Below are 72089 nucleotides of genomic sequence, written 5' to 3' on the forward strand. Positions count from 1 at the left end.
CTCGGTGGGGGGTCTGCTTCTCCCTCTAATACCCTTCCCTCTCGTGCTCTCTGTCTCTCATTCTCTCTCTCTCAAATAAATAAATAAAAATCTTTAAAAAAAAAAAAAAAGAACAGTACAGTTAGCCTACCTAAATAAACACTCAAATGTTGTCACTACATTCACAGGAAAAAAAAAATTGTGTATAAAGTGTGCACAACTAGAACATTTGCAATGCTTCCAGTCCCTCCCTCAAACTTCAGACAGCAGCAACTTATTGAACTCTAACACTTGTACCTGGTTTTCCTTCCTCTTCTACACTGTGGCTTCACAAACCCTGTGCTAAGCTCTGTATGAACATCTAAGACCTTGGATTCATCTTCTGTTCCCTCATCCTTAGGTCCATTCTTACAGTCTTGTGGAGTCTAGCCATGGAATCTTCATACTAGTCCTCTTATTAGTTCTGGGCTCTCGGACCCTACTCAGTTTTTTCTTCTCTCAGCTTGACATCTCAACAGCTCATGCTTTACTAAATACTGCCTTATCTGCCTGCTGGAGTCAGTATGCTTCTAGACTTCCAACACTCACCTGGTTCCAAGGCACTCCCTCTCTTTGACCAGTTAGCACCAGCAGGAACCCTCAACCTGGATAGGATTCCAGGCTTTGATCCCCCGGGCTGTGGAGCGCTGGACACAGCCCTGATGCAAACCACTCATGTACCCCTACCACCACCACCCCCCATGCCCTCCAGTCTTTATCCTGGAGACACCACAGTTCCCTCCATCCCTTATCTCCAAGGTTCATCCCCTCTGCCCTCAACTCCAACCAGAGCTGTGGAAAGGTCAGTATTTTCACCCTGATCTTATAGAGACAAGGGCCGAATTCATGAGAGTGGATGAGTAATTTAAAGGAGAAAGGGGCTGGTTAAGAAAAAGAGAATGGAGGGGCGCCTGGGTGGCTTAGTTGGTTAAGCAACTGCCTTCGGCTCAGGTCATGATCCTGGAGTCCCGGGATCGAGTCCCGCATCGGGCTCCTTGCTCGGCAGGGAGTCTGCTTCTCCCTCTGACCCTCCTCCCTCTCATGCTCTCTGTCTCTCATTCTCTCTCTCGCAAATAAATAAAATCTTAAAAAAAAAAAATTAAAAAAAAAAAAAGAATTAAAAAAAAAAAAAAAAAGAAAAAGAGAATGGAAGGGCACCTGGCTGGCTCAGTCAGTGGAGCGTGTGACTCTTGATCTCGGGGTTGTGAGTTCGAGCCCCACATTGGGTGTAGAGATTACCTAAAAATAAAAATCTTTAAAAAAAAAAAAAAAGAGGGGCACCTGTGTGGCTCAGTTGGTTAAGCATTGTACTCTTGAGTTTGGCTCAGGTCGTGATCTTGGGGTCATGAGATCAAGCCCTGCGTTGGGCCCCACACTCAGTGGGGAGTCTGCTTCTCTCTCTCTCTCTCCCTCTCTCTCTGCCCCTCCCCCCAGCTTGTGTCTCTCTCTCTCAAATAAATGAATAAATCTTAAAAAAAAAAAAAAAAAGAATGAGAGAATGGAGAAAGCAACAAAGAAGTCAAAGGAAAATTGGTCATCCAACCAAAGAGACAAGTAGACCATGTTTGAGGTGTAAGAGGAGATAAACAGTAGTGTTGAATTAAAAAAAAAAAAAAAGATTAGTGAGAATAGGAACTAGCATCTACAACTAATGCCTTAAAACCAGGCTGTAGGGCATTTATAAAATTATATTCTTGGTATTATACAAAGTGGGCACAGTCTTGAAAAGGTCACCCCACTCCTCTCACATCCCCCATCCATGTACTTGGACAACATATTGTTCTAGCATGAGGTGCAGCCTCCGCTCTGAAGCCTTTACTAATTTCAGCCAAGCAGAGGGCAGGGGTGTTCTCCTAGGGTCACATCCTACCCTCACTAGCTGCTGCAATTACAATATCCTGTGTTACAGCTTGTCCTCCCTATAAGCTTCCTTAGGACTTCTTTGGAATATGTCCTTTTATCTTTGAATCCTCACTTCCAGGTACAAGATCAGAATATTATACTGTTACAGTTGGTCATTTTAGCCACTATTCGCCCTATTTAGCCACTATTTGCCCTTATTTAAATGATGTACCCCTTATTCTAACATATATGTATATTTTAATCGTATCACATGTCTGCCTCTGTCTGACTGTGAGCTCTGAGGGCAAATCTACAGGATTTACTTCTGTATTTATAACCCACAGCATAAAAGCACAATGTTTAACTGATGTACAGTAAATGATTATTTAATTGCAGTAAATCTAGTTGTTATTAATTCATGACTCACACATTAATTTGGCATTCTTTGCTCTCCAATTATGTAAGGTGCCCTGGAGACGGAAATAGGAATGAAGACAATTCCTGCCCTAAAGGTGTTCACCATCTACCTACAAGCTACTGAAATACCATGTGATCCAAAACTGTTGGGAAGCACAGAGAATCAGGACTGCCACTGCCCATCGATTTCCAAAAAGAGATCAAGATCCGCTGCCCCTGGGGCACTTGGGTGGCTCAGTTGGTTAAGTATCTGCCTTCGGCTCAGGTCATGACCCCAAGGTCCTGGGATCGAGTCACGTCAGGCTCCCTGCCCAGTGGGAAGCCTGCTTCACCCTCTCCTCCCTGCTTGTGCTCTCTCTATCTCTGTCTCTCTCACTCAAATAAATAATAAAAATCTTAAAAAAACAACAACAACAACAAAAAAAAAAAAACTGTGCCTTGTTCTTCCTCTGCAAGTGAGGGTAATAACAGCACCCACCTTATAGGATTATTGTGATTATTAAGCAGTTAACACCCATAAAGTGCTTAGGACAGTACCTAACATATAGAATTAGCTCATTCTATTATGATTCCTTTTACCTCTGAACCCGCCCCCTCAGAGCTCTTTTTCCTTCAAGTGTAGAAATTGACTTCAAACCAAAAATTTTGGAAAAGAAGTAACAGAATGGCCATTTTCCTTTTATAAGCAGAAAGGTGTATACTTAGCACTTCACTAGGATGAAAAGAAGTTTGAATACGAGCTATGGTAGACAGCTATGGAGTCATCTCCCCTTTACCCTCCTTGATCCTCCTCCTCTAATGACAAACATTCCCGATCTCCCCCTGACTCCAAGAGGTCCCAACCCCCCTACTCTTACCACATAACCCACAGGTGACAGGTCCAGGCCTAGACACTCCACTAGAATTGGCCAACCCAACCCTTTCCTGAGGGATTTGAAGCTGGGGCTGGTCTCAGAACATATATGTTCTCAGAAGTTGCTAATGGCCATTCATTGCCCACATGGACTGGAAGTCAAGAAGGCTGGTCTCCTGTGAGAAGGGGTGGGGGCCTGGGGGCAGAAGGAAAAAGAGGAAGAGGCTGCAGACCAAGAAGGACCCAAGTGCTGAGTGGGTTCTGGTACCACTGCTTCTCAGGCCAACTGCAACCCTGCCTTTGAAACTACCAGACAGTTGGTCAGAATCGTTATTTTATAGCAAATGGAAACGAATTTCTAAATTCTAATAACCCCACATTTCAACAGAAGAAGAAAATTAATTTTCTAAGAAGATGGAAGACGTGCAGAAGTCTGTGATTACAGATCATTATCCAAAGCTATATTTACGACCCTGTAAACCATGAAAAAGAGCCTTCAATTATTAATGTGAAATCACAAAATGCAGGCAGAGGTTGTGATCGGTCACCTCTGTGATGAAGATGCCTCTCCCTTCTGAATGGTTAATGATTAGCAGCATTATACAGATTGGAAAAAATAAACACACAACTGTCAACAGGAATTTTATTATATGACTTACATGAAGGTCATTAGTCTGCTTGCAAAACTCTTCATAATCTTGGTCAAAATCCATTTTCCGCTGGTCTAAGAAATTATATTCCTTTTTCTTTATGGTAGCAACCATACTCTGAAATGTTATGAAAGAAGTAAGACAATATTTCAATATTCTTGCATTACTTAATTAAATATGACCTTTAAATGTAGAACTGTAAAATCATTCCCCAAAAATCAACTTAAAAGGAGCCTTATTTCTTTAATTATTCACATTGCTTAATGCTTATCAGAGGCAATATAATGTTGCCTAGTGCATTCAAAGAAATCATTTAGAAAGCATTTTCACGAGGTTTTACGTATTCCTAAAGAAAAATAGAAAATAAACCACATCTGAAAAGTAGGAGAGATGTTTTCTCTAAAAATTTCTTACTAACGACAACTGAAATTAAAAAAAAAAAAAAAAAGCCCAGAGTAGAATTTACTAAAACATTTTTCATTGAAAAGTTTAAGTCTTCTCAGAAAATAAATAACACTAACAGAACCCAAACAGCCTATAATATCTGAAGATGAAAAAGCATCTTCCAGGCCTCACATGTCTTAAATAAAACATCAAACCACAATCTGCCGTTTAAAGACTCTCCAGAATTAACTGCTTCCTCCTATCCTGCAAAGCCACAGTCTGTGACTACAGAAGTACAAACCAGGCAACTCGTCTCCTTGAGAATACTATGATAATACGTAAAACGATATACGTTTTGTTTGCTCAGAATAATGAGCTATCATGCTCTACGATCATTCTTAACCAGGTACTAAGCTATTCCCAAACTCAGGTGCCCACACTGTTGACAGAGGCATATAATTTTTATGAAGGAAGTTGAGCCCCCTTCCATCATCTCTTCTTCAAAGTCATTTCCATTTAAACATCAATTCGAATCTCTCAATAGACAAAAGTGTATATAAGCTGCGCAACTTCTTGAATCAAGTTTACTAATTAAAACCTACCCTTTCTTGCTGTTTAAGTACAAAATTAGTTCTACAAAGACACTGTATCCATATAATGCTGCCCATCATGTTATGTGCAATGTATACAAATGGTCACTTAAGAGTATTAAGTTAATAAACTGATTAATCATGACCTTAAACCAACTAATCAAACTTGATCTACTAAACCATTTACTTGACAGATACTTATTGCACACCTATTATACGCTAGTGAACTCTGAAGACACAGGAAGGAACGGAAAAAACAAAGGTCCCTGCCCTCAGAGGACGTCCATCCTCAGTGTGGGAGAGGGGTCAGAATCTATGTAAAGCACAAATAAATGAACAGGATAATTTCACACCATGATAAAATGAGCAATGTGACATAGAGTGATGGAGAGGAACAGAGATCAAGGAAAACCTAATTGAGAGGGTCATTTAAATGAAGATCTGGAAGCCAAGAAGGAATAACCATGTGATGATCCAGAGGCAGAACTTTCCAGAAAAAAAGCTCTATAAGCCCTAAGGCGGTCTGAACTGACTTGTATCTGGAGAACATCAAAGAAGAAAGGCAGGCAAGGAGGTGGGAGGGGTGGACAGGACCTTGATAGCTATGCAAGGAGCCTGAGCTTCCCTTCCACAGTCACCATTTTGAACTTCTAACATCGGTACTAACACAAAAATCTCACTTGTTGCTTTCATGCACCAGCTACATTTTATGTCACTACCCTCTGGTACATCCATTTTAATCCTCATTTCACTTTAGATTTTTAAAGCAATTTCTCTTCCCGGTATTTTTATCAGGTTAGAAAAGTCTTTATCTGCATTTAGATGTATAGTTCAACTTCTCCTTCAAAAATAAACTTTGAAATATGCTCCAAAGTTATTTTTTCATTAAGAATAGAAAATAAATAAATTCCAAACTGAAAAGTAAATGAACACATTCTGTCTTTGTCTTACAAAAAGGTCGGTTTCAGATACAGATTATCCACCCTGAAAATAACCTAAGATAAGATAACCTAAGATAACCCAGCCCACCTAAAATGTTTCCTGCTATATAACAAAGGTCTTTTTTCTTCTTTTCCTAAAATCTGGTCTACTCAGGAAATGAAAAAATTCCTGATATTAGCCTAAACTGTTAAGAGTACAAAAACCGGGGCGCCTGGGTGGCTCAGTTGGTTAAGCGACTGCCTTCGGCTCAGGTCATGATCCTGGAGTCCCTGGATCGAGTCCCGCATCGGGCTCCCTGCTCGGCGGGGAGCCTGCTTCTGCCTCTGACCCTCCCCCCTCTCGTGTGCTCTCTGTCTCTCATTCTCTCTTTCTCAAATAAATAAATAGAATCTTTAAAAAAAAAAAAAAAGAGTACAAAAACCAACATGTGGCAGTATATGATCCTTTTCAAATTCAAGTACAAAAAAAAAGAAAAAAAAATTAGCTTTTAATATTACTGTCCCCAAACATGAGAAACTTGACTATACCTAGACTAAGAATCTAAAACCCATTTTGGGGGCGCCTGGGTGGTTCAGATGGTTAAGCGTCTGCCTTCGGCTCAGGTCATGATCCCAGGGTCCTAGGATTGAGCCCCGCATAGGGCTCCTGGCTCAGCAAGGAGCCTGCTTCTCCCTCTCCCTCTGCCTCCCTCCCTGCTCATGCTTTCTCTCTTTCTCTCTCTGTATCTCTGTGTCTCAAATGAATAAATAAAATCTTAAAATAAGTAAATTAATTAATTAATTAAATAAAACCCATTTTGTTTGTAAATTGTTTTTTTAAAGATCTTCAAAACATTACTAGATCACTGTGCCCGCTTAAAAACTAAGATGAGTTACACATATACCCTTATAAGATAAAGCAGTTAAAAATCAAAGTAATTGGGAACGGTCAGGCTAAATTAAAATCTGGTCCCCTTATTTTGTTAACATAGGTCCAAATGAAATGCTAAGTGTAGCCACAACTGGATGCACCCAGAACTCGGTGTCAGCTAGTTCCTGACACATAGTATGTGCTTCATTAAACATTTCTTGCATGAATAAATGAAATAATAAGTTATATTCAAACATTTTTCTTGTGCTACTAATGAAAATGCTCTTACTAATGATGATTAGAGTATTGAGAAGTCATTCTCATAATCACATAACTGAAAAGAACATATTAGCACCATTACACAATTCTCATATAGATTTAATTTCTTTATTGTTCAAGGGCCGTGAGCTTCCATCTAACATTACAGATGGATTATTTGAATCATTCTAAATATAGATATTTGCACAAAATATTAAAGTTTTAGTTATGGATAAGGGTAGCAAATTTAGTTTTAAGGTACAGAACCTGGGGACGCTTGACCAGCTCAGTCAGTGGAGTACATGACCCTTGATCTCCATGTTGTTAAGTTCAGTCTCACGCTGGGTGTAGAGATCACTTTTAAAAAAAATAAAATCTTTAAGGGCGCCTGGGAGGCTCAGTCGGTTAAGTGTCTGCCTTGGGCTCAGGTCATGATCCCAGGGTCTTGGGATGGAGCCCTACATCGGGCTCCCTGCTCAGCAGGGAGTCTGCTTCTCCCTCTCCCTCTGCTCTTCCCCCTCTCCCTCTGCTCCTCTTCCACTCACTCTCACTCTCTCTCTCTCTCAAATAAATAAATAAATAAATTTTTAAAAATAAAAATAAAAAAACCTTTTTTAAAAAGAAAGAAAGGAAGAACAGAACCTGGTATTTAGTGACCATGTCTTCGAGCCCTTCAATTTTAGAGTCTTGCAGGACTGAGTATGTCTGGAAGGTTGTAAAGATGTCTATTATCTTGGCAAGACGTCGGTGGAAAGTTTCAAATTTTCCAAAAATATACATCTCACTAAATTCAAATTGCTTTTCACTTGGGTCTTGTTTAAGCTTTTGTTTCACCTTGTGAAAGCAGTGCTGGTATTCCTTAAAGTTAAAAACCAAAATATTAGAAAGGGAACATAACACAGGTACCAACCTTATTCTCTTAAGTTGGAAGCAGCCACAAATTTAAGGTAGAATTGCAAACCCTCCAAGTTTCATGCCTTTGTATGTACCCTTTCTTCAGCTGGGAATGCCATGTTTCCCAACTCCCAATCTAGCAAATTCCTGATTATTCATCATCTAACTCAATGTCACAGCCTTTCCACATGGTCCCCCTGGCCAACAGTAGCCTCCCTCTGCGTCTAGCTCCCCATTTGTCCCCAAGAAACTAAACAGACTATTGCATCTTTGCACCTCTGGCACTGAGTGTGGTGTTGGGACATAACCGGCCCCCAAAACGATAGAGTAAGTGAATAAATCGTGAGAGCAGATTTACTAACATTCCATTTTCTTAACAATAAAGAATTACTGTTTTACGAAAAGAATGACTTTTGAGCAACCAATAACACAGTCACGGCCAGGTGATTTAAGATGCATCAGCAAAAACAACATACAAATAATAAAACGTTATCTAAATATGTTATTAAGCTGACCTTTACCTGCTTAAGCTTAATTGCAGACAGTATTTTTTCCACCACAACATCCTGCGGCTGGCTCCAGATGGAATCAGTTCCATTGTTGGTAATATAGGCTTTACACGCAGATATCATCTGATTAGTCACCTGGAATGTCCCAATAAAATGGTGTGAAGTACATAAAACAGCCATCAGTCAACAGCTGGACTAGAGGGTCCTTGACTCCTCTACCTCTCAGAGTGTACAATCTATGAACTTGACATTAGGTTTACTTTTTTCCATCACAACTATGATCCAGCACCAACATTTTTTTTGTCCCAGCCTTACTGAGGTATAAATGACAAACAAAAATGGTATATATTTAAGACGTACAACATGATGCTTGATATTCATATACAGAGTGAAATGATTACCACAATCAAGCTAACACATCTACCCCCTCACGGTCACCATTGTATGTGTGTTGAAAAGACTTAAGATCTGCTCTCTTAACAACTTTTGAGTACACAATACAGTATTATTAACTATAATCACTATGCTGTGCTTTAGATTCCCAGAATTTATTCATCTTATAACTGAAAATTGTAGCTTTTGACCAGCATCTCCCCATTTCCCACTCTCTCCAGCCCCTGGCAACCACCCTTCTACTCTCTGCTTCTATTTGTTTGACTTTTTTAGATTCCAGTATGGACTGTCAAAGTCATTTATAAAACCAGAGTTGGAAGCACTATGGCAAATCAACAATTCAGGCACCCCTGTGTATGCAGGATGAACACCTTAACCAGCCAGGAAGGGATTCACTTCCCTATCTAAAAGCTGTTGAGAGTCCCCCAGTCTCCTTAGGTAGCCTGCTCTAACATGTAACTCACAGTCTCCAAGTGCCTTGGGAAGGACCGTCCACCCTGGTCATTTTAAGACACCAGGAGCCGGAGCAGAAATGTCAAAGGGAGAAGCAACAGAGAGTCAAGCTGACTTCCATATGCACTCATGTTTTATCCATCCTTCCAAACTGTAAAAAACTTTCAGAATTTTCTTGTGATTTTTTTTTTTTTTTATAAATTAAAAGGAAAACCAGATGACTATCCAGTGTGCACGGAATGACCTGATGTCTGGGATGTGTAGGGCAAAGGTCGGGATGCGCATGAAATAAGATGGATGGCGTGCAGGCGGAACCTTGGTAACAGGTACATGGGGGGCTGGTGTACCACTCTCTTTCCTTTTGTACCTGCCTCAAAATTTCCATAGTGAAAGGGTTTTCAAAATTAGATAAATGATGGTTTCACAATTTTGTTCAAAAACAGGCCTTGCCGATAATATGCACGAAGCCTGGTGTGATGACACAAATTGACTTTTGAGTCTCTGGCTCAAAGGAATATCCCTCACGACCCTAACGCGTCCTTTGAACGCGGGAAGAAGTGCAGCAAGAATCTCGTGGATTTCCTTCCTTTTTCTGCCTGAAGTGCCTGACTGAGAGCAGAAGAAAGGGAGTCTCCTGTCCGGCTCTCGGGGTGGACGTCCCCCTTCCCAGCAAGAGCCACGCTTCCTAGTATGTTAGCATCCGCAATACAAGCCCAGATGAGACGAAAATGCCTCTATCTTAATACAACGCTTAAAACTTTCACCTTGGTAATGAAAGTCATTTACTTCTTAGGGACTGTTCAAAATGGGAAAAGCAACAGTGCTCACCACTAACAGTTACGAGTTAGGACATAAGGTTTAAAGATCGTTATGTTTTTTGGCAGAATCATTACAATTGCTTTATGGATTACTGAAACGTTGCAAGTGGATTTCATTACCATGATTACTGTTCTAATAAACCAAGTAAACAACTGTGGCATCAGATAAATTTGGAAAAGTGGCACATGAAATATAAAGTAGGAGAAAGCCAGTTAAATATAGTTTTTCTTAATAAAAATTTACCCAATAGGAATAAATAATGTGCTAAATAACATAGGGAAATTCAAAGAGAATCTTATTTTTTTATTTTTATTATATAAATAACACCATATTTATTATAATAATTACTTAGGAAATAATGCTTTATGATTTGTGAGAATCAGCCTCACAAATACACTTAATTCTCTCTGTTGAGAGATTAAAACTTTTTCTCTCATTGTAGGATACACAGACACTGAATTACGCCAATGTGGTCATTTCTAACTATTAAAAAATTAAAAATGGCAAAAAAAATATAAGTCACCATGGACTCTATGCACTCACCTTTACAAACAGAGATGTGATCTTCTCAGAGGTGTTATAGTACTGAGAGATACTATAGATCATTTTAATTGCATTTATAAGTGTAGGAATAGCATCAATCATGGATATCTGGAAGACACCACGAGAGTTTTCAAAGAAACAAATATCAAGTTCAGCAAAATTCTAACAGTCGAACCATTCAATCTTCATTAGAATAAAATTAGCTATGAGACTTTTTTTTAATTTTTTAAATATTAACTAACACCACTAACTACTTACTAACGAACTACTAACAAACACTAATGAACTACTTACTAACGAACTATTAACTTAACTAACACTACTAACACTACCACGAAAATATTAACTATCACTTCACATAAATGTATTTAAGGGTAATTTTATTTGTATTATTTAGTCATATGCAGTTAATCAAATTTTATTTCTATGCAAGAAACATTAGCTTTCTGTTAATGACAAGGTTAACAGTTAATTTTATAATAAATAAAAGCAGGCACTCCCTAAAGTTAAAAGATAACACACCAGCTGATAACCCTTCCCACACTTCTTTGAGTATCATCCAGAGTATCAATTATAATACTTAATGGAAACTGGAATATACAATAAGGGTTTTTAAAATATAATATTGCATATTCATCATAAACAGAGATAGACAGATCTAGATAGGCATGAGTGCAGTTGACCCTTAAACAATGCAGGGGTTAAGAGCACAATCCCCATGTAGTTGAAAATTCATGCGTAACTTCTGACTCCCCAAAAACTAAACTACTAATAGCCTACTGTCGACCAGAAGCCTTACCGATAACATAAAAAGTTGATTAACACATATTTTGTATGTTTTGTGTATTATATACTATATTCTTACAATAAAGGAAGCCAGATAAAAGAAAATGGTTAAGAAAGATAAACTACATTTACAGCACTGTACTGTGTTTATGAAAAAATCCACATGTACGTGGACCTATGCAGTCGAAAACCATGTTGCTCGAGGGTCAACTGTATACATATATCATTTTCTTGAGAGTAGAAAGAGGTTTCAAAGACTTTTCCAACAGATTATAATATTAATGAACCAAACTGCACACTCAATCCAGCCAGTGCAAAAGGGTCATCAGTAGATTAAGCAAGTAGAGATCTTTAACTCACAGGGTCACTACTGTACAAGGAGTCACAGCATTTTTCAAGTGTGTACAGATATTTGACATTGTCCTTTGCTTCATTCGCTGCATCAGTAACTCGAATATCCATCTCCCTCCAAGTCTAAGGACAAGACAGGAAAGCACTGTTAATGCATCGATTACAAAGGAACTTCCAATAGCACAGCTGCTAAAAGTCACCCCAAGTCTCTTGTGTCAGACTTTCAGTTTATCCTATGCCTCTCGCATCAAGCTGAATCCACAGGAATGAGGGGTATTGCCACATTGAAGAGTAGTTTAAATTCTTTGAAGTTTTAAAGGGATCTCTTCACAGCCTTCTCTTATAAAATCTACTCAATAACTAGGACAGAGCATCAAGAGGGCACCAACCCCATCTGAACCCACACCTTCTCTCCTCCACTGGCTCCTGGATCCATTTTGCACCTCATTCCCATATTTTCTTTTTTTTTTTTTTTAAAGATTTTATTTATTTATTTGAGAGAGAGAGAATGAGAGACAGAGAGCATGAGAGGGAGGAGGGTCAGAGGGAGAAGCAGACTCCCTGCTGAGCAGGGAGCCCAATGCCGGACTCGATCCCGGGACTCCAGGATCATGACCCGAGCCGAAGGCAGTCGCCCAACCAACTGAGCCACCCAGGCGCCCCATTCCCATATTTTCTATGGTGAAGAACTGAAGGAAGCCTCCAGCCAATAGCCAGCAAGGAACTGAACCCTGCAAGAACCCCACAAGCAACTTGGAGGCAGGTCCTCCCCTGGGGTGGGCGAGCCTCAGATGAGCCAACACCCTGACCATAATCTCAGGAGAGATGCTGAGTCACAGGCATCTGGCTGAGCTGCATCCCAACTCCTGACCCACAGGCTGTGACATAATATATGTTTGCTGTTTTATGTTGCTAAGTTGTAGGGTAATTTGTTACACTGGGGTATAAAAGCAATATTCTAGGGCTAAAAAAAAAAATATTCAAGTTAAGTTCTTATTTTAATACTCCTGGTTGGTCCGAAATCCAAATATATATATAATCATGATACTACGTTACATCTTAATTACATGCAATGCTCTGTAATTAATACATGTACTTACATGGACACAGGCCAACAGATACCGTTGATTCAAAGGCTATTTCCACAATACTCAGAATTATAACAGGGGGATATTATCCAACCTTAAAGTTTGTTCCTAAAGGTGTAATAACATTTTTCTGTACCTAGTTACTCCATGACATGAAAATGCACACAGAGAATTTTCACTCCCATGTCACAAAGCAAAAAGAAATGGCTGACAACCTTTAGAAGCTTGGACCTGGCGGCAGCAAGCACAGCCAACACAGCCTTCACATCCGGGCTTTTTAATTGATCCAAAAGGTAGTTAAATTTGGACAGTCTTTTTTTCCAGTGCTCCAGCTCTGCACGGGGCCCAAGGTCATCCGCTTCCTTACGCAGCTGGTTGTTTTCTGCAAGGACCTGAAAATGCACAGCAGAGCCTTGAACCTCTGACTAGGGCTGGCAGCATGAAAGTTATGCACAGGCAAAAAAAATAAGGAAATAAGTCAATTATGTTGTCGGAATCATGATATATTTTTAATCATGTGCATGCTTCAAATGACAGCCTTTTCCTTGTATCCATTTTTAACCCTTTAACAAAAATGTAGTTGACTTGCTCTAACTGAAAACTACTTATCTAAAAAGCTTTAATGAACTTTTGGAGGACCTGTTCTCAGAAAGCTTCCTTGACTATCCACTTACTGTATAATCTTGGAACAATAGAACCTTGGAAAGCCCCCGTGCCTTAATTTGGTTAATTTTCATTGTGCTTACTTTTTGATTCAATGTCCACCTTCACTTAGGATTTTTCTGAAAATATTTTTTTTTAAGTTAAGTCTCAAGCTCCTTTTTGGAGGGCACAGTGTTTGGAAAACTTGTACTTCCACAGAGGTCCTCTCTCAAGTAAAATACACCTTGAGAAAACAATTGGCAAAGTGCAGTCTTCTTGTGACCTAAGTATTTAAAGCCATTTCCTTTCATCTCTTCGAATTCTTACTATCTCTTCTTAACTAATGACTATAAATTAAATCACATTGAACTTCTCACCTTTTTAGGGGCTTGAAGTTAAACACTCAAGCAAATGGGAACGGCATACGATATACTGTCTTCCACTGACTACTTCAGTAAAGTGGCATCTGAAACTGATGTTTGGTTTCTGGAAATTACCTGTTCTGTCTGTCTGATCCATACTCTCATACAACCTTCTGTTTTCTCCAGAGTCTCGGGGTTATTAGCTAGAGTCAGGTAGTCAATTGGTTCCTTCAGGGTTTTCAGTTCAAATATGTCACACTTTTGAAGGTTCACCTAATTAAAATGAAAATTATATAAGATGATGCTAATTTTAAAACACACACACACACTTCTGGTTGACCCCTAGGCTCAGAAGGATCTTAAGGTCTTCTCTAAACTACCCTGTTCCCTGAAGAAAGGTCCCTGGAAGCACAGTGTGATACACAAGGCTCAATCCTCCCTTACGAATTGAGCACACCACTGGAGACGACTGAGGGCAGATTTTGGGTCAAAAAAAAAAAGAAAAAAGAGTGTACTAGAGAGAATCATCATAACATTACAAAATTTGGGAGTTAATAAGGAACTAAGAAATTACTTAAAAATTGAAGAGTCAACTCACAAAACCAAAGAATATGGGGGCACTTCAAGGATATTGATTGGAAGGAGGGTAATTTCTAATCCATTACATTCTTTTTTTGGTACTAACCAGATGAAAAGACTCTCATGTCCTTACCCAATAACATCCTTATAGTTAGCAAGTTCAATGTCAAATATATGGATTTGTTTCAGGGGAGGGAGGAGAAAGAGGATGGAGAAGGAGGTCTGTTAGGTTTTGACTTGACAAAGAAACCTGGTGCATTTTCTCACACACATAAATGGACCTCAATATTTGAGAAGGGCATTTCCTTCTGGTAAAGGTGCACCTGGCACTGTGAATGCCTAAATTCAGGTTTCAGGCCTAATCCCTCTTTACCAACCACAGAACGAGTACATTTCTCTCAACTGGTTCAGAACCAGCAGGAAGGGATGTGGTTATCTGTCACCCTCAAATGCCAAATGCCAATATGGCCAAGGAGCCACATCACAAAGCCCAGGCCCTAAGGGGCTTGTTGGTAACCAAGGCAGAACCAGAGTTTTCCCATTTCCTTCACTTGGCTTCCTACTAAAGCCCTACCAGCTCTAACCTTATCTGATGGCCTCCAGCCCTGGCTCCCATGCTCAGAAGTTCTATGTCTGTCCCATCCCCGTGGGGCTGAGACACCATTCCAACCTCCCAGAACCTAGCCTCCCCACTCTGTTTTTCACTTGGCTACACTACAATAGATCTCTGAAAAGCCACCGGGGCAGGCATATGCCCCCACTCCCCTGGGCTTGTGCTCACGTTGCCCCCAGCCTGGAAGAACCTCCCAGCACGCCTCCACCCCTGACCTCCCCCACCTTCTGCACCTGCCACATCTCCCAGAGAGATCCTTGGTTTCCCAGGGGAGGGCTCTGCACTTCGTGAAGTGGCACAATCTCCCCGCTAGGTGGCGATCCATCCACTTTTTTGAATAGCTATACCGCCATAGGAGGTGGAACCTTACGAAAGCACTGCTTTTTAGGCAGAATAACAATTTAACTTACTTCAATTTGCATCTTACTATGGCCTGCATCAGAGTTCATTGCAAATACAACTCAGATATTAGGTGGAATCATCCCGCTCCTGTCTGGATTGAAAGTCGCTCCACTCTCCCATTCCACATCCTTTAGAAACCCTAATGCCTCCTTCCCCCACTAGGTCCAATACATCTCAGTATTCTCTGGAGAGAAGTGAGTAATACATTGTCATTGGTAGGGCACCTGGGTGGCTTAGTCGATTAAGCATCTGCCTTTAGCTCAGGCCATGGTCTCAGGATCCTGGGAATGAGCCCAGCATCGAGCCTGCTTCTCCTTCTCCTTCTGCCACTCCCCTTGCTCGTTCTCTCTCTCTCTCAAATAAATAAAATCTTTTTAAAAATACATTGTTATTGGTATCATAGGCTACATTTCTGTCTCCCATAGATGCCTGATCTGGGCTGCTGTCCGTCATGGTTTTGCATCCACCACCTTCTGCCCCAAGGAACCAGTAACACAGGCTTACCGTAGATCACACAAATTTTATGGAAGCTAAATCACATTTGCCAAACTTATCCTTAAAGGCCCTTTTGGTCACAGACTGAACCACAGGACCCAGTCCACTCCCTCCAGATATGTCAACTCCTCTCTCCTTTCCGTCTGATCTTCGGGATTTCCTCCATCCCTACCCACCACCCACCCCACACACGCATGCGCACACAAAGACAGACACACACACACGCCACACACCCTGGTTCCAAATTCCTTTCCTTCTAGGATGCAGAGGGATGCTACATACACTTCTGTTTGCAGTCAAACGTTTGATATGACTGAATAAAACCCTCCATCATGGCCAACACTTCTAAGGAACCCCTAATGCATTAATCACTCCAAACTGTAAGAATTTAAATCTAGTCACCACCACCTCTTGAAGGGGCAATAAAAAAGCACACAAGATGTTTTCAAGGTTTGCTGGGCAATGGAATTAAGACCATCTAAGAGAAGCATTACATACTTATACGTTGATTTGTTCACCATCTGATAACTTTTGAAGGAATAACTTATTCATTCTTACCTTCTCCTTCAGACTCTCCTGGGCGCCCGACAGGATGCTCACAAAGCCTTCCAGAGAGCTCAAGAACTCCTGCCGAATGCTGGATGCTTCCTGAAGGCCCTCGAGCTCGCCCCAGCCATGGCTCGTGGCCTTGAGAGCGGGAATGAAGATATCTGACAGCAAACGCCTCATGCTATTGAGCAGGCCCCCATCTGCGGTGTCTAACATATTAAAGCTCACCTCCTGGAAAACAGGAGATCCTCTACTGTCAAAATTACCCGCAATGGCAACATAGCTACTGAGTCATTTCTGAGTTCTGTTCATTCATCAACTATCCTGTAGAAGTAAATGAAGATGAACCAAATGAGAGGAGCAAAAGCTATGAGCTGGCTATAGCAAGAGTCGGTCACCATCGCCTGCATTTCAGCAGACGCTCAAAAGCAGGCAGGGGAGTGGGAAAACTTTCTAGTGGCGAAAAGGGACAGGTTTGGGTGTGGGGTAGCTGGAGCAGCTCCAAGAAGCAGGGCATCCTGTGTGATTGGTGAGGGGTGCATATTCGGCTTTCTCTGGTTGGTCCCAGGGAAGTATGCCCGGGAGTATGGCCAGAGTGAAGGAGGCTGACAGTCATGAACGAGGATCTGACCATGCGGGCCAATCGTTTCAGCTATTATTGCTGAGCTTCCTCCTTGCCGGTTTCCTGCAAGTCTCACATTGCAGGCTGGCTACCTGGGGTGTTTCATAGAGAAGGGGCTTGGTTTTCTGGGCAGGTTGCTGCCAGTTGTAGGTCAAAATTCTGTTTTACATATGGTCTGGCCTTGATCTGTCTGTAGATTCAGTCTCTTAAGTCCAGGAAATTACTTTTTCGATACCCTGGTTAAGATATAAGCTTTATACTACTCTAAGTTGCAATCCTCAAAATAAAAGCACGAACTAAACAGAACCAGTTTATTTGCTTCAAGCAGATAATGCACCCACTGAGGGCAGAGGAGATTTACATGTTACTTTGCAGAAAAAATAAAATTATACATCCATCATTGTAAATCTTACTTTAAATGTATGAAATTTGCCATTAAGTCATGTATGGGGAATTATGTTTAAAAGGCAAGACTTCATGTTTTACACACACGTACACACATGCATGCACATGCATACATACAATATTATATCAGTTTTTGTTAATAAACTGAATAGTAGGTCCTCTGACTCCACAGATTTAAAGGAAATGACCTCTTGTTTGCTGTGAATGCTTTTAGAAATACTTCTTTGGAAGTAGTTTTAGATACCTGATGAACATAGCGGTTACCTCTATAGTGAGGGGTTTTTTTTGTAGAATTTATGTGATTTTTGGCAATTTGGGGTAAAGGACTGCTCTTGCCCCTTACCTGATGGATGTTCTCAGGGGTGATGGCTCTGGAAGGGTCAGTCCTGATGAAGAACACACACACTCCGGTAAGAGCAACATCTTTTCCCTCTGTCACGAACACCTTAGGCTTTTTAATCTTCTCAGAAAGGGGATTTACTCCCCCTGGAGAGCCAAGCTGTCCTACAAGGGCAGAAGAACTTTAGTTTCACCAATACTATAAAGAGGTGAGAGAGGAGACAGCATCTATTGCTCGTACTCTGTGTCAGCTCCCCTGCTGGGTACATTGTCTACGTTACTGAAGTCACTACAACCTTTAAAGGCAGCTGTGACCTGCCTCCGAGTCACAGCCAACAGGTGGCAGAGTCAAGATCAGAAACCAGCTCTGACTATAAACTCCAGACCCCTGCTGTCCCCTCAGTATGGCTCTCTGAGTCAGGACACCGCTGAGCCAGGAGAGCATCGTGATGAATGGTGTGAGCTCTAGGGCCAGACTCCCAAGGCTTGAGTCTCAGGTTGCACTTCCCGGCCATGTGACCTTGGGCAAGTTACTTAATCTTTCTGGCCTTGGTTTTCTCATCTGAAAAATGCAAATAATAATACTAGGTCCAAGCATCTGGAGTTGTTGTGAGGATTAAAGGAGTTAATACATGTGAAGACCTTAGAAAAGCACATAAAAATCGTCGCTCACTAAGCATTCTCATTATTGTTATTTGAAAATTCATTTTTGGTCATCTAAGCATGCAGCTCATTGAGGGGATCATTTAGGTAAGCAGAGCTCAACCACTGTGCTCTTATCTGCCCATGAAAGTTTTAGTTCTCCGAGTAAATCGGTAGCTCAAGCAAGATTATTGGGGTAGGAGGACAGGGCCAAGGGAGAAATCTGGGGAAGGACATGGACTGGAAGTTGAATCCCAAAACCCTGGGATTAGAATTTCTTGGAGAGAGGCGTCTGAGTGGCTCAGTCATTAAGTGTCTGCCTTCAGCTCAGGTCATGATCCCAGGGTTCTGGGATCGAGCCCCGCATCGGGCTCCCTGCTCGGCGGGAAGCCTGCTTCTCCCTCTCCTACTCCCCCTGCTTGTGTTCCCTCTTTCACTGTGTCTCTCTCTGTCAAATAAATAAATAAAATCTTTAAATTAAAAAAAAAACCTCTTGGAGGAACCCTCTTCTAGGCTCCCCCCACAGAGCTGGGCTAGGGACTTGGACTGGAGTTTTGACAGTGAACCTGTCCAATAAAGATAACCAGCAGATAGCTCTCATCAGGAGGACAACACATCGCCGTGGGATGTGCAGCATCTCTGGAGGATCCACCTAGGGCCCACAAGAGCAAAGACCCAGAGAATCAAGGTCAGCCAACTGTGACAGTGAGAGTGCCAGTCAAGTCCAGGCTCTCCTGCCCACCTCTCCCCCTCTTTCCCTGCCCTGCTTCAAGCCTGACGCAGTCAGCAACTGTGGTTAACACAATGTGGACAGGAGCTTCTGGAAGGATAAGCTGAACAAACAGAGGAGGACCATATGCTTCTCTCCTACGGCAAATACTGGCCTTCTGAGGTCCCTGCTGGGTGGAAGGAAGGGGGAAGACCAGGAGTGAAGAATATTTAACTTTAGATCAATTAATTTTGATCAATTGGAATTTTTTTTAGTTTCTGAATTGAGATAGTACTTATAATGTGAAGCAACTATAGGAATTTTTCTTACCTAAGAATATCCAGAAAAGTCATGGAATGGTCTGAATTTTAATCCAAGGTCAAAAGATTAAAGCCAGTCCCACTGAAAAAGGTTTAGAGGGAGAGTGGGAAACAAAAATGAACTTGCATTGTGTCTACATCCCATGAGCCCTTCTTGTTCAATGTCAGATTTACACACAAAGGCTTACTTCACCCAGCACACATTTCATGGATGAACTCAACATTTCATCTGACTTTATGTTTTGCAATCTGGGATAGAATTAGAAATCTCTGTATTATTTCGATTTTTCACTCAAAGTATAATGAACTTTCTTTTTTTTTTAAAGATTTTATTTCTTTATTTGACACAGAGAGAGAGCACAAGACCACAAAATTTCAGATGAATAATTCTAGAAAAGTGTCAATCACTTAGAGCATGCATGCATAATTTTCTCAGTTTTTAAACAAAAAACCATTAGCCATACTATATGCCAAGAGCAATAACTATTTTCCTTTTTCTTCAAAAAGGTAATAAAAGAATGAATATAATAATATAATCATAAGATTTTTGTTTATATCCCTAGTTTGGCTTTAAAATTATATGAATCCACATAAAAGTAGAATGGGATATGCCAGTTTAATCCACACAAAGATTTGCAAATTTTTCTTAAGTGAAAATAACTAAACTTGTCATTCCATATTACTCCTTTGAATCATCGTCAGTAGAAAATAAACATAATGTGGTATTTAAGTAGAAAACTCATTATGCTCATTGGCAAAAATTCCTATGTTAAAAATAAATGGTATCTATATAGAAAAGAAGCAGATGCCCATAAAAAGTTCTAGAACATAACTGCATAGAATGAACTAGCATGGAAGGAAAAGAAGTCTCAAAATGTAAAGTACTTTATTTTTCCTCAATTACCAGCACAGCCTGAAATGGGAGACAAAATATCTCAAGTAAAGTTAGAACAACCAGGCTAGATACCCATCATTATCTGTCCCCCTCTCCTTGAGCAGAAAATGGAACCTGGGCCTCACCTCACAGACGCCCATTTGTCCCATATGCCAAGATGGAAGCGTAAGAGGCCCCGTCAGCTCTGAGGGTAGCCTTCTGCTTCATGCCATCCTCAGATGAACCTAGCAACACATTTGTGGGTTACATCACACCAAGTTTGGATACCTGTTTCTGTTACCTCCATGTCCTGATAGTAAAATATAAGGTGACGAAGACCTCCAGCAGCGAAAAGCTGATCGATTCTTTCAATCTGCAAAAAAGAAAAGGCAAGGTCACAACTTCGTGCTGAATTAGAAACCATACTTAAATCAGCAGTTGCTGTCATTTTTCTTTTTCAGATAACACTACATCTAATGAAACCATAGAGAAGGCATCATATTTTTTGCAACATAATAAACAGTGAGAGAGTAAATGCCTCACCATAATAAAAATGTAATTCAACGAAGGAATTCAATTAATCATGAAAAGATGTGCTACATATACACATTTGAAAGAGATCGTCTCTCCATTTTTGCTAATTTCCAAAAGTGCTGAGCTGTTGAAAGCAGATAAATATAGAAGTGTTTTGTTTTCACTCAATCGCAGTTCAGAAAGCGAGAACACACCTTTCAAAATCCAGTCTAATACACTAGAGACAATTAATATTAAATTGTAATAATCACTGAAAAATGCCAGAAGAACACACATGATTATGGAACACTCCATCCAACAGCAGTCCAGAACTTAGTCCATGAGCTTCACTGTACAACTAAAGGTCTGCCAACTGGCCTACTACCAATGGAAGCACTTCTTTTAAAGTCATTGGCACAGTTTTAAATTCATATTCGAAGAAAAAGGATAAAATCTACATGTCCATTAAGATGGCTACTATCAAAAAAAATCCAGAAAATAAATGTTATGAAGGATGTGGAGAAATTGGAACCCTTGTACACTTTTGGTGAGAATGTAAAAATGGTAGAGTCACTATGGAAAACAGTATGGTGATTTCTCAAAATATTAATAGAATTATTCTATGATCCAGAAATTTCACTTCTGGGTATATACCCAAAAGAATTGAAAGCAGGATCTTGCAGAGATATTTGTACACCCATGCTCACCACAGCATTATCCACGATAGTCAAAAGATGGAAGCAACCCAACTGTTCATTAACAGATAAATGGATAAACAAAATGTGGCATATACATATGATGGAATATTATTCAGCCTTAAAAATGAGGGAAATTCTGACACATGCTACAACATGGATGAATCTTGAGGACATTTTGCTAAATAAAATAAGCCAGTCACAAAAAGACAAATACTGTATGATTACACTTATATGAGGTATCTAAAGTAGTCAAATTCAGAGAGACAGAAAATAGAATAGTGGTTTTCAGGGGCTGGGGGGATGGGTTGTTTGATGATACCGAGTTTCAATTTCACAAGACGAAGAGTTCTGAAGATTGGTTACCCAACAATGTGAACATACTTCACAGTACTGAACTGTATACTTAAAAACGATTAATGGGGGCACCTGGGTGGCTCAGTTGGTTAAGCGACTGCCTTCGGCTCAGGTCATGATCCTGGAGTCCCGGGATCGAGTCCCGCATCAGGCTCCCTGCTCGGCAGGGAGTCTGCTTCTCCCTCTGACCCTCCCCCCTCTCATGCTCTCTGTCTCTCATTCTCTCTGTCTCAAATAAATAAATAAAATCTTTAAAAAAAAAAAAAAACGATTAATGGGGCGCCTGGGTGGCTCAGTCGGTTAAGCGTCCAACTCTTGATTTCAGCTCAGGTCTTAACCTCAGTGTTGTAGGATGTGGAGCCTACTTAAAAAAAAAAAAGGTTAAGATGGTAAATTTTACATTCTATGTCATTACCACAATTTAAAATAAAATGTTTCCAAATGATAAACTCTAGTCTGAAAATTTAACTGTGGAAAAAATAAGCCCCCTTCAATTTCCCCCATATTATAGACATAACTATTATATAAATATAAGGAAGAGCAAGTTGCCCTGTCTCCTTCATTACACTTCCTTGATTGAGAACTATGGGGCTGCATGGGATGCCTTCGTTGAGATTAACTTTCAAGCCAAGAATGTGAAGGAGGTACTTCCAAGAGGCCAGTATTGAAACTCCTGCCCCTCTACGTTGCTTGTGAGCCCAAGCAAGGATGTTTTCTTTCAACCTCCAGGTTTTGACCTTCCTGGTCCTGAATATGACAAGGCAGTTTAACTTGGCTTCCTACAGTTCCAGACTTTTACTCATTTATTCCACTTGCACGATCCCAAGTCCAGATGTCTGAATTGGGAAGTGGGGCAGAGTTAAGCATTTCACATGTGGCACAATCTCTCTAAGACTGAATCCGGTAAGTGACTCTGTCTCCTTCTATGCCACCATTTTGGGGGAATAAAATTATCTACCTCCTGGCATTACGAAAATTAAATGGGATAATAGATGAAAGTCACTTAGATGAGACTGACGCCTGGTAAATATTCAACAAATGTTAGCTGTGATGAGGAGGAGAAAGGGGAGGAAAAGGGCATTTCCTCAATCCCTGATTGATCTATCCTGTAGTTGAGCCATTTTAGTGTTATCCATCCCTCATTGTTCCACTGACTCTTAGTGACCCCGCCAGAGTAACATGGTAGGAAGGAACAAAGCTAGGGGAGTGCTGGAGCCAGCTCATACTGGTTCATGACAGGCAATTGATCACAACTCTTTCCAGCTAAGCCTTTAGTAACATCACGTTGATAGTCTGGAATCAGCCATGATGGGAGTATTAACATCATAGAAATCAGCAAACACTCAAAATAGTGCCTCCGTCTACCCTCTTGCTCAAAGCTGGTTGTTAAACATTTATAAACATACCACTAAATAACATTATCAATAGTGTGACACCCCTATCAATAGAAAAGACTCACCCTCTCTATTTTTATGCCTAAAAAGACAAACAAACAAATAAAACAACAACAACAACAACAAGAATTCAGCAAGCATCATAGCACTCCAGATATGCCTTCCCTGGTGCTCAGGAAATCATAGCACTCCAGATATGCCTTCCTTGGTGCTCAGGAAATATGGTGCCCCCATATTTTGATCTTCCCTCTCCAAAATCAAAACACACCCCAGATTTTGGAAGGAAATCATGGCAGAAAATGGAAGTCAAGTTCAGGAACAAAAGAAACCAGATTCAGCTGCCAAACCAAAGTCAAAGCCAGGAAACTATGGCACAATTCAATCACCCAGGTTAGAACAGGATACATGTAAAACACAATAAATCAGAAGCTGAGAGAAGACTCTATTCTCCAAACTCAGGTTCCAAGATGGCACCTGAACTCAGCTTCATTGGATTCAGAAACATGCAGACATTGCTGTCAGAACCATGGAACTTAAATGACTGTTGTAAGTACCCCATTCAACATGAAGAGCTGGAGAGCCCTAAGGTCAATATGCCACCACCTGTACCATCAGAATGGAGTCTTACCCGTGTTAGAACAGACACTCCGTCCACAGCCCAGCACAGATCCTGCCATAGGACTGGGTCAACAGACTCTCTGTGCCCTCCATAATCAAGTCAGTGAGAAATCAAATGCATCTCACCTGATTCCCCTCAAGAATGGCATCTTCCACTTCAGTTTTGTCCAGGTCTACACAGGAAGCTACAATCGCAAATAAGTAGTCATGCCTACCATCCAAACGTGCCCGTTTGGCTTCCTTCTCTTCCTTCAGTCTTTGCTGTAAGAAAGGAACAAAAATGTTATGTGACAACTGCTGTTGTGAAATGGATTCATTTTATAATAATTTCGTGTGATTATTGCTTTTTCAAGTCTTGAGTATTCAGATAACAGACACCGTAATGGTACCAGTTTTTATGTACTATCTTCCATTTTTAGAAATAATGTTATTCTATTATGAAAATAAGATGTGCTCATTGTTTTTAAAATTGTGTAATACAGAGAAGCTAAAGGGGAAAAGAAAAAGAAAAATCATCTGTCATCCAGAAATTATTACTGCAATTATTTTGTTCTAAATCTTTACAGATTTATTTGTATGCATATATAAACATGCAATAGACACACAAAAAAAGAGATTCCCATTTTTTGTAAACATTCCCTAAGCCTTTAAACTAATATTCTCCTACATTATCTCCTACCTTTATTGTTTGTCTACAGATTCCTATCAGGTCTTAAAATTGATTTCTGAATACCATTGCTTACCTTTAAACTGATTGTTGATTATAATACTAAGGCATGTTCAATATAACCAATGTGGGCAGTTTGAAGCATATCCTTCCATATGCACTATGCTCATACAAACATATGCAAATGTATACACACATTTCTATACTATACTATAAAATTTTTATGCATTTTCCCTTAATAATATACCACAGACGGGGCGCCTGGGTGGCTCAGTTGGTTAAGCGACTGCCTTCGGCTCAGGTCATGATCCTGGAGTCCTGGGATCGAGTCCCACATCGGGCTCCCTGCTCGGTGGGGGGTCTGCTTCTCCCTCTAACCCTCCCCCCTCTCATGTACTCTCTCTCTCTCTCATTCTCTCTCTCTCAAATAAATAAATAAATCTTTAAAAAAATAATAATAATATACCACAGACCTTTTTCTACTTTAATATAGGCTATTCCTATCTCTGTGATAGTTGCAAAATACTCAACAATATGGATACACCAGTTAGGACATCCTTAGTAACTAACTGTGGTTGTAGCTGCAGCATCCCACAGTTCTTTGGCAATATGACCATGACATGAACGTCCCCTCCTCTTGAATTTGGCTGGCCCTATGACCAGTTTTCACCAAAAGAACGTGCGGAAAAGTAAGACTACAAACCTGTCTAAGGTAATCCTTAGGAGATCTTCAGTTTCTGCCTTTGTGCTTGGGAATGACCCCTGGGAACCCAGCTACCATGCTGAGAAGTCCAAGCCACATGGGGAGACCACATGGAAGAAAAACCAAGGCGTTTTGGTCAACAGCCCCAGCCAAACTAGCCAATACACCGGAACCAACTTTTCTCCATGTGAGTAAGCTATCTTGGACATTCCAACCTAGTCAAGCCTACAGATCACTGCAACCCAACCCAATGCCACGTGAAGCAGAACCACCACCCCCAGTTGAGCCCAATCACCCACATACTCAAGAGAGATGATAATAGATCATGTTTGCTGCTGTAAGCCATTATGTTCTGGTGTAGTTTGTTATGCAGCAGTAGATAGTAAGAGTAATCCTTGTAGAATAATTTCATTGATTGGACAGAAAGCAAATAGATGTATGCTTGAGAAAAAGATGATTGAGAAAAGAGAAATACAAAGATACTGAATATAAACTATTCTTTCCAGGAACTTGACTATAAAGGAAAGAGGCATGGTACTAGTAGATAGAGGGGAATTTATAATCAAGAAAGAATTTTTGGGGGTGCCTTCCTGGGTGGTTCTGTTGGTTAAGAGTCCAACTCTTGATTTCAGCTCAGATCATGATCTCAGGGTCATGAAATGGAGCCTCCTGTCGGGCTCCGAGGTGGGTGTGGAGCATGCTTAAGATTCTTTTTCTCTCCTTCTGCCTCTGTCCCTCCCCATCCCCTCCCCCCACCATTTGCATGCACACTCTTACTCTCTCTCTCTCAAAAAAAAGAAAAAGAATTTTTAAGACACAAAAAGAACTTAAAAAACAGTGACGAGAAAAAGTTGGGGATTTCAGAGGGATTGAAAGGCCATCCCTGGACCCATGCAATTAACATTTGTTTTCCAGAACCTGAAGGGACTGCTCGAAAGAAGAATTGTGGGTGGAGGGAGGGATTAAGGTTTAAAAAATAATAACAAACAATATACCTATTTTTTTTTTGCCATTTCTCCCTAGAGGAACTAACACGGGTCCTGACACAAAGTATACATTCCATAAACATCAAATAGAAGTAAATTTAAATCTTTTTTCAAACATGGCTAAAACAAGGACAATGTTCTGTTGTTACAACTATTTTCTTCCTTCTTGGCAGGGAGGAAAAAACGCTTTTCAAAGTGAACTCTCAGGGTTTGTACTAAATGGCTTCAGCAGCTTGACAACATGGTGGGCAACCAGGGGAGCCAGGAATCAGACATCAAAACAAGATGGCCAATGCTGGGTAGCAACAAAGAAAGAAAAGAACCAGAGAACCAGAAGAGTCCGGATGTGAAGCAACTGAAGGCTCCCGAAGAATAGAGAAACTGAAATAAGACTCTACCATGGCAACACATTCTCTGTGACCTGATTTTATAAGACTCCAAAGGAAAAAAAAATTATATATATTCTAGTGGAGGAAAGGAGAGATTGGTCCCTAAAACAGAACACTAATTATTCTATTTTTACTTAAGTATCACATAGGAAGAAAAATTCCAAAGAAGTGTCATGTGTACAAAGAGAATTATCAATGTGTTTTTAAAGTAAATGTTTTCAGAGCTATGCTAAAAAACATGTTAAGCAACAAGTATGTTCTTGTATAAACTGATTGTTGTATCTCTAAAGACAAGTAATATGAAGCAAGCCCCAGGAGCCACGTAGAGGAAAGACCACATGTTTGTCCATCTCAACTCTCACTGCCATATCCTAAAGTATCCTGGTACAATGAGGGAACTGGTTTTTTACTATCACAAGAGGTCAGTAATGTCAAACAAGTATTTAGTGATCAGATCGGAGCACTGTCAGCCCATACACTTAAGCCTGCAGCTTTCTGGCTACTAGGAAATGGCAGCAACCAGCAGTCAGTGACCGGCTGTCTGGAGGTGGCTGTCTTGTCGGCCTCCATGTTTCAACATGAAGGACACTTGGAGTGGGAGGGTGGAGTGGTATGAAAACAGCAATAGGTGGACCATGGAATATTTTTTTAAGAGTCACATTAAAACTGTTTTGTGTTGCATGAGCAATCACCAATGGATGGGGTGGGGAGGTGCTGGGAAACCTATTTGATGTCCAAAGAAACCTAGAAAGTAGTCAAACATTTCTGCGATTTGGTGACAAGGTACATTGCGGCCACCCTGGAAGAAAAGGGTAGCTAATGTGCTAGCTCAGAGAGCTCATGTGGACCAACGAGGCCTGGGTGTCCGGGGGGTCCTGGGTTCCGGTCCCGGCTCTGCCACTTGCATCTGTCAGTCAACCTCTCCAGACTTTCATTTCCGTAAATCCACACTCCAAGCATTAGACAAGCTGACAGCTAAGTGCCAATCCTTCTCCACCGTCGGAGCTCCTTCTCATTGGATCAAAAGTTAACACGGACAAGAGACATGAGATTTTAAAATACGAATCGCAACAAAGACCCAAAGCGTGTGCTTTCATAATAAAGCTCTGTGAAGTTTTCTCATGACAAACCTACCCATTCCATCTTTTTAATATACTAACTTTTGCCTTTGACTCTACAGTTAAGCACAAGTCTGCACGCCTGTATACAGGCCACAAACATTTCATTTTGCCTCCAGGTTGACAATCTCCAACCATATGAAAGACCTTACTCTCATCTGTAAAATGAAGATACAGGTCCAAACCTGAAAGCTAATTGTGAAGATTAAATTGGGAGCAGTCTTGAAATAATACTAAGTCAACCAGCGCTTGAATTAAAATGGCATGACCAAGGCATTGACCCTGGACATTAAAATTCAGGAGGAACAAAACTTTTCAATAATGTTTTAATTGTACAAATGTTTAAACTCCCTCCACCCTTAGAAAGCCCAGCCCCGTTGGCAGGTCTGTCTCAGACATCACTGGCAACTGGAAGTGAATGTCGGGTCTAGGAGCCCCTTTGTGGCTGAGCAGGGACACCCTTGTCCCTAACCCTCCTGACGGCGTCAGAGTACATTTCGCTCTGTTTGCCCAGGTGACAGTGTTATAGCTCTAGCTCTACTAGTCATCACTCACTTACTTCGGTTAGGTTTCATTGTCACAAAAGGCCCACGAAGCAGACATTACTATCTCTACACAAAGAAACGGAGACTATGGACCATGAACAATTTCCCAAGAGCACACAGCTCAGTAAGTGGCAGGACTGGGAAACCAAGCCTTGTTGTCTTTGCAGGGCCAGGCCAAGACATGGTTGTCCCAGGCTACCAAGAATTTTGCGTCCATTCAAATTGATATTCTATAAACATTGTTTCTTTAAATTTCCACTCAAGGATTATCTAGGGCACTCTTGGGGGGCTCCCCATATACATTGCATGGGTTATAGAAGGAGTTGTATGTGTGTATGTGTGTGGGGGGGGAGGAAACTGAGGTTAATGGGTGCCATTTTCTTAGTTACACCAGAGACATTTTAGTGCTAGTATGGACTAGCACTATGGAGCTGGCATGCCCTGAGTCCAGCTCTCTCATCGCACTCTTGTGTCTCAGCAAACGGTAACCTTCCATCCTCAACTCCTAAAAGTGCCTAGAAGGTGGGCTCCCTGCTTGGGCAGCTAGTAGGCTGGACTCCATGCTTTTCCCAGTGTTGCTGCTTTTGTCTGAACAACTTCACTTTTATCTATATCATACTGTATACCCCAGGTCTTCATTGGACGCCTTTGCACAGTGAAGTGTATAGGGCACGGAATGGGTTCTGCAGCCAAAAAAATATTTGTTTAAAAAAAAAAAAGTTTTTCCAGGTGACATGATTAGCCTTGTTGCAGGTATGAATGTGAGAAAAAGAAAGAGATCTGTTTTGCTGATAGTTGCATATCTTTGAATGAATATATTTCTATTTTCTTGATCTGGGCGTTTTGTTCTTTTATGTGTACAGATGCATACAGCAATGTAACAAACATGGTAGAGGAGAGTATAATCTAGATTAAAATCCTCACTGGAGATAACTGTAAATAAAGTGAGTCCATGAATTACAGGTGAAACTCCTTATCTTAAATGACCAAAGTAAGTACCTCTGAGACTGATTCTGCTTTGGCTCTCAATATCAATCTCAAGTCCACAGATAATTAATCACTTGATGAAACACAGTACCAAAGAGGCCAAGGACATGGGTTTGATCATCTGAGGCCAGTTAGCTTCACTTTATATCATCTTCCCCAACTGTGGATGAATCAGGCAAATCCATGAGCAGAAAAAGAAATTATTCAAAGCATATGCCCAGCTGAAATGCCTCATTATTGGTAATCTGCCACATGTATAACCTGATCCTCTTTATCTCTTGAGGGTTAAAATAAAATAAATATCAACTAAATCTCATCATTCCTGCAAGAGTATCAGCTCCACAGAGAGGGATGTTTTCTATTTTAATTTTTGCAATATCCCCAGGGCCTAGAACAGTCCCTGGCACATAGTAGAGCCTCAATTGATATCTAATGAGTGGATAAATTAACCAAATTAATCATTTACAAGCCACTCTCAAGTAATTAAGGGCTGGAAAACATTATTCTAGTGCAATCTGAGCCCATGATTGCAGGCTCGGAATTCAGTCAATAAGCTCCTAGGTCTTCAATACTGTTGTGTCTCAAGCATAAACCACTGCACAAAATCCTACCATGAATGTGGATTATAGCTTTCCCTCAATTTACAGCAAATATAACTAAGCTTACCTCACCTATATCCTACTTCAATGTGTTGATTGACGAAAATGGAGGGAAGTGGTTCTCCTGCTCACTTCCATGTAGAGACCTCTCTACAAAGTCAACCCACTTTCCATGTCTTCCAACAAATTTATTTGGAAGAGGAAGGCTTCCTCTTTTCCAGCATTTTCATTTTGACCCACAGGGCCCATTTGCCCTGGGAGTGGCCGTTGTGTGATGCTTCCTAGAGCATCCAAACCTGATCTTTAACTGGCTGGGAGACTCACAGCCCAGCAACTCTCCACTCCTGTGCTTTTCACATCCTGCCTTCTCTTAGCCCCATCCTTTCATTTCTCCTGGTGAAGGGCCACACACACAGAGGAAGCGCACGGCACCTCCTTCCCACATGAAGAGCACTCCAGCAAAGTGGTTTCGGGAAGGAAAAGACACTCCACAATGGCTAATCCCACTCACAGCAGGTGCTACAGTGAAGTCCTCCTTTATACAATGAGAGCTGCACTCCCCTCCATTGCAAAGAGACAGCACTTAAACTGAGAAGATCCCATCAATCTTCTTGTCCTAAAAGTAAGTTCTGGAATCTTGTCTATTTTCGCTGGAGTTCTCAGGACCCCCAAATCTCCCCATTTACTCACACGCTTATCTGTCATTCTTTCCAGGCCAGTAAAAGATCCCCTATTTACCTTTTACAATATGTGGATTTTTCACCCAAATCTATCCAAAACCCGTTGGAGGGATGTCCCCATCACCACGACCTGCTGGAGGGATGTCCCCATCACCACAACCTTCTCTGCCCCCAACATTCCATCATCCACATTCTAACTCACACTCTGTTTTCTGCACACCAAATTTTGAGATCTGATCAAAGGTCCTTAGTGGGCCTGCACATGGCCACATATTCTATCTTCCCTCCCACCCCACAATGGAAATCAGGAATACCTCTCTTGTGGAATTCCAAGAGTTCCCTCTGGCCACAGGCGCCATATAATTCAAGTAGCCATATAATTTCACCCACAAGCCAAAATATATATGATGCCACCATTCACATTACCTATGGCACAGGAACGAAATCCAAAAATTCCCTTATTCATCACAATAAACCAGAGTACTTAAAGCTGGCTGCTCATTAGAATCATGGGGAGTTTTAAAATACTGATGTCCACCTCTACCCCAGAACTCTAACTTATCTTGTCCCAAGGGGGCCCTGGGCACTGGCATTTCTCAGGCAATTCTAACCTACAATACTGTTCCAAAGGAAATCATTTTATGAACCGATCGTGATTGAGGAGTACGACCAGGTTCTCACCTGAGGTAGGAACTTAACGGAGAAAGCCCAGGGGCGTAAATTTGGGATGACGCCAACTCGAGACGTCTTTTTTCCTTCTCATTACTGGCATGATGCCAACGCTGACCATCAGCCCTAAACCTGATGAGGCCCAGAAGTGTTCCCAGCTGCCCAGTCATGGAATACAGCAGCACCTGGCACAAAGTAAGCATTCGACAGGTGTTTGTGGCACGGATGGATTTTGTGGCACGGATGGATTTTGTGGCACGGATGGATTTTGCCCTTAGCCGCGCTCTCCCAGGGTCCAGCTGTGGCATGATGGTGATGTGGGCATCTTGAGCATTAACTCATTCAGGCTCAGGAATACGCACCGAAGCATTAACAAGTAGTACCTGCCCCCTCCCCACTCCCCACCTGAATCCTAGAGCCATTCACCTCCCTGAGCTGCAAGAGAATTGTTTTCATATTGTATACTCTATTGTATGTGTGAAATGTGTTCACCGGCCGAACATGCCTGGGCCTGATGAACAGAGTACACTGAGACCTGTTTGGCTGTTTTGCCAGAGGATAACAAAACACACACCCTTTAAACTTTCAAAAGATATCTGAGAGCAAAGGTTCTTTTCTGTCTTGGTTTCTACCCACGCACTCTCAAGGAACAATGGTGGCCCCACCTGCAGAGTTTCTCAGCAGGGGAAGGCACTGTGCCTCCCCCAAGGGGCCTGCCCCTTCTCTTCCCCCCCGCCCAGTCTCTATGCCCCCGAGAATCACTATTTAGAAAAGCCTAGCAATCTGAAATTCGATGAGCAACAATATTCCCTAGCACAAGTGCATACAGGGCAAAACATGAACAATATACATCCCTGCAGATAGGAGAGAACTAGTCTTCATTTTAAAATCAGCTTTGCAATTAAGGTGAATTTAAGTCAAGAGGACCGTCACAAACCTTTCGAGTTTTCTTCTGAAAGTCAACAAAGTCAACCAGCAAAATTACATATTTCGGTTTAATTTTAGAGAAGGAAAGAAAACAGAATCCCTAAGTCTGGAACTCATGTCCATTGAACACTTTTAAGTTCATATTAAGCTCTGTTCATCTGTGAGAAAAGCAGAAAGAAGGCAGACATATCTGGGCCATATTTTTGTAAATAAGTGAGTGAATATATACAGAATTATTTCAGGTTTTTTCATGGAAAGCATTTGTGTTTACTATACAACAGAAAGGATGTATGGCTTCACTTTTCTAAACTGAGGAGCTTATGGTACTTTTGGTTGTTATTTGTATTTTTTGTTGTTGTTGTTGTTATTTGTATTATAAGATAGCATCATTGCAGTAATACCTTTAGACCAAGGTTCTGGACATAGAGATTTATAGTTTTTATGTTAAGTAGCTTTGGAATCTTGGTCATTGATTATTTTAGGTCACAAAGTTATAATTTAATAAATTGTCGTATCAGTGCACTATGTAGAAAATGTGTAATTATTTACATACTACACTGCAACCTTATTGAGGTAATTCTGTTAATCTCATTCTTCAGTGGAGAGAACAGAACCAGCACCCAAAATATAGAAATGAAACCCCCCAAAAGCTTACTCCCAAACGGTAGCTCGTGCCAAAGAAGAATATAATTCATTAAACCATACATAGTCAAGATACAAAATCATCGAGTTTAATGTTTTAGACTTGGTAGTAAGGTACAGGAAAAATATTCAGACACGTGAGAAGTTTAATTCACTCACTTTATTAACTATGCATAAAATTAAGGCCTATCAGTGTCAGGCTCTGTGCTAGGGGAAGACTATCTAAACCTGAAAGCCCATCACCCCTGTCCTCCAGGAACTCACAATCTAGTGAGGGAAGGGGATATGTAGACAAATGTCACTTCCCTGCTGCGATAGGACAAGGGCACTAGCAGATGCAGAAGCAAAGTGCTAGGAGGGCTTCTCAGAGGAGGTGCTGCTGGCATTTGGTCTTAAAGAATGAGTGTTTGCAGGCAAACAAGTTCCAGAGCTCAGCTGGAAGTTGTTGACCTTGGAAAGGATGCATCAGAATGGTGGGGCTGGGGAAGTGGAGGGTGGCTGGTGGCGCAGTGCTGAGCAATGCAGAGACTGCATCCCTGCTGTTTGGTGGTGAAAGAGCAGGTTGCAAGGCTAGCCAGAATCACCTGGGCTGCTGGGGATGCACAGCAAACACAGAGATACCGCCCTGAGGAAGCGTGGGTTAATGTTGAGAACAGAGTCCTAGAGCAACCTCCACCTTTCTCCCAACATCCCTTGGCAGGAAAAGGTTCCAAATCCCTCTCTGCATCTGCCTAAGAAAAACCCCAGAGCTGAGCCCTTTGCCAGGGAAGTTCATTTTTCAATGTGATTCCAAAGGCACATCCTTGCATCTCCCGGTCTGTAACCTCATGTCCAGGCCTACAGAAAAGGGGGAATGATTCCAAAGAGCCTCGAGAACTTGCCACCTAGAATCTGCCTTGACTATCTCCGGTTATCAACAAAAACCTTCCAGGTCTGAAAGAATGCCAAGTCACCAACGCGTCCTGAAGGCATTTCTCCCCCTCAGACTGAGCATCATCCCCAAAGACTCAGCATGTATCCCTCCAAGTAGTTACTGTTGGGGCGGCAATGTGCACGAAAGCCGGAAGATACAGTCCTCTTTTTTTTTTCCTGTATTTGAAATATCAGCATGTAGCATTATGAACCACAAACATTAGTAAACAAACACGTTTCTCACAAATGCATCAGAACATGACTTTGAATTGTTTTTAGGTATTTTTCCACCCAGGTGTGAAATATGATCATCCAAGACGCCCTTGCAAATTTACAGACAACAGCTCCTTACCGTTAAAATGCGGGTGACGCTCTGCTTCCAGAGCTGTCTCCTACCGATCTGAAACATCACAGAAGTCTGTTCAGGGCATGCAGTGGTCAGAGCTCTTCCTGAATGATCCTCTAACTCGGGGAGGCCTACTCCTCATCCAACCAAGCTTTCAAGAGAAAACTTCTCTGAAGGACCAGAAATCCACCCTCACATTTCCACTTTGCATGTACTATTCACCATATTCCAGGGTTCCTTCTAGAGTCTCTCCCCTTGGGCCTCTCCTCTGTTCCAAAGCCTGTTGTTAGGGCAATGCCGTTGACAGCCATATGGTTTAACCGTGCCTCTCGGGCGTGTTCCTCAGCCAATCAAAGCATCTGAACTGCTCGGTTACAACACTCCTGATGGTCCTTTAATTCTAGACGCTTCCCAACAGTAAGCTTGGAGTCAATAGATATTTGAATAATTTATTTGAACAGTGAGAAACTTTAGACTGTATCAAAATAGAAAGCAGAGAAAGCCACTCTGAATAAATCGCTCAAGTCAAGAAATTCAGGATTACTTTGCCTCAACAACTTTGTGTGCACAATTAACTGCCAGCTTTGTGACTAATTGTGACTAATTGCCAGATAGGCTAATTGTGACCCAAAGGAGCCATTTCCTCCCCATAAAGAACAGAAGCCTATTTCATATGCAAATAACAAATGATGTCCATAAATTACTTTTGCTCACCCAGTTGCACATACAAATAAACCAAGGTAATTTATTCTATGTGAGTAAACATCTTGATCATCCTTACTGGGAGGACAAGAACGGCAAACCACAGCCAGCATGATCTGAGGACTCTAATATGTATGGTTTCTCTCAACAAGATGAATAAAAAGCAGGACACTTAAGGATGGGCATTTTAAATCTAGGATTTAGACCCTGGAGTCCAAGTCTCGGGAACTCAAATCCCAAGGATAATCAGGAAACAGAGGACTCATCCAGCTAATATTCTGCTAATTAACCTTATAAGACTGACAGGAAAATGAAGATGCTAATTTGGTTTTAAAACACCTACTGCTTAGGAGGCGAGTCTGGTACCTGAACTTGGGAGATTCACCTGGTCAACACTAACACCAACACTAGGGAGTGGCCTCCACGTGTAGGGTTAATACAAGAGACAAGATTCAGACCTGAATATAAGCAAAAAAATAGAGCATAGGAAGTTAGAGTTTGTTTATGGGACATTTTTGAAATCAACCTCTGGGTATTGGTGAGAGGCTGCTTCCTGTTCTAATTGTGAATGAAGATGGTATCTAGACTACAAGTCATTCTCCTCTGCATGGTGTTAAAAGGTCACCAGCAAATAGCAGTATTTTCTCATCTCCCTTGCTCAGCATCTTAGTATCAGTCCCAAGAATCCTCAGTGAATGCATGACCTCTGGACAGAGGTTACACTTCATTATGTGTCTGCTTATCTTTCATTAGTTACATTACACAGCACTTCCCTAACGGTACGTCAGGCACTGTCCTCGTTCCGGCAGCCCATTTACAACATTATCTCTTTGGGGAGAGTTACCTTCTGGAAAAGTTTCCACAGATGGCTGATGGCATTCATTCTGTGTTTGGCAGGCGTAACCGTGGCTCTCTCGAGGCTTCATGGTAAACTGCAAAGTCTTCCAACCTCTATGGCCGAATTTCAACCACCCTTGGGCATGACAGGGGCAGGTGTCTTAAGGGATCTCCTCAAATGGAGGAGGCTAACTGAGAATTGTCATTAGTAGCACAAACAAGGCAAAGCACAAGCCTGAATCTACATCTGACCATCTGCCCCCTCATTGTCGGCCTGAAATAAAATTGATTTCTGGTTGCTGGAGAAGAGTTGTCAAACATTACTTGGAGGAAGACTCAGGAGGGTTTCCGTATGAGTGCTTTCCACCACACAACAGTGGGCAAGACTCCTCCTACAGGAACTCCTAGGCCAGGGTCTCTCCGGCCCTATCTGGGCAGACAACACACTCTTCCAGGCTGAGAATACTGGCCATAAACAAATCTTAAATCAGACACAATGAGAAAATAAGAGTGGACAATGGGCCTCACAGAGGCAGGAGATTTCATCCAGAAATCCAAGTACCTTCAGGCAAGGTTTAAAGTTCCACTTTCTTTCTTTCATTCATTCACTCATTCATTTATTCAACAATGTCTGTGAGTGCCTTATATGGGGCAAGGCAACAATACTGCATATGAAGCATAGAGCAGTTAATTAAAAAACACTTAATCAAACAGTAAAACATTAATTATGACATGCATAATTATTTTATGGAACACTCAAAGAGAAAGATAAAATGCTACCAATTAAACACAACCTCAATTTTAAGAGGCATTCTGAAATCGCAGATGTTAAAATGTGAAATATGTACATCTCAGAATCAATGAAAAACCATCCTGCCTTCATTGAGGGAAGATATTAAACAAATAACATAATGATAAATCTATAATTATAAATAAGATATAATTACCAATTGTGAAACATGCCTTAGAAAAAGCAAAGACGGTGCAAGATTCGCCTGGATCTGTATTCTGAGTTATGACCACGTCGTGCTCACATTCCTGGACTCTCCATCCCTGAATTATGGAGAGTCACCTACTCGGGGCCTTGCAGCCTTGTGTGTACAACTTATGCCATGTGCTGATATAGAAAGTACAAGCACTGAGGTCAGACAGACCCAGATTTAAATCCCAGCTTGGTCCTCTTCCAGCAAGAGGACATCAAAGCTTTTCTTTCCTAAGTTGTGAAATAGAAAATAAGCCCACCTACCCACGAAACTTGTGATGATTTAATTCTAAGTAAAATTCCTGGATCCTCACAGGCATCTCATAGATGAAACATATAACTATATTTTTTAGTTGCAAAAAAAGGTAGAGCTACCTTTTTGCAGAGAAATTCCCAAGGAATTGAATGTAACCCACCAATTCCAGTCTAAGGCTGCTTGAAAATTTTGGTCTTGATTTCTGAGTCGGTCCCAAGAAAGAAATGGATCCAAGTTTTATCAGTCACCATCTACACATTTTTTGCTGATTTCCATCTCTAGGAATGTGTTACTGAGGCCAGCAGATCCAAACACATTCATCAGTTTAACGGCCTTGTAAACAATGATACAGCGGGCAGCATATAAAAATGGCAGATGCGTTCAGTGGGATGAGAAAGTACCATATTTTATCCATCCTGAGTTGCCCCTTTTTTGTACTTTTTACTGTATCGAAATTAGGTGCATCTGATAGGCAGCGTTGTAACTGCCGTTGGTCGGCCACCTTCATGAGGGAGTTGTCATTACCAGAGTTTGTGCAAACTCAGTTGTCCCTCTGGTGGCTTGACGGGGCCACAGCAGCACCTCGATGGGAATAAACCACTGGCAACGCATTTGAGGAAGGAATGTATGTCCTGGCTGTTTTCTGAAAATCTTCCACTGACACCTTCTGGGAAGATCAAGAAAACACCAGCATCACAACTTACAGAGTGAGTGACTGTGGAGGGAAAGAATCCCAGAAGAGTCACACCCTGAATATGAAGAAGTTTTAGAAATTTCTTAGCCAATTCATTGCACTTATTTTTGTATGGATGCACAAGAGGGATATATGGCTTGTTTGATCTGTGTTTAAGTAAGTCTAAGACAGCTTTTTCAATTAAATTAAACTTCTAGAAAAGCAATGCATCCTAGTTTAATTGACAGCTGTTTTCTCATCTTACTGGTAAATGAAACAGTTCTATGTCCTGTATGTGAAGATGACTTAGATCAGATGAAAAATGATGATCAAAGAAAACCTCTTGGAGAAGGTAGGATTTAAGTCAAGCCTTGTAGAAGAGTAAGATTCAAATTGGAAGAGGTCGGGCATAACATGTGGAAAAAATAATAAAGAAAGCATAGAGACTGGAATTCAAAAGAAAGCCTGTCTTGTGCTACAGTTGTGAGGATACATGACTGATTTATCTCTGACAGGTATGTGGAGGCTGAACCGTGGGTGTCAACCTCAGGTGGATGGTCCTAGCAGGCATTAGGGAGTCACTGAAGAGCATGTTGGTTAAAGTCCTATTTAGGAAGGTTATGCTAGTGTTGTATGCAGGAAGGATTGGGATGGCGAAAGACTGAAGTCAGTATCCTGGGCATGAGGAAATAAAGGATTTGATAGAGGGGGCGGAAGCAGGGGGTCACCCAAGCTACTCAAAAAGCAAACAAAGAAGCTAAATAAAAAGAGGCAAGTCCTCTTGTCCCAGCCTCCATGTTGCTACCTCCAAGCTATTTCTACATACAAATCCTGGTTGAAGAAGGAATGGGAAAAAACAGACAGATGGAACTTGACAGTCAGTGATGGAGGAAAGAAGACCCAGGTGTCAAAGATGGGTTCCATTTTGTCAAGCTCGGGTAAAGGGAAGAATCATAATAACTCAAACAGGAATGGGGAAATCTGGAGAAAGAACATTTTGGAGACTAGGTGACTAAAGAAATGTAAACAAAGCTCTCATTCTATACTTTTCCTATGGGTCTTTTCATCTTGAAAACACGAACTCTGTATCTGCAAGAGCAAAACATCCAGTACTTTTTTCTTGATTCTATCAGAATTTTAAAAATCACAATAGAAGAAAAAAACTCTTAATAAAAAGGAATGAAAAATATATTCATTCAATAATGATTTGAGCTGCCTCCCCTCACAGGGAAATGATCTTAAGAGCTTCAAAAGAAGTGGTAAGCGTTGTTGGTTTTGCCCCTATTTCTATGCGTTGAAATTGTACAGCAAAAGCTAAGAAAGATGCATAGGTTTACTGAAAGTCTCATCTGCCAAAGTTCAAAAAGGAGGAAGGGGGGAAAGGCAGGAAAAATCCCAAAGGAGGATTCAGAAAGCTGATCTATTTAGAGTCAAGCATACACTAAACAGAACATCCAAGTTCTGCAGGCAGAGCCTGGAGGAAGAGGGATGCTCTGTGCTAAATGCATCTTCCAGATGTTGTTCCTTCCGTACAGAGCCTCTCAAGTAGAAAGTGTAAGGATTAGGAACTTTGGGGACCAGAAGAGATATATGCCAAAGGAAAGAGAATCTCAGGAACTTCTTTCCGTCTTTTCTTGCCTTTTCCTTGGTGACACTTCCACTTAGCTCCATAGAAGTAGTGTTGTCCTGGTTTGGGAAGCCACACTTACGATCCTGATACCCACATGCTCCTTAGTTAACATTGATAAACCACCAGCCACACCGGCCACCATTTCCCCATGAATAACATGAGGTAGGTGGCAAGATAATCTTGCAGGCACCATCCAGCTCCAAACAAAATGCATGGCCTAAGTGAGTGATCTCTGCCACTTGGACCTCATGCATACAGCATACTTAAAGTTACCAGAAGGTTCTCTTAATATGAAATCTTCATGTACAATCTTATCACATTCTCATACAAAACACTGGGAAAATTCTGATATCACTGGAATCATTTGAAATGATTTTGATCACTTTAACATTGCAGTGCTAGGACATCTTTGATAATATTGTTTTCCCCATAGGAATTTTTTTCCATTCTAGATGCCCAAAGCTTGAATAAATGATGCTCCATGAACCATGATACTTGTTCCTTGTGAATAAATGCTGCAGTGTTTTAAAAAAATTCTTCTCCCAAACCTAAACCTAAGGCTCAGCAACTCTGAATGGATATATGGAAATCAAGTCTTAGGTGCATATCATAGAGTTTCTTATAGTAAGTCCTTCTAGCATTGGGCTTTTGGGTTGGCTGCTTAGCATGGTTATAATTGTCCATATTGAACTTTTCCAGACCGTACTGCCTAGCTTAGTTATACCAGTCAGTCCTTGTTTAGGACCAAAATTTCAGTAACATATCACATACAACTGAGAAAAATAATGCTTCTTTAATCAGATTCTGTTTATAGTTATAATCTAAATGATAATCAACGGCTTGGGAATGATCCTATGCCTTAACTACTTGTTCTTTCAGAAATTCAAGGTCCAAGCAAATATAAGACCAGTATTAATTACAAAGATACAAAGAGAACCCTTACTAATGTGATAATTCTTGCTTTGTGAAAGCAGTAGACACAAATGATATTTACTGTTATATTACCTTTTAGTTGCTATCGTTCCACATGGGCATCCAAAGGCACAAAGGCATGATCAGTTTTACAAATATAAAACAACAAAAACTCCAACTCAGGGTCCCTCTTTCTTGGTTCTGATTTAGTTTACCAGGTATTTATTTAGGAGAAAACTATTTCATGACATAAGTCACTGCCCATACCAAGATTTGGTCTCTGGCATTGAAGGTGTCTAGAAGCAATAAATAATACTGAGAAATTCCCCAACTCACATCCACCTGCTCCTGCTGACTCCCACCACATACAATTCTGCAGGAGCTCATGACTACAGCTGCAGAAATGAGTCTCAGGGGCCCAGGTCTCCCTGGGGGGTCATTTTGAGGGTATCTGCTATTTGTGCTTATTTTGGTTAAACAGGAAAGAGAATGTAGAGTTAGGTTCACCAGAAAACATTTAAAAACTCAATACTGTACTCAGTTCCTCTTTTGCTTTTCTCTTGTGCCAAAATATTGTAACATGGTAACCTCAAAATCCTGTTCCTTTTCTATAGAAATATTTAAAGAGAAAAGTGAATCAAATGTCATTCAGTGCAAAATCAAGTCCCGATATTAGAAATTATTAGTTGATTCACTCAAGAGCCATCTTCTAAAGGCAACGAAGAATAACTCCAGCCTAGGGCCTCGACCACTCTCCCGTTGGAAGCATGTTAATGACTGCTATGCAGAAGAACTTCCCAACTTATGATAGCTGGACTTTGCAAACCCGTTTACTATGATTTTATCATAAATAAAAACCCATGAAAATAACCAAGACACATTTATAAATATGCTAAGCAGTGGTTAGCAGTCACGACCATGCCAAGGAATCTGGCAGGAACATGAAAGGCACTGACTTGTAAGGCCGAAAAAACTTTGACTCCAAGAATGTGATCAGATATAGAAAATCCATGCAACTGAAACCAAGCAGTCATTTCTGGAAAGAATGGTTTGCCCCTCTTTGAAAAGCTTAAGGATAAACTTGGGGAGACATCAAAGGAAGATTTTCTAGCCAGAGCCTAGAATGATTTGATCACCTCAGAAAGAGAGCAATTGATCAGAGTTCTGGGGCAAATTGAGATGCTTTGCTTCTGGTCACCCCTGACCACCACTGCAAACTCCTAGAGACCAGAGATGGAGCTGTCTTGTCGCGACTATATTTCTGGGTCTTCACATTGCTTTATTCAGTGAAGGAAGAACAGTCCATTCATAACCTCACCCAGGAGCTAATTATGTTTTTAAACCCCAAAACAAACCACAGTGACAAATAAGTTATTCTGCTACCAACAAAGCAAAATTTATATTGCCAAGGAAAACAAAAATAACCCAACATATTCACCTGTTGCGGTATTCTACATCTCGTCTTTCTTAAAGACCATGACATAATTTACAATAAAGATCATTACTACCTATAGATTTCACAAGGCAAATTTCAAACACCGGTGTTTCTTTCCACAGCGAAAATGCTAAAATATCATTTCAGAGAGCAAACATAAAGTCTATTACTGCATATGTAAAGAATAAATTGGTTTTTATTGCTAACAAAACTAAATTATATAAACACTCTGCAAACCAAATGTTCTTTCGAAGCTTCTATAAGGATGAGTTTCAATGCTTACTTCTTACCAAAACCAGCACCGCAACTTCCCTGACAGCAGAGATAAAAGGACACCATTAATATTAGGGTATACATACATTTCCTATCGTAAGTACATTTAACAATGCTTCATAATGCAATACCTAGTTTTTGCTCCTTAAAGAACCGCCAGCTTCCTGATTTTCTATTATTAACTCTTCCACTGAAAACTGTCAATACAGTTAATTATATAAATCAATTTCCACTGACTAAAGTGAATTTGATTTTCATGGGGATATAAATATACCAGGTATGAAAACACAAAGGCCAGGATAAGGCAAGATTTTTTAAAACATAGCTCTTACCTGGTGATTTAGTATTTGACATGAAATTAATCTGAATTACTTTCTCGGGATTATTTTAACTTTCAAAAACTACACCATCAAAAATGTGGGAAGATTCCTGTTTCAAAGAGAACGAAAGGTAACAAAGACAGACCCTAAGGATCAAATCTGGTGGCATAAGTCCTTTTCTAGGTGGTAAGGAAATTAATTCCATATTTTAGGTGTGATTTAAGAAGTGTTATATATTTTAAGGAAATGTTTTAGTATAGTTCATTAATTTCACCAAAGTCAACCACCATTATATTTATTTAGCGTCTCTGATATGCCCAGCACAATGTTATTCGTGTACAAGATATGAAGAGTTTATAATCTAGCAAAAGAGATAAAACCATAATTAGTCAACAATAAAGTACTAAATTGTAAGGACCTATCAAGGTACGTAAGAATCCAGGTGGCCCCTACAAAGCTCATGAGCCAATGTATATAAAATATACCTTTAATATGCAATAAGATTTAAAACTTAAGAAAATACTTTTCATAAAACTCAGTTTTGAAATTAGTTTAAATCAATTTTAAAAAGGTAGGAGCACTAGCACACAAAAAAGTAAAGGGAAAAATTAAAAAGCTAAATAAAGTCTGGACTATTTTCCTTTCATAACCTAAGAAAATAAGGGGAAATATGTTCCTGAGGGAAGTGTCCTGAAAGTGAGCTACAGCAGGCCAGGAAAAAAATGCTTCCTCTCTGCTTTTTCACTTTTTTCCTTCCCCCTTCCCAAAGCAAAGGGTGAACATTTGAATCTACTGCAATGGAAAATTCTAGAACAGTGTCTCCCTGTTCCCTGCGAACCACCCTGCAGCACTTCCTGAGCAAGTGGGGCCCCCCACCTTCTACCTCCTGGTCTCCCTCATCCTCCCAGAACCTCCCTATGGGCTTCAGTCTCCCTCCTTCCTTACGGGAAAGCCTAAAGGAAAATCATCTCCCAACCAAATCTCACACCGTCTCCTTCGCATCATCACCAGTCTCCTTGCCATTCAGAACGTCATTTTCAAATGAGGGCCGAACCATCAACCCTGAGGCTAAGGCAGACTGAGGGAGCCCAGCGTGGTGAGTTGAGTGGGTTTCCCTGCCAAGCAATGGAAGGAAGAAAACAGGAAGTGCCCATTGCTTATCACATAATAATAACAAAATGGGGAAAAACAAGAGTTGAAGGTGTTAATTCATTGAGGGATCTAGAGCAATAGGAGAAAATCTATTGCTTTTCTAATCCAGGAAATACACAAAGCTGAAAACAGCAGTCTCCTAAGAGAAAATGTTAAGGTAATTACCACAAAAAGAACGATGGCTGAAGGCAATTTTTCTCCAAACTGTTATCCCCATTTGGGAATTACATTTCTCTCACTCTCTCTCTTTTTAAAGAAAATTAATGAAATGGAAAACATCTTTAAATCACAGCAATTTGTTCTGTGGAAAGTTTTCCAAATGGCAAGCATTCGCCTTGGAGTTCATTTTCCCTAATTAGTTCTATCCAACTCTTGCACAGATTAAAGCTTGTGAACCTCAGTTCAAAACTCTTATTTAAATATTAAAATGTTATTCTAATATATAGGGGAAAGTGAGATCTATATTTATTCTACTCTATAGGGGAAGAGAGGTCCTTGCCAATACCATGCCAACACTGAAGAAAATGCTTCAACCACCTCCTGCCCTTCCCTACGAACACCAGCTGGTGCGAGGATTCCACTGGCCATCCACTCCTGCCAGTGGGGGTACAAGTTGGTCTCCAAACGTACCTTCAGAATCTGTCCAAAACACACTCCCTCCTTCTGTGCAGGCCAAGGTCCCATGCATGTGGCAAGAATCTGTTCCCATGTCCCTTCCTCTGTGAAGTTCTTCCAGAGTCTCAGGAGTCCCTTCTCTGAAATTCTATTGCTCATTCCTTAAATCTAATCATTTTCTTTTTTTTTTTTAAAGATTTTATTTATTTATTTGAGAGAGAGAGAATGAGAGACAGAGAGCATGAGAGGGAGGAGGGTCAGAGGGAGAAGCAGACTCCCTGCCGAGCAGGGAGCCGGATGTGGGACTCGATCCCGGGACTCCAGGATCATGACCTGAGCCGAAGGCAGTCGCTTAACCAACTGAGCCACCCAGGCGCCCAAATCTAATCATTTTCAACCTGAATAATTACATTTTAGAAATACAATTTGTACTAGGATTTTTTTTCAAACAAGAGCTTTGAATAACATGATTAGCACAGCATCTGACACATAATAGGTATTTATTAAATATATGTATCAAGGGATCATTTTTTAAATCACTTATTCCGTAATAAACCAAAATGATATTTTTTGTTGAGTAATTTTTTCAATCTATTAAAAATTTTTATCCTATTTTTTAATCCTCTTGAAGTTTCCTTTTTCACGCCATTTTTGTTCTCATTTTTGTTGTTGGTTTTCTTTTTTAATTTGTTGACACAGGTGGTGATCGTGGTGTCTGGGTTGTGCGGTACAAGGAACCATTGATGAGTGTGAAAGGCGAATTCCAGTCCCTCCTATACATGTCACTTTGTCTGGTCTGTGCCATTAGTTGAATAGAGGACGTACACTTGCTTATTCTGCATTTCCGTTTTCCTCTATTAGCCTAGACTGAAGCATGAAGGATACACCATGATCAACTTTCACATTTTTTTCTTGCATTGGAATATACAAGCTGGTGCTCTTCTTCATTATCATTTTACTGAGTGATTATCAAGTGGGATAGAATTGCAGACTGGAATTTTGTGAACTGAATTATTCATATGAATGAATTTCAGTATACAGAGCATCAGCTTACCACTGCTCTGAGCGATCAGCTAAGTTTGACAAATATTTCCTTACAGGGGACTGTTGTTGCAATATTATTTGTAGTGTGGAATGTCAAAATGGTAAAGCTCTACTATTAATAATGGATCTACAGACTCATGAAAGGAGCACTGTGCCTGCAATCAACAAGCTTAGGTTTATCTGGCTTTTTTCTTTTCTTTCTAAAAAGAAATCCTCAGAATTCCCGTTACAAGACATAGAGCACTTCAATCTTATGCCCTATAAAATCGTACATTCGGAGGTTAATAAAATGAGATTAATCCAGAGATACTACATGTTGAGTTCTTTTCTTTTTTTCCTTTCAAACACAATACGTTAAATGATGCACAGTCTGCACTATGGAAGAGAGAATCCGAAAACAACTTACTACTAATGGAGGTTAGCTGCCATCCAGTGGCTGGAAATAGAACTCACTTGCCAGAAGAGCAAAGGAAATGCAGAGGACCCATGTCTCAAGACTACAAGGCTACCAGTAATTTACATTTACTGTCTTATATTTACAAACAAACAAACAAAAAAGAATGATGGGGAAATTGTCGAATGCTTTAATGGGAGAGAAGCCAAAGTCTCCTCTTCTGTAACTCTAATCCATAAGAAACTTACCTTTACTTGTTTCCCTTTCAAAAATCCCTAATTTAAAAACTTTGTCTACCTATATCATATGAATGAAACTAAATAATGAAATAATTATAAAAGATAAAATAGACCTGACTGCACGAAAGATGGCACATCAGAGAGGCAAAAAATTTGTATATCAATCTCTAAAGAAGAAAAACATGAAATATATCCATATAGTGATCCCAATATTGATAGTTACATAGCAAATTCACTTTGAATGATTTTGATCATTTTCTGTTATGTAAAATGTATTATCATTCTCTCACTTAAACTCCTTAACCTATTCTAATATGAACAATTCTAATATGAACATTTTTAAAATAGTTTTTGATTATTTTATTATAAAAATAGTGCACATTTATTGTGGAAAATAGAAAGTTAAATATGAGAAAGTAAAAATAAATGTCAACAAAATCTGAGCACTATTAACATATATTCTGCCAGTCTGTCTTCTATGAGAAATGTCCTGCCTCTCCCATCTCCCATTCTCTTAAAAAAATAAATTTAAAAAAAAATATGTATATATACATATTCTACAAATTTTTTTAAATATGTATATATACATATATATTCACACAAACATATATGTACCTCTTTTTAGTTTATAAGGTGTCATAAAAACTTTTTCATATTACTCAATATTCTTCAAAATATGATTTAATGGTTACACATTTATTGATTAGATAGACCTGACTTTATTTAGCCAATATATTTTTTCTTAACTTTTAGATTGGTTCTGATTTTTCACTATTGTAAGTACTACAAAGAGGGGCACCTGGGTGGCTCAGTCGGTTAAGCGGCTGCCTTCGGCCCAGGTCATGATCCCAGAGTTCTGGGATCGAGTCCCGCATCGGGCTCCCTGCTCGGCAGGAAGTCTGCTTCTCCCTCTGCCTGCCGTTCTGGCTACTTGTGCTCTCTATCTCTCTGTCAAATAAATAAATAAAATCTTAAAAAAAAAAAAGTACTACAAAGAATATCCCTGTATACAAATCCTCGTATAAATCTCTGCTTATTTATTTCAATAAATTATTAGAAAAAGTATTCCCTAAATATTATACCCTTTGGTTCCCATGAGAAATGTATTTATTTTATCTTTGCCTACATGATAGATGGGAAATGATAAGTCACTGTAATCCCATTGCTAGTATAACTTGCAAATATTTAGCAATAATGAGGCTGAACATTTTAAAAATATTTATTGGGCATTTGGTGGGGGCAGGGGATGTGCGTATGTGACTTTCCAGTTCTTATCCTTCCTATTTTTCTCCTGGTAATTTTCTCTCTGTTGATTCGTAATTGCTCTTTCTAAGACTAGATAAAGATACAGCACACATACAGAAAATAAATAGCTGCTTCATTACTGTCATAGAAAGTAGAATTAAAGACAAAGCCTTAAAGATTTGGACCAAAACAGACACTTCATTTTTATAAAAGGTACAATCCACTATGAGTAGCTATGTGCTAAAAAAAAAAAAAAAAAAACAGTGTTAACATAAAATAAGCAAAGCCTGTTAGAAATACAGGCAATATTAACAGAAAAACAATAATAAAAGGATGTTCTAAACAATGTGTTAATAGAAATATATTAAACCTTATAGTCCCCCAAATAATACTATTGGTCTGTAGTGACAAATGGTTATGGTTAACAAAACTAATAAGACCAAAGAAACCTTAATACATTGTAAAGAACAAAAATCACACAAGTCACAATCTCTTACAGTAATGTTATATATTGGAAATTAATCATGAAGGAATTCTATGTCCCCTGCCTGCTTTAAGAAAAATCTTGGAGCATCCGGCTGGCTCAGTCAGCAGAGCATGCAATGCTTGATCTTGGAGTTGTAAGTTTGAGCCCCACGTTGGGTGTAGACATTACTTAAAAATTTAAAAAATCTTAAAAAAAAAAAACAGTTTAGAAAAATTTCTTTTAAATTACTACTGGATGCTTGCAGAACTCCAAACTGCAAATACAAGCCACTTGGAATATAATAAATCCCACTAAAGACTCAAGAGGACTGGGACGCCTGGGTGGCTCAGTCGGTTAAGCGTCTGCCTTCAGCTCAGGTCATGATCCCAAGGTCCTGGGATCGAGTCCCGCATTGGGCTCCCCACTCCGCGGGGAGCCTGCTTCTCCCTCTGCCTCTGCCTCTCTCTCTCTCTATCTCTCATGAATAAATAAATAAAATCTTTATAAAAAAAAAAAAGACTCAAGAGGACTGATAAACAGAGAGGAAACAAAAGGGACATATGTGGATTCACTCCCCGGGTCCTGAGAAAGGCAGGCAGAGAGGGTCAGGAGAGGGGTGCCCCTGGTCAGGCTGAGTGGGCCAAACCACCCCTGAGGGGCTCTGACCCTTGATGCTTTGAGTGCAAATCTTTCAGGACCAGCCCAGTACCCAAGACAAGTCCTGGAGCACCGCAAGTGCTTGAGAGAAGGGATAGGGCACAAAGGTTGGTCCAGGGCAGAGAAAACATGTGGGAACTGGAGGTAGGTGGCATTACCACCTAAGATCTCCTTATTCATTCCTTACCTGGTTCCCAGGGCCTCTGTCTGGAATTCTAGATGTGTTCCATCAAGATTCTTCATTACCCTCTCCAGGAAGGGCATCCCAAATCTGGACTCATGCCATTCTACACTTGAATATGGGGCTCAGAGGAGAAAACAAGTGCCAGGGTGAAGAATCACAGTCAGAAAGGTAAAGTGACTTGTCCAAAGCCTGAAAACAGAGTGTCTCCCTGTTCATAACACAGCATTATAAGTCCTGTTTTAAAGTTGCTTCTCTCATTCTTTCTACTAATCCTTGACTCTCAACTCCTTCGCCATCTGACTCACAACTTACCTCCTCCAAGAAGGATGCCCTGATTGACACTATCTCCTGACCCTGAGTACTCTTCTACATAGAAGTCAATCCTTAGAACTTTCATTATTTGTTTATATTATTTTGTTACCTGCTTATGTATTTGTTTTGAATTCAAAGCAGGTGCCAATGTGTACAGATAATTTTATGTAAAAGATAAGCATCTGAATTACTGTGTGTAAACTGAGTTTCAGAAATCAAATTATATTTTCTCATTTGTCATAATTTTGGTTTTACACAGAAAAAAGGTGACTAGAAGAAATAAAGAAAAATAATGTTTTGATTCCCTGGAAAACAGTAAGTGTCTAATAACACATTCAATGTGTTTAGATTTTAATATTCTAGAACTTTCTTGGTTTTTTTTTATTGCAAAGAACAGAAAAACTTTTTTTTTAAGAATTTATTTATTCATTTGACAGAGACAGACAGTGAGAGAGGGAACACAAGCAGGGGGAGTGGGAGAGGGAGAAGCAGGTCTCCCGCAGAGCAGGGAGCCTGATGAGGGGCTTGATCCCAGGACCCTGGGATCATGACCTGAACCGAAGGCAGACGCTTAACGAATGAGCCACCCAAGCGCCAGAGAAAAACATTTTTTTTAAGATTTTAATTTATTTATTTGAGAAAGAGAGAGAGAGCACGCACGCAGGAAATGGGTAGAAGGAGAGAATCTTCAAGCAGACTCCCCGCTGAGCGTGGAGTATGGCTTGATCCCATGACGCATGAGATCACGGCCTGAGCCAAAATCAAGAGTCAGACACTCAACCGACTGAGCCACCCAAGTGCCCCAAGAATAGAAAAATGCTTTTAAACACAGGTGTTAAAGAGAAACTGCAAGGGACACTTGTTGGAAAGGGCAAGGCAGATGTTATTCAAGCTACTGCAGTAGAGAAGAGAGACTTCTGTCTAGAACTGGGCCTAACCCCAAATACAGCATGGGCAGCTGAGGATCTATAGCTAACAGGCAGGGCTCAAAGGATAGAAAATTACTAAAAGGAACTTAATTTGAAATCAAGGGTGGCTACAATGCCTTAGAAGGATTCTTATAAAACCTGGGCTTGGCAGGCCAAGGACAAGGCAAGTCAATGAGAGGGCTCAGAAGCCTGAAGAACGTTTGGACAAGGAGGGAGTCGCTGTCACAGGTAATGGGAGTTTTAAGAATAAACAAGCAAATGAAAAACTCAGTAGTTGCTCAGCCAGCCTCACAGAGAGAGGCTCCTGGGGGTGCATCTGTCTTCAGTGGGCAGGCTGTGGGAGCAGGGAACGTTCTCCACGCCCAAGTGTTCTGCCATGTTGATGACTCAGCAACTTTCGCCCTCTCTGTTTCTACTGTTTTATCACCACTTGGCTCAACCAGAACTCTTGGTTGGAAACAACTGGAATCAACTCTAGACAACTGGATAGTAATCATAAAACACAATGTACCAATTTTTTAAAAAGAGCAATTCCTAAAAATGGGAAATAAACTGAAAAAAAAAAGTGGCTCTTACTATGTCTCAAGTTAGTGGCTTAACCATAAACAGAATTATTGTTTTTAAAGATTTTTTTATTTATTTGACAGAGAGAGACAGCGAGAGAGGGAACACAAGCAGGGGGAGTGGGAGAGGGAGAAGCAAGTTTCCTGCTGAGCAGGGAGCCCAATGCAGGGCTCGATCCCAGTACCCTGGGATCATGACCTGAGCCAAAGGCAGACACTTCATGACTGAGCCACCCAGGCATCCCCAAACAGAAGAATTATTTTAAGAAACTCAAACTGCAGTAAAGTTTTTGTGCATATCTAAGATATATCCTAAAGACTGAAAAAAAAAAAAAAGGGCAAGTTGTTTTCAGTAATCATATTGTTGGTAATAATAATGGGATTATTATTTTTAATATATAATGAATAATATATGTCCTACCATATAGTAGGATAAAGCAAATAAGTAAGTTGGCTAACATCATTGGGAACCAGGATTTTCAGTATCAAATAAAAGGGATACAAACATAAAAATCAAGTAAGTAAAAGCTGGTTAATTTTGAATTGAATATATCATCATGAACTCATGAAGTATTTGTCTCTTTTAAAAAGTCTGGAGCACCTGGCTAGCGCCTGATCTCAGGGTTGTGAGTTCGAGCCCCACATTGGATGTAGAGATTACTTAAAAATAAAATCTTTTTTAAAGAAAGTCTATTTTCAGGGGCGCCTGGGTGGCTCAGTTGTTAAGCGTCTGCCTTCGGCTCAGGTCATGATCCCAGGGTGCTGGATCGAGCCCCACGTCGGGCTCCCTGTGCTCAGCGGGAAACCCGCTTCTCCCTCTTCCACTCCCCCTGCTTGTGTTCCCTCTCTCGCTGTCTCTCTCTGTCAAATAAATAAAATCTTTTAAAAAGTCTATTTTCTTTAGTCTATCCACTGAAATGGAAATAAACTATGATCAGCTCAGTAGCAGTGAACATCCCTAACACCAGATTAGAGTCCCTAAATAAATCTCCCATGAAATAGAACCAGAGCTCCTTCAAGAAGTCACTAATTCCTAGAGTAGAGCAGGAAACATACAAGATGGCATGACACATCTTTATACGAGAAGGCAAGGAAGCTGTCAAAGGCAAATGGGGTCATATCAAAGGACACAGGAGCCAACCTGAGGTGACTCCCATGGACCAAAGAGGAAATGTAAGCAATAAAAACAAAATGACTGCAAAAGATTTAAACAGAAAAATATATAAGATCCATGATTTCATGCTGATACTTAAAAAATGAAAACAAAAAACATTTTGCTCGGGGCGCCTGGGTGGCTCAGTCGTTAAGCGTCTGCCTTCGGCTCAGGTCATGATCCCAGGGTCCTGGGATTGAGCCCTGCATCGGGCTCCCTGCTCCGCGGGAAGCCTGCTTCTCCCTCTCCCACCCACTCCCCCTGCTTGTGTTCCCTCTTTCGCTGTGTCTCTCTCTGTCAAATAAATAAATAAAAATCTTAAAAAAAAAAAAAAAAAAACATTTTGCTCACTTCTGGAGGTTGCAATGGGCACCAACTTACTTTGAAAACTGATAAAGGGAAAAAAAATCATTGTTCCTGCTTTTCCAGAACAAACTGCATTTCACAGCAATCAAACAGTTTATGAGAGTTGTTTTTAGAGAAGAAGTCTAGTTTTATTTTTATTTTTTTTTAAGTAGGCTGCACACCCAGCATGGAGCCCAATGGCCTCATTAGGGGTCGTGAGTTCCAGGCGCCCCTGGAGAGATCTTGTTTAATCCTTATGGCAAATTATTACTGAAAACAATTTAGTACTTCTTTGTGGTTTGTTTTTTGTTTCAGTCTTTAGGATATATCTTAGATATGCATAAAAACTTTATTGCATTTTCAGTTGCTTAAAATAATTCTTCTGTTTATGGTTAAAGCCACTAACTTGAGACATAGTTAGAGCCACTTCTTTTTCAACTTATTTCCCATTTTTAGGAATTGCTCTTTTTAAAAAATTGATACTATTTTTTTAATGTTTAAAAAAAATTGATACTTTTTTTTTTTTTTAATGTTCAAACCCAACCATGGAGGGGCACCTGGGTGGCTCAGTCAGTTGAGTGGCTGATTTTGGCTCAGGTCATGATCTCAGGGTGGTGAGATGGAGCCCCAGGTTGAGCTCTGTGCTGGGGGGAGTGGAGTCTGCATAGAATTCTCTCACTCCCTCACCATCTGCCCCTCCCCCACCACCTCCACTGGTGTGCACATTCTCCCTCTCTCTCCCCCAAAAAAAGAGGGGGCATGGAATGAGTACTAAAGATATTGAGAAATTATTATTGGATTGGTATAATACTGTAAATATGTTTTTAAGTCTTTATTTACTAAAGCCACATACTCCCCTCCCTGGCAGCCAGGTGCTAGGGTTGGGAGCTAAAGTGAGTCTGGCGTCTTCGAGTGCCTAGGCCACGGAGGCAGCCCTAGGGGCAGAGATGGGTCAACCCCATTAGGCTACAGATGAAAGGCTGGGTTGGCTGGCCCTGGTTTTAGGGGCCCCGCTGGGAGCAGCCGAGCAGAGGAGCCAGGATCTACACTGTGGAGGCTGCAGGGCCCTGGTGGATGAACTAGACTGGGAAACTGCCCAGGTGGATCCCAAGAAAACCATTCAGATGGGCTCTTTCCAAATCAACCCAGATGGTCACCAGTTAGTGGTGGAGGTGCCTTATGCTCACTCAGAGGCCCATCTCACAGGGCTGCTGGAGGAGGTATGTGACCGGATGAAGGAGCATGAGGATCAAACTCACCCATCCACCCACCGCAAGAACTACGTTCGTGTAGTGGACCAAAATGGAGAATCCAATGAACTGGACCTACAGGCCATCCAGATTGATTCAGACATCAGGGGCACTCTCAAATTTGCTTGTGAGAACATTATGGAGGAACAGGAGGATGAACTCATTGAATTCTTTTCCCAAGAGGTTGACAATGTGAAAGACAAACTTTGTCGTAGGCGAACAGATCTATGGGACCATGCCCTGTACATATCACTCGACGAGCTATGAACCACTGGAGCAGCCCAGACTGACAGGTTTAATGGGTCACCTCCAGGAGGGGAAGGGGGGACAATGCCTTGTCACTACGTTTTTAATGAAATGAACTGAGAAATTATGAATCCAAAAGTACAAAAAATAAATGAAATGAATAAAGCTACATACTGATGTATTTGTAGATGAAACAATGTGATGTTTGGTATTTGCCTTAAAATCCTCCAGCCATGGGACACCTGGGTGGCTCAGTCAGTTGGGCATCCGACTCTCAATTTTGGCTCAGGTCATGATCTCAGGGTTATGGGATCAAGCCCCATGTCAGTCTCCGCACTCAGCTCAGAGTCTGCTTGAGATTCTCTCTCTCCCTCTTCCTCTGCCCCTCCCCCTGCTCATACTCTCTAAATAAATAAATAAGCAAATAAATAAATAATTTTTTTAAAAAAATCCTGCAGCCACAACAACAATGGAGATGAATAATACAACAATTCTCCAAAACCGTCAGAGAATGTGGTTAAGTGTTCAGGTGGGGGATCGGTAACAGAGCTTTCATTAGACGATTCTACTTTCGTGTATTCTTCAACTTTTCCATAATAAAAAGCTAAGAATTTTTTGGTGGTTTACAGTGTTTGACACTACACACAGCCCAAGTGGGATAAAGCCTGAGAAGAGTGACAGCATGGTGTGAATATTGTGAAGTGAGCAGACACCACATCGTCTTGTTGCTCGGAGGCGCCAGGCTTTCTTCTCACTCCTAACCCCAAACCTCCTCCCTTTATGCCTCTTCACACCAACCGCTCCAGTGATACCACAAAGCCCAAAACACACTGAGGGGTTCCAATCTTGCTATTTCGTGAAAAATGCCCTGCACCTCATCCACTTGGTAAGTTCCTATTCTTTGCTTCCAGCTTGCTTAGCACTCACCCTCCTCCATAGTAAAGCTTTCCCGAATGTCACTCCCAGCTCTCCATCACTAACCCCTCCCATCCTCAAACAGAGCACAACGCCGTGTAATCATGTGGTCATGACTCATCTCCTCTACTAGAATGAGCCCTTCAAGTATTTACTTTTGGGGGATATTAATAATATTTAACAACCTATACACTAACAAAAATTAATATACGAATCAACTAAAAATCGGTTCTTACAGCCCCGTTTATCCTCTAAATAAGCTAAACTATATGTATTATAAAACAACTAACAAAATCTTATGTTCTAGCACATGTCAGCTTAAAATACATGCCTGGTCTAAGGTATTGTCTGATACAGAGAACTGCATCAATCTCTTCCAACAAATCTCCCCCATTAATTGCACAGCCGTTGGGTGGCATCGTCAGAGAATTTCTCTTTAATATCAGCTACATTTGTCATGGGGCTGGATGTTCACCCAGTTTCTACTAAATTAACAGCAAATACATTCAGAATTTCCCTGATCCTCATAATATTGAGATTTTTACATATTCAAAATCTCCAGTAACAACATTATCATTCAGTCCCTGAAAATGTCCATGCCCTAATCCCATAAACCCATGGATATATTAATGTACACAGAAAAGGGAACTTTGCAAATGTGAATAAATTAAGGATTTGGGGAGGGGAGAGATCATCTTGATTTATTCAGGTGGGCCCAACATAATCAGCTTTAGAAGCAGGTTGAGGGCCTGGGTGGCTCCATTGGTTAAGCATCCAATTCCTGATTTTCGGCTCAGGTAGTGATCTCAGGGTCATGGGATCAAGCCCCACATCAGGCTCTGTACTCAGAGCGGAGTCTGCTGAAGATTATCTCCCTCTCTCCCCCCTCCTGCCCCCTCCCCTCATTCATGAGCCCACAAGTTCGTGTGTGCGCTCTCTCCCTCTCAAGTAAATAAATAAAATCTTGGGGTGCCTGGGTGGCTTAGTAAGTTGAGCATCTGACTACTCATTTCCGCTCAGGTCATGGTCTCAGGGTAATGGGATCAAGCCTCGCCTCTGGCTGCATGCTTGGCATGGAGTCTGCTTGGGAGTCTCTCTCCCTCTCCCTCTGCCCCCTCCCAAATAAATAAGTAAATCTTTAAAAAAATAATAAAATAATAAAATATTTTAAAAACAAACAAAAACAAAGAAGCTGGAGACAGGAGGGTCAGTGAGAAAGAAGCAAATGTGGAGGAAGGAATGTTAATGTGCTGCAGAGATGCCATGAGCCAAGAATGCCAGTGACCCTTGGAAGCTGGAGAAGGAAGGGAAATGGACTGACCCCTAGAGGCTCCAGAAGGAACGCCTGCCAAAACCCTGGGGCGCCTGGGTGGCTCAGTCGGTTAAGCGACTGCCTTCGGCTCAGGTCATGATCCTGGAGTCCCGGGATCGAGTCCCACATCGGGCTCCCTGCTCGGCGGGGAGCCTGCTTCTCCCTCTGACCCTCCCCCCTCTCTCATTCTGTCTCAAATAAATAAAATCTTTAAAAAAAAAAAAAAAAACCCTGATCGGAGCCTAGTGAACGTGACTTTGGACTTACAAGACGGTATGAAAATAAATTTGGGTTGTTTTCGGTCACCAAGTTTGTGCGTTTATTACAGCAGCAATAGGAAACTAATAAACAAACAAGTCTTCAGGGGTGTTTGCTGGCACGTCACATTTAAAATCAAACCCAATCATTCAGGTTCCATGAGCGATGGTTCACTCATGCGGTTAAGGCCGGTTCTGAGGCTTTGGTATAAAGTATCTTCTCTGTGCTTCAGCTTCCTCCTTTGTAGAATGAGCAGGGGAGGGGAATACTAATTACAGTACCCAAACAAATCTTCTTTGAGAACATGGTTGGCCCAGAACAATGCTGTATGTATTACCCCAGCTTTCTCATAGCCAAAGTCCTAAGGAGAACACAGTTTCTGCATAGGCTCACCAGCCCAGAGGGCACCAGGCATTTGCCCACTGGGGTACCAGGGCCACCATCACTGTTTCCCCACTGCTTCTGAGCCCACCTGGCCGGGAGAAGACACATGGATGGCCCAAGAAGCCATGGTAAGCTCGTTTAGGCAGGTAGGAGGCTTGTCAGGACTAGGGCATCCTTATGGCAGGCGGTAATGGGACTTCCCAGGAGCTGGTGAGTATCAGATCAAGCCTGTGGAGTCCACAGGAGGGAGCAAATAGCAGGCATCCAAGAGACAGAACTGTAGGGACACTGACGGTCTTAGACACACACACACAAAAAGAACAGATGGCAGCCCATAGCTCTGTGCCAGGCATTAGTCCTTCAATGCTGGAAAACTGAAAAAGTTCAAGGATTCCTAGTGAGGGGACATAGTGGCCAGGGCAACAGTGGGGCCCTTGGGGATTCTGAGGCAGGGTTTACTTACATATGAAATGAAGGTACTCAACCTTCCAATAATGAGTATGGCCATACCAGCACGTGCTTGTTCATTTCAGCCTTGCATAAAATTCTGGTTTGCATACCGTAGTGGATATTGAAGACTGGCTCATTCAACACCCATGCCAATCTACTTCTAGTATTTGTTTGTTGGATTTTTGTTTGGCTTTTTATATCTCCTTTTTATTGAAATATATTTGACCTATAATATTGACTAAATTGAAGGTATACGACATGTTAATTTGAAATATCTATATATGGTAATGATTGCCATTATAACAAAATAGCACCTCTATCACATTAGATAAGGATCATTTCTTTTTAGTGTTTGGAATACTTTCAGTCTCTTAGCTAGTTTAATGATTATAATACAATATTGTTCCCTATATTCACTGTACTGCGCATTAGATCTCTAGGGCTTAGTTACTACCTGCTGCAAGTTTGTGCCCTTAAACAATGTCTGTCCCATCCCTCAACCTCCAGTCCCTAGTAACCATTTTACTCTTTGTTTCTAGGAGTTTGAATATTTTTTCTAGATCCCACATATGAGTGATATCACACATATTTGTTGTTCTCTGTCTGACTCCTCATTTAGTAAAATGTCCTCAAGGTCCACCCATGTTCTTGCAAATAGCAGGATTTGTTTCTTTCTCAAGCTGAATAATATTCCATTATATATATACCACATCTTCTTGCTTTTTGCTTTGTAGTAACCTGAAAGCTAAAAACTACATGTCGCAGACCCCTCTGCAGCTGTCTTGCAGCTAGAGTTCACATGTAATTGGAAGTTCCATTCAGACAAACCCGTGGGAGATCTTAAATCAAACTAAGCTTTGAGGCAAGGTGGGACATCCATTTTGCTAGTGCAGATTAAGGCAAAGGTGACAGATCCTGGAGCCAGAACCTGGGCAGTGGTTTACTAATCAGGGAGAAGTCACATTTCCCACAGTGGCCCAGTTCTGTAGTATGGTTTTAGAAGATCAGCCCAGGCTTATTTCATTCAAAACTTCTAATGATTCAGTCTCACAGCTGTACCCCTAATAGAGTCCTTCACACTTTAAATAACTAAAATGGATACTAATATCTATAATTGAGAACAACAGCCAAGTAAATGGTACCAGAAGTAAACTCAGAGAACAGCACCCCACAGGAACATGGAATCTGAGTTTGGCTTGTATCCAACTGCCTTCAGACACTGGGACACAGACAATCATGGCCACGTGGTCAAATCAGTTGCTTAAGCCGTCATTTTTGGTTGTCTGGAATGAAGTTGACATTGAAGCCCCATGGATTTAGAAGTCCCAAGGTCACCTGCAATTGCCAATTATGGGGAACATGAAGAATACAGACCTGCGGGTGGCAGCCACCAAGCAGTGTAACAGTGCCTGGGGGAAAAGAGAGTCCCAGCCCTTTGGAAATCACTGAATCCAGCTCTGAGCTAGCAAAGCATGCAATGTAGGCCCCCAGTTAAATGGCGGAGCATGGAGTTAGTGATAAATGATGTCTGGTACCATATCTATCTCACAGTGATCCAGCAGATACATAAACTCACTCTGTGACCCAGTAGACAAGTGAACACATCCTGTGGTCAATTCCACAATGCCTAAGTGTATAGTCACAAGAGATACCCTTGGCAAATGGCAGAATCCCCCATTTTTCAAGGTACAGATTCTCCTGGAACTACCTCTCCCTGTGAAAACAGAAAGCAGTGCCACCATCAGAGATATGACAGATGCAGGTGGCAATCCTTACCACAAATCCTTTAAAATTGCCTGTTCTACTAGGACCTATCTCAAGACTGAAGATCTCAGGGTACCAGTCTTGGTGTTGATATTGATATTCTGGTCTGGATGAGTCTTGCATTGTGGAATGCTTAGAAGCATCTGTGGCCTCTTGCCACTAGATGCCAGTGGCACAGCCTCCCCACTTGTAACAATGTCTCCAAACATTCCCAAATGTCCCCTGGGGACCGAAATTGCTCTTGGCAGAGAAGCACTGAAATGACGTGAAATAAGCTTAATCAGGGATTGATTCCAATTACAGCTGCTGTTCCAAATAGGAGTTCTTGAACTAGAAAGAAACACAATTCTTGTCGAGCCTCTTTGGATTTGGAGGCAACATATCACATATTTGGGTATATTGTCCCTGCCACGTAAACATAACGTATAAAATTTCCAACTTTGAGTGGCCCAGAGCAACACACAGCTCTATCTGGTGCAAGCCTCTCTGACCCTTTAACCTAGCTTGGCGTTTCTGGGGAAGATGGGACGCTGCACGGAGTTCAGAAAAAAAAAATTGTAACAGAGGCCCCTTGCCCACTTTGGAAATAACTCTTTTTTAAAACAGCCCCTGGCTGCTACGGGGCCTGATAGAAACTCATAGTATCCATGGTACCCGAAATTCCCATTACGAATCCAGGGTTTTCTGATCCTTTAGGTCACAAATTCAGACTTACATAATGAATGCCCACCAGATCCTGAAGGCACAGGTAAATTCTGTGAGCAGGAAGCTTACATTCCCAGTGAACCTGCACCTGTGAACAGTTACTTCTCTCTCAACACACACATGGCACCTCTTGGGAGGCAGGTCACTTCTGCCTCTCCTCCTGTGCATTGTGCAATACTTCTGGTTTGACCCAACTCCTAGAACCTAAAACATGGAATCTTACAAGATCATCTTTTCCAACTTCCTTATAGGATAGATTAGGAAACTCATGCCTGGAAAAATTTGGTCCTTTCCCCCAAATGATAAAGGCAGGTGGTGACTGACTAGGACAAGAACTTGGGGCTCCTTACTCGTGGTCTTTCTGCATGTTTGAAGGTAAAGAATTGGTCTAAGATTCTTGAATAAGAAGTGATTCAGCATTCTGCTCCAGCCCCTTCCTTGACACTTGTCATACCCAGAGAAAGAAAACTTATCAGTCTATTGCATTTCACAATATTGTTAAACTTCTACAAAAATAGAGGAAGCTTTGACTATGTAACCCAAAACCTTCCCAACAGTTCAACTCTGCTTCCTGTCTCTATCCCTAGATGGTTCACCTAGCCTCTCAGAGCTTATAGGAATCCTTCCTCAAGTCCAAGGTAATCATAAGCACACTTTGTCCTAGATTTGCTTGAAACCGGCATAAGGGAATACATTAGAATTGTGAAAATAATTCTTTATGCAAGAAATTAAGGGCAAGCCCATAATCCATGAAGCATAATAAAATTCACATTATAGGAACCTCAGAACAAGAAAAGAGAGAAAAGGGGGCAGAATATTTATTTGAAGAAATAATGACTGAAAAATTCCCTAATCTGGGGAAGGAAACAGATATCCAGATCCAGGAGGTACAGTGATCTCCCCCAAAATTCAACCCAAAGAGGTCCACACCAAGACACATAGTAATTAAAATGGTAAAAAGTAGTGATTAAAAAAAAAAAAATTTGTCGAAGCAGCAAGAGAAAAGAAAACAGTTACATACAAGGGAAACCCCATGAGGCTATCAGCAGATTTTTCAGCAGAAATTTTGCAGGTCAAAAGGGAATGGCCTTGCTGGCTATCATTCAAAGTACAAGGAGAGATAAAGAGTTTCTCAGACACACAAAAGCTAAAGGAGTTCACTAAACCAGTCCTACAAGGAAGGCTAAAGGAGACTCTTTGAGTGAAAAGAAAAAACCATAAGTAAGAGTAAGAAAAGTAGAAAAAAGGCAGGAAAAACAAGTATATGTGGAAAAATTGGTCAAGATATTCACAAAATAAAAGGGTGTAAAATATATGACACCATATACCTAAAATGTGAGGGGAGAGGAGTAAAGAATGGGTTCAAACTTAAGCAACCATCAACTTCAAATAGACTGCTATATGCAGAATGTTCCATACAAACCTAATGGTAACCACAAATCAAAACCAGCAATAGATATGCAAAGAATAAAGAGAAAGGAATTCAAGTATACCACTAAAGAAAGCCAACAAACCACAAAAAAGAGCAAGAGAAGGATCAGAGAAAATCTATAGAAACAACCATGAAATAAGTAATAAAATAGCAATAAATACATATCTACCAATAAACACTTTGAATGTAAATGGATTAAATGCTCCAATCAAAAGACACAGGGTGACAGGGTGGAGAAAAAGACAATACCCATCTGTAAGAGACTCATTTCATACCAAAAGACAACTGCAGATTGAAAGTGAGGGAATGGAGAAATATTTATCATGCAAACAGATGTCAAAAGAAAACCAGGGTAGCAATATTTATATTGGACAAAATAGACTTTAAAACTAAGACTATAACAAGACAAAGAAGAACACTATATAATAATAAAGGGGATAATCCAACAAGAGGATATAACAAATGTAAATATTAATGCACCCAACATGGAAGCACCCAAATACATATAACAGTTAATAACAAACGTAAAGGAAATAATCAATAGTAATACAGTAATAGTTGGAGACTTTAACACCCCACTTACATAGATGAAGAGATCATCCAAACAGAAAATCAACAAGGAAACAGTGGCTTTGAATGACACACTGGACCAAATGGATTTAACAGACATATTCAAAACATTCCATCCTAAAATAGAATACACATTCTTTTCAAGTGCATATAGAACATCCTCCACAAAAGACTTCATATTAAGTCACAAAACAAGTCTGAACAAATTCAAAAAATTCCAAGTCATACTATACATCTTTTCTGATTACAATGCTATAAAACTGGAAGTCAACTGGAGTTAAAAATCTGGAAAGACCACAAATACATGGAGGTTAAATAATATGCTACTAAACAATGAATGGGTTAGCCAAGAAATCAAAGAAAAAATTAAAAATTACACTGAAACAAACAAAAATGAAAACACAATGCTCCAAAACCTTTGGGATACAGCAAAAGTGGTTCTAAGAGGGAGATTTATAGCAATACAGCCTACTTCAAGAAGCAAGAAAAATTTCAAATAAACAACCTAAACTTACACCTAAAGGAGCTAGAAAAAGAAGAAAAAACAAAACCTAAACCCAGCAAAAGGAAGGAAATAATAAAGATTTGAGCAGAAATAAATGATATAGAAACTAAAAAATAATGTATCAATGAAACCAGGAGCTGCTTCTTTGAAAAAATTAATAAAATTGATTAACCTCTAGCCAGAGTCATCCAAAAAAGAGAGAGAGAGGGTCCAAATAAACAAAATCACTAATGAAAGAAAAGAAAGAACACCACAAAAATACAAACAACTGTAACAAAATAAAACCTATATGCCAACAAATTGGACAACTTAGAAGAAATAGATAAATTCCTAGAAACATATAACCTACCAAAACTAAAGCAGGAAGAAATAGAAAATTTGAACAGACTGATTACCAGCAATGAAATTGAATCAGTAATCAAAACACTCCCCAAAAAATAAAAGTCCAGGACCAGATGGCTTCCCAGGCAAATTCTACCAAACATTTTAAGAAGAGTTAATACCTATTTTTCTCAAACTGTTCCAAAAAATAGAAGAGGAAGGAAAACTTCCAAATTCATTCTATGAGGCCAGCATCACCATGATAACAAAATCAGATAAAGACACTACTAAAAAAGAGAACTACAGGCCAATATCGCTCATGAATATAGATGCAAAAATCCTCAACAAAATATTAGCAAACTGAATCCAACAATACATTAAAAACAATCATATGCCACAATCAAGTGGGGCTTATTCCCAGGATGCATGGGTGGTTCGATATTTGCAAAACAATCAACTGAACAATATTCACAAACACATGAATAACAGAAAGAATAAGAACCATATGATCATTTGCAGAGATGGAGAAAAAGCATTAAACCAAGTACAACATCCATCCATACATCATGCAGGGGCACCTGGCTGGCTCAGTCAGATGAGCATGTAACCCTTGATCTTAGGGTCATGAGTTTGAGCCCCACAATGCGCACAGAGATCCCTTAAATAAATAAACTTTAAAAAGAGAGAGAGAGAGAGAAAACAAACACAAAAGCCTCTGCAAAGTATGTCTAGAGGGAACACGCCTCAACATAATAAAGGCCTTAAACGGAAAAACCCACAGCCAACATTACACTCAATGCTGACAAACGGAGAGCTTTTCCCCTAAGGTCAAGAACAAGACAAGTATGTCCACTCTCACCACTTTTATTCAACACAGTACTGGAAGTCCTAGCCACAGCAATCAGACAAGAAAAAGAAATAAGAGGCATCCACATTGGTAAGGAAGAAATAAAACTCTCACTATGTGCAGATGACATGATGCTATATGTAGAAAACCCTAAAGACTCCACCAAAAAACTCTCAGAACTGGTAAATGAATTCAGTACAGTCACAGGATACAAAATCAATGTATAGAAATCTGTTGCATTCCTATACACTAATAGTAAAGCAGCAGGAAGTTAAATTAAGAAAACAATCCCATTTATTATTGCACCAAAAACAAAACATCTAGGAATAAAAAACCAAAAAGGTAAAAGACCTGTACTCCGAAAACTATAAAATATGGATGAAAGAAATTCAGGACAACACAAAGAAATGGAAAGACATTCCATGCTCATGGATTGGAAGAACAAATATTGTTAAAATGTCTATACTACCCAAAGCAATCTACACATTTAATGCAATCCCTATCAAAATACCAACAGCATTTTTCACACAACTAGAGCACACAATCCTAAAATTTGTATGGAACCACAAAAGATCTCAAATAGCAAAAGCAATCTTGAAAAAGAAAAACAAGATTGGAGGTATCACAATGTCAGATTTTAAGTTATATTACAAAGCAGTAGTAATTAAAATAGTATGATCCTGGCATAAAAATAGACATTTAGATCAACAGAATAGAACAGAAAATCCAGAAATAAACCCACAATCATATGCTCAGCGGGAAGCCTGCTTCCCTCTCTTCCGCTCCCCCTGCTTGTGCTTTCTCTCTCTCTCTCTCTGTCAAACAGATAAATAAAATATTTTAAGAAATAATAAAAAATAATAATAAATGGCCAGAAGACATGAAAAGACATTTCTCCAAACAAGACACATGAAAAGATGCTTAATATCACTCATCAGGGAAATACAAATCAAAACTACAATGGACATCACCTCACACCTGTCAGAATGGCTAAAATCAAAAACACAAGAAATAAGTATTGGCGAGGATGTGGAGGAAAAGGAACCCTCTTGCACTGCTTTTGGGAATGCAAACTGGTGCAGCCACTGTGGAAGACAGTATGGAGGTTCCTCAAAAAGTTAAAAATAGAACTAGCCTACAGTCCAGTAATCGAACTACTAGGTATTTACTCCCCAAAATACAAAAACACTAATTCAAAGGGATACATGCATCGCTATGTTTATTGCAGCATTATTTACAATAGCCAAGATATGGAAGCAGCCCAAGTGTCCATCAATAGATGAATGGATGAAGATGTGAAGATGTGGTATATTCATATATATATATTTATATATATATATATATATATATATATAAATGTTACCATTTGCAACAACATGGATAGAGCTAGAGAGTATAATGTTAAGCGAAATAAGTCAGTCAGAGAAAGACAAATACCATATGATCTCATTCATATGTGGAATTGAAGAAACAAAACAAATGAGCAAAAGGAAAGAGAAAGAGAGAAACCAAGAAAGAGAGTCTTAACTATAGAGAACAAACTGAGGTTACCAGAGAGGGGGAGGGTGGAGGAATGTGTGAAAAAGGGGATGGGGATTAAAGAGTACACTTCCATGAAAAAATAAAATGATATAAAAAATAGATTAAAAAATTTAGAAAGAAATTAAGGCTAAGCCATCTGGAGGTGTCTTATTTTGTTGTTTTTTTTTTTTTAAGATAATAGTGCAATTACAGAGTCAATATGACCTGATGAAGTGACTTCATCACCTATAAAAATATTTATAAGGGGTACCTCGCTGGGTCAGCTGGAAGAGCATGTGACTCTTGATCTTGGGGTCACAAGTTCAAGACCTGCACTGGGTATAGAGATTACTAAAAAAAAAAATAAAACTTTTTTTTTTTTTAAGTAGGCTCCACACCCAGCATGGAGCCCAACACGGGGCTTGAACTCATGACCCTAAGATCAAGACCTGAGCCCAGATCGAGTTGGGTGCTTAACCAAATGAGCCACCCAGGAGCCCCTAAAAAAAATAAACTTTTAAAAAAATAAACTTTAAAAAATATATATTTATAAGTTTCACACAAAAATGAATGGTCTGATTATATAAAACTTACAGGTATTTTCTGAAAAAATAATATTAAAATTCACATTTATTTTGCCTCAATTCCTTATCTTCAAGCAATATGTCACTTCATTATTTTTAGGCTTTTCCACAAGGTGGGGCTAATCTCCAAGCAATTCTGTTGCTGAGGAGAGAGGCATTGGAAATGTCTGATTATGAAGTGTTACTCCCATGAGCATTCTTGATAGGATGGCCCATTAACAGCAACTCTAGGAATCATTAATGAAGATAAAGGATATTTCCAGCACTATATGAGGAACTGTAACTTCTCAGCCTCTGCTCATTCAGGGAATGGTCTTCCCGCCCAGGCTTGCCTTCTCCATCTCCCCAGTTCCTGACTTCGCTGGGGATGCCAGTGTGAAGGGCATGGGAAGCATGCGGCTCTTCCATCTTTGTTCTCAGTAACTGGCACCTCCGTAGCCCCTGATCCCCTCAGAAGCAAATGCCATGCCAAGAGCCAGGGGTCTTTAGAAGATCTCCATTAGCTCAGGAGAAGCAGAAAATTTATTCAGGTCTATTTAGATGATGGGCGAGGCAGGAAAATGGGAAGACTGAGGGAAGGCTGTGCCAGGAAAGCCTCTGCCTGCCTCATCTCATTGAATCCTGGTAATAACCCTACGGGGGGCTTGATTCACCCCATCCAACAGAAGATACCAACTACAACTTTGAGAAGCATCTCATTGGGGGCACCTCGCTGGCTCAGTCAGCGGAGCCTGCAACTCGTGATCTCGGGGTTGTGAGTTTGAGCCCCATGTTGGGCATACCGATTACTTTTTTAAAAAATGAAAAAAAAGGGGGCACCTGGGTGGCTCAGTTGTTAAGCATCTGTCTTCAGCTCGGGTCATGATCCCGGGGTCCTGGGATCGAGCCCCGCATCGGGCTCCCTGCTCCGCGGGAGGCCTGCTTCTCCCTCTCCCACTCTCCCTGCTTGTGTTCCCTCTCTCGCTGGGTTTCTCTCTGTCAAATAAATAAATAAAATCTTTAAAAAAAAATAATTTTTTTTTAAAAAAAAGGAAGAAGGGCGCCTGGGTGGCTCAGTTGTTGAGCAACTGCCTTCGGCTCAGGTCATGGTCCCAGGGTCCTGGGATCGAGTCCCATATCGGGCTCTCTGCTCCGCGGGAGGCCTGCTTCTCCCTCTCCCACTCCCCCTGCTTGTGTTCCCTCTCTCACTGTGTCTCTCTCTGTCAAATAAATAAATAAAATCTTTAAAAAAAAAGGAAGAAGCAGCAGCATCTCACTGTAGGTCGCCTAGCTGGAATATGACGGTTTGTCTGACTGCAAAGCCTTCTTACTTTCCTACCACGTGTGGTATGTAGATATTTGTAACCCTATGTAAAAAGTTAGAATCCAGGGGCACCTGGTGGCTCTGTCTCTTGAGTGTCCAACTCTTGGTTTCAGCTCAGGTCATAATTTCACGGGTCATGCAATCGAGCCCTATGGTGGGCTCCACACTTGGTGAGGAGTCTGCTTGAAAGATTCGCTCCCTCTGCCCCTCCTCCACCGCAAATAAATAAATCTTAAAAAAAAAAAAAATGAAAAAGCCTAGAATGCACACGGCTCAGTCTCCCCATGGAGTCCTATACACAAACTATCAGAGCCCTGGAGACAAAAGTGGTTTCCAAAAAAATTCTATTTCTTGCACACCTAAAACTAACATTACATTATATGTCAATTACATTCCAGTAACAGAAAACATCTAATTATTGCTTGCATATCTCCAAGAACATTAAAGGGGATTCAACTCACAACCCATAGAAACGTTTCTCAGAACTCTTCCTTCTGCTGCTCCATTCTCTCACTGCCCAATGCTGTTCCAGGATTTCTCACACACAGACTCCCACATCTCCTCTCTCTCCTCTTCCACTTCCATCTTTCCTAGCTCGGCTACATCCTTCCCCATTTCTTGCCTCTCTGGTTCACTGCCAGGCTGGCAGCTCCACGTCTCCTTTGAAGGTAAAGGCAATCGGCACAGATCTCTCACTTGGATATCCCAGGTCCCAGCTCAAGCCAAATGGGAGTTAAACACATATAGCATCTGGACATTTGAAATAAGATGGGGAATTCCTCAGGGAGGGTGATACCTAAGAGTTGCATGACATAAGGATTTTAGGGGATTTTCTTCTCTTTCCCTTATTTTGGCCAATGGAGAAGGAAGAGCCACTGAAGATTGCACAGAATCTCAGAGGAAAGCCAGGGAGGGATGATCGGAAGGACAACTCTCCCAGATAATATTCACACCCTAAACTGTGGTTTGCGCCGAGGGAAGGGGCCACACGTTAGCTCCATGGGGATGCTGTGAGAACTGAGGGGAACAGCGGGTACAGTTTTGATGGGACCGAGTACCATCCTTCATAAAAGAAGGATATCGTGCCCATTCAAGCACAGACACACCATGGTTTTTAGTTTGAGACAGGACCTGCCTCCCAGCCAGGTTCTCAAAACCTAGAGAGACAGATGCCTTGGTACCAGAAGCCAACATCTTTTCACACTATGGTGACAGTAAATTTTATATGTCAACTTGGCTAGGCACAGAACCCAGATATTTGGTCAAACACTAGTCTAGATGTTGCTGTGAAGGTATTTCTTAGATAAGATTCACAATTAAATAGTAGATTTTGAGTAAAGCAGATTACCCTCCATACTATGGGTGAGCCTTATCCAATCAGTTGAAGGCCTCAAGAGAAAAAAGGCTGGAGATACCCCAAGGAAGAAGGATTCCTAATAGACTTTTTAAAAAATCTTCAGACTTGAGCTGCACGTCAACCTCTCCCTGGGTCTCCAGCCTGCTGGCGGACCCTGCAGATACTGGATGAGTCAGGCTCTACAACTGTGAGAGCCAATTCTTTAAAATAAATCTCTCTTGATCTATAGATAGATAGATAATATATCTATCCATTGGTTCGGTGTCTCTGGAGAACCCTAATACAACTACTGACCCCAAATATCAACCCCTATAATCTCACCCAGCCAACCTCCTCTGTCCTCCAGTGGTTCCCTGTTTTACTCAGTAAAAGCCAAAACCTTCACAAAGGTCTCCAGGATCCCCACCCCATTTACAAAAACGTCCTGGCCCCTCCCTGCCCCTGCATCCCATTTCCTCAGCAACTCATCCCCCACCAGGCATGCTCCAGGCTCAGGCTGTTGCCACTGTCTCTTTTGCTGCAGTGGTCCTTCCCCGTGGTGTCCACATGGCCAGCATCTACACCTCCTGCAAGTCCTCCCTCAACCATCATCTTCATCATCAGGGCTATTCAACCACACTGTTACAATTTCAAACCGCCCCCCCCCCCCACCGACATACATACTTAAAGCTCCTTACTCTTCTCCCTCCTTTTAATCCACAGCATTAGTCATCCTCTAACATATAAATGAAATGTGCTTATTTACTCTCATTGTTTACTGCCTCCCTTGACTAGAATGGAAGCTGCACCAGGGTGAGGACTCTTGGATTGGGTTCTCTGACATACCTCAGAATCCTAACGCCATGCCTGAGACATGGTGGATACTCAACAAATATGTGTGGATCCCACACACACCCCCCACCCCAGCTACATCCCCTCTCTCATCAAATCGCCTCTAAAGAATGGCTTCTCCTTGTTTTCTCTCATTGTGCCCCTCCTCCTCGTTCTCTTGTGAACATACCACATCTGGCTTTTGGCCCCTCAACTCCTGACACAGCTCATCAAAGGCACTGGGGCCTCCATGTGGCTAAATCCAATGGGAAGTTCTGTCTTCATCTTCACTTTCAGCTGTATTTGACAAAGTTGGTCACCATTTCTTGAAACACTTGGTTCATTTGACCCAGGACCTGCTCTCAATTCTGCTCTGACCCACTGGCTCCTTCTCTTGGCTCCCAGACGTGTGAAGGTCAAGTTGTCTCAGATCCCAGACTTCAGTCCTTGTTTCCACTAACACTCACCCCTAGATGACCTCACTGAACCTCAAGATTCCTCTCTCCAAACTTGACAACTCCTCTGAACTCTAGCAATGGACACCCATGTTTCCCATGCAGGCGTCCAACCCGCATCAAACTTAGCATTTCCCAGATCATGTCCCATTTCCCTCCCAAACATGCTCTTCCCAGCATCTTCTCCATCTCAGGGGAGGGAAGCTCCATCCTTCCAGGCGCTAAGGCAGAAACCCATGCAGTCAACCCTGACTGTATTTTCTCATTACCTCCTCTCACTTCTAATCTGTCATCAAATCCTACCAGCTCTGCTGCAAAATGCGTCCAGAATCTGATCATCTCTTTGCTCATCCAACACTAGCACTCCTGCCCAAGCTACTGTTACTCCCCTCTCCCCAGATTATGACAACAGCTACCAAACGTTTCTACTTTCCCACACAAGCCAGAACTGTCCTCTCAAAATGGAGGTTGAAACATATTCACCCTACCAGGGCCCCCATGATCTCTCCATATCTCTCTTACCCCCTTTTCCTCTTTGTCCACTACACTCTAAGCGCACGACCTCCATCAGCTATTCCATTAACAATCACACTCAGGCCACAGGACCTTTGCACATGATGTTCTTATTCGCTGGAGCCCTGTTTGCCAGATATCCACATGATTTTCTCAAGCCTTTCAGGACCCTGCTCAAATGCCCCTTATCAGTGAAACAACTCCTGACCACTTTATATAAAATAACAAGCCCCACCACACCATCTCCACAGAGTTCTCCAGCCCTCTTGCTTCACTGACTTTTGTCCATGGTGCTCATTGACAGCTGACATAGTACATGTTATCCCCCCAGAATGGAAGCTAAGGAGAGCAGGGACCTGGTGTTCACTGCCGAATCCCAGGACCTAGAATAGCACCTGGCTCATAGTAGGTGCTGAATAAACACACAATAAAGTGAAAATCCAGATGATCCGGACATCAGGGGTCTAGGGAACACACTTCTAAAGGAAACTCGTGAGCTCTTTGGAGCCAGGATTGTGTTTTGTTCACATCTGCATCCTGGCACCCATCACCATGCCTGGCTCAGAGTCGATCATATAAACATTGGTAGAAGAGACTGATGAATGTTAGTTACTCCCCACACCTCATCCTTCCATGTGGAGGGACTTCAGCAGATCCCCACTCCTGGCCTCTTCCCCATCCCTCATTCATTCTTGCCTGTGGGGAGGAGTGACATACATAATAGGAGAGAAGTGGATCACGCGGGCTCTCTCCCCCATCCTCCTCCCTGTCCTGGCTGCTGGAAGGGGCAGCTCCCAGGGAGGCTTCCCTTACCCAGCAGACAAGGAGACCCAAATGGCTGCAGACAGAAAGCCAGCTGCCCACCACCTTCATCGGTAACCACAGGTAAATATTTTCGTCTTCATCAGGCTGACAAGAGTCTGGATCGCTCAAGCCTTCTGAGTGAAGGAGGGAAAGGAGGCGATTATTTGTCAGCCCCTCACTCCCAAATTAGCCCCCTCCATCTTCTCTCTCTCTCTCCACCTCATCCCACCCCAACCTGCTCAGACATTGGGTGTCTCTGTAAACAACCTCTGTCTCCTGATTTTCCAAAAAGGGCACCTCTGGCAAGTTAGGAAATCATCTGCAAACCTGGTGAGCACTTGAATTATCTCAGATGCTCCAAATAAATACAGATTCTCCAGCCTACCACAAAGACACTTTACAAAGGACCCAGGAAGCCGTACCTTTCCCAACTCTCAGTTACTGCTCCTGCAACCCACCAGCGCCAGTCCCACCTCGGGGCTGAGGGGACAGACCCAGCCCCCTCCCATTCCCAAAGAAGTCCAGGACGCTTTCCACGAGTTTATTCCTCTTCCACTGGGCTACAAACAGGTGTAGCCCCCAGGTGACACCCCCACCTGCCGGCTCCCATCCAAACTTGAGGACTGAAGTTGTAGTCTCCAACCATTTATGTCTCTGGAACCCCTTACACTCTTAAAAATTATCAAGAACCCAAAGCCTGTGTGCATGTGCATTATATCTACTGATATTTACTCCATTCGAAATCAAAACTGAGATGAGTTGAAAACACAAGAAAACCCCAGCACACGTTCCCTCAGCTGTCAGAGCAATAACACTGCCACACGCCAGGAAGCCCCTGGAAAGAAGCTCCAGGTGCACGATGCCTTAGGACTAGCATGCACGTGGTTCTGACCTCAAGGACCCCCTGGAACAAGTTTGAGGCCCCCCAGGCATCCCTGACGATACTTGGAGAACCTCTGTGCAGGGGAATGGACAGGATCCCCAGGCCTCCTGTGGGACATGGATGGGGGCATGACCACACTCTGGTTGGCAGTATCTCCTGCTCTGTTGGAAGAAAGAAGGGTCCTAGGACGTGAAATCTACAAGGCGATCGATTGGCTCAATCCCTCAGACTAATGTCAGACCCAAGTGCTGGCACCAACAGAAGATACCTGTTGAGCAGGCAGAATGACAGCCCTGGGGATGCCCACATCTTAACCCCTGGACCTTTGCATGTGCAGATGGAATTAAAGTTGCTGGTCAGCTGACTTTAAAATAGGGAGCGTATCCTGGATCGTGCAGGTGAGCTCAGTGTAATCACAAGGGCCCTTAAAAGTAGACGACAGAGGCGGGAGAGGGGGTCAGAGAAAGAGATGGGACTGAAGAAGAATGATCAGAGACATGGTGTTGCTGCCTCGAAGGGCCAAGAACCAAGGAACGTGGCCTCTAGAAGCTGGAAAGGGCGAGGGAGCTGTCTCTCCCAGCGCCTCCAGAAAGGAATGCAGCCCCACCAATGCTTTGATTTTAGCCCAGTGAAACCCACGTCAGATTTCCAACCTACAGACTGTTAGATAATACATTTGTGTTGTTTTAGGCAACCAGGTTTGTGGTTGTTACAACAGCCGCAGGAAATTAACTCACCTGTTAGAGCTGTATAGCCTCTGAGCCTCCCACCTAACAGGGAACGGCCCAGAAGATCCCTGCAGGAGGGGACGCCTTCCTATGGGCAGACATGGCAGCACCAGACCCAGCCAGGAGCTCATGACACCAGCCAGTCAGCAATAGAATGACACCAGAATCCCAGGCCCACCATCCCCATCACTCCGCCTGTCCACAGTGGCTTAAGCTCTAGACCAAAGGCCAATCCAAAGTGGTTTCATTGAGGCTTCTGCACCTTCCAGTGTTTTTCAAATGGGTATCTGGGTTTCAGCAGCCCTGTGCCCCATCCCCATCCCATGCTCCATCAGGTGACTTGAGGATAACTAGTAATTTAGTACTTAGTCCCCAGCCAGAGAGACACTCCCTTAGCCTAGACTATGGCCACACCAGAGTGACCACCTCCAGGAGACCTGGAGACATCACCACCAGCTGGACACAGCTTCAGGTTTTTTCCTGGGGGAGGTGGGGCAATGCACCCATTATGGAATGAGTGTTGGAAGGAGCATGTGTGTCCATTCTGAGCCGCCCAGCAGCCCAGGGATGGAAAATCATGTATCAATCAATGTATCAGCCCTCGGAATTCAGAATTAGAGCTAACAGAGAATCTGTCTCTTGGGTGGCTATAAATATGAGGGCTCAGAAACCATGGGTTGGCTTCTTCTGCCTCCAGGCAGGCTATGGATGCAAACAAAGCCAATCTTCAGAAAGAGAGGAACACGAGTGAAGCAAACACCCATGTGTGCAGAGATCAGAGTCAGGTTACCTGCCGGTCCTGAGTCTGGTACCTTTCTCGGGTCCAAGCACCATCACCACCCACGTGGTGATTGCCCGACACAACCCTGGCCCATTCCTGGCCCATTCGCTTTTCCTGCTTTAGTGGGTGTAGGT

The 72089-nt window shown here is 41.3% G+C and overlaps 2 protein-coding genes across 2 annotated transcripts in view; one reads left to right on the forward strand and one right to left on the reverse strand.

Moving 5' to 3' along the window:
* DNAH5 (dynein axonemal heavy chain 5) overlaps nucleotides 1-24665 on the reverse strand; it is a 213876-nt gene extending 189211 nt beyond the window's left edge. The window contains exons 1-12 of the mRNA XM_034998796.1: nucleotides 24648-24665; nucleotides 23896-24030; nucleotides 20481-20565; nucleotides 17652-17812; nucleotides 16291-16512; nucleotides 13779-13916; nucleotides 12855-13031; nucleotides 11561-11674; nucleotides 10415-10522; nucleotides 8219-8341; nucleotides 7446-7661; nucleotides 3790-3897 (exon numbers count right to left, since the gene is read on the reverse strand). Coding sequence (XP_034854687.1) covers nucleotides 3790-3897; nucleotides 7446-7661; nucleotides 8219-8341; nucleotides 10415-10522; nucleotides 11561-11674; nucleotides 12855-13031; nucleotides 13779-13916; nucleotides 16291-16512; nucleotides 17652-17812; nucleotides 20481-20565; nucleotides 23896-24030; nucleotides 24648-24665 — 1605 coding nt within the window. The remainder of the gene's footprint in view (nucleotides 1-3789; nucleotides 3898-7445; nucleotides 7662-8218; nucleotides 8342-10414; nucleotides 10523-11560; nucleotides 11675-12854; nucleotides 13032-13778; nucleotides 13917-16290; nucleotides 16513-17651; nucleotides 17813-20480; nucleotides 20566-23895; nucleotides 24031-24647) is intronic.
* A 6551-nt stretch (nucleotides 24666-31216) lies between these two features.
* LOC118006202 (protein canopy homolog 2-like) lies at nucleotides 31217-53324 on the forward strand. Its single transcript, XM_034998797.1, has 2 exons — nucleotides 31217-31307; nucleotides 52230-53324. The coding sequence occupies exons 1-2, from the start codon at nucleotides 31217-31219 to the stop codon at nucleotides 52772-52774; spliced, it is 636 nt and encodes a 211-aa protein (XP_034854688.1). The 3' UTR covers nucleotides 52775-53324.
* The last annotated feature ends 18765 nt before the right edge of the window (nucleotides 53325-72089 follow it).

Source organism: Mirounga leonina, unplaced genomic scaffold, assembly GCF_011800145.1.
Source record: "Mirounga leonina isolate KUSES-001 unplaced genomic scaffold, KU_Mleo_1.0 Mir_95, whole genome shotgun sequence".
NCBI lineage: Eukaryota > Metazoa > Chordata > Mammalia > Carnivora > Phocidae > Mirounga > Mirounga leonina.

What these genes read in the sequence shown, in the direction of transcription:
- LOC118006202 (XM_034998797.1), top strand. Translation starts at nt 31,217, where the DNA reads ATGCCAACGCTGACCATCAGCCCTAAACCTGATGAGGCCCAGAAGTGT. An exon ending in ACAGCAGCACCTGGCACAAA is followed by an intron (nt 31,308 to 52,229) that starts GTAAGCATTCGA and finishes ATTAGGCTACAG; the next exon opens with ATGAAAGGCTGGGTTGGCTG.